Source organism: Enhydra lutris, unplaced genomic scaffold (genome assembly GCF_002288905.1).
Source record: "Enhydra lutris kenyoni isolate GAN:26980312 unplaced genomic scaffold, ASM228890v2 scaffoldscaffold6, whole genome shotgun sequence".
NCBI classification, from domain to species: Eukaryota; Metazoa; Chordata; class Mammalia; order Carnivora; family Mustelidae; genus Enhydra; species Enhydra lutris.
This window is the reverse complement of record NW_019154090.1, coordinates 48,234,209-48,305,544: the sequence shown is the minus strand read 5'-3', so window position 1 is coordinate 48,305,544 and position 71,336 is coordinate 48,234,209. Positions and strand designations below refer to the sequence as shown.

The 71,336-nt window shown below is 42.9% G+C and overlaps 4 protein-coding genes and 1 pseudogene across 4 annotated transcripts; 2 read left to right on the top strand and 3 right to left on the bottom strand.

Annotated features, from left to right (window-relative positions):
- Positions 1 to 14,310: 14,310 nt before the first annotated feature.
- On the bottom strand, positions 14,311 to 19,616 carry LOC111141323 (cystatin 8). Its single transcript, XM_022493782.1, has 3 exons — positions 19,341 to 19,616; positions 15,895 to 16,008; positions 14,311 to 14,394 (listed from the first exon to the last, which is right to left on the bottom strand). The coding sequence occupies exons 1-3, from the start codon at positions 19,614 to 19,616 to the stop codon at positions 14,311 to 14,313; spliced, it is 474 nt and encodes a 157-aa protein (XP_022349490.1).
- A 14,813-nt stretch (positions 19,617 to 34,429) lies between these two features.
- Positions 34,430 to 38,357, bottom strand: LOC111141308 (probable cystatin-15). The gene is made up of 3 exons (XM_022493767.1): positions 38,089 to 38,357; positions 35,394 to 35,504; positions 34,430 to 34,670 (listed from the first exon to the last, which is right to left on the bottom strand). The coding sequence occupies exons 1-3, from the start codon at positions 38,281 to 38,283 to the stop codon at positions 34,590 to 34,592; spliced, it is 387 nt and encodes a 128-aa protein (XP_022349475.1). The 5' UTR covers positions 38,284 to 38,357; the 3' UTR covers positions 34,430 to 34,589.
- Positions 38,358 to 43,269: 4,912 nt separating this feature from the next.
- Positions 43,270 to 46,508, bottom strand: LOC111141905 (probable cystatin-16). Its single transcript, XM_022494735.1, has 4 exons — positions 46,272 to 46,508; positions 44,464 to 44,523; positions 44,185 to 44,236; positions 43,270 to 43,349 (listed from the first exon to the last, which is right to left on the bottom strand). The coding sequence occupies exons 1-4, from the start codon at positions 46,506 to 46,508 to the stop codon at positions 43,270 to 43,272; spliced, it is 429 nt and encodes a 142-aa protein (XP_022350443.1).
- Positions 46,509 to 59,490: 12,982 nt separating this feature from the next.
- Positions 59,491 to 61,313, top strand: LOC111141904 (annotated as a pseudogene).
- A 144-nt stretch (positions 61,314 to 61,457) lies between these two features.
- Positions 61,458 to 63,659, top strand: LOC111141903 (cystatin 11). Its single transcript, XM_022494733.1, is given in 3 exon segments — positions 61,458 to 61,682; positions 62,408 to 62,512; positions 63,576 to 63,659. Coding segments are annotated over 3 exon segments (414 nt in total).
- Positions 63,660 to 71,336: the final 7,677 nt, after the last annotated feature.

Here is a 71,336-nt window from a genome sequence, read left to right as displayed (position 1 = left end):
CACATCTAGCATTTTTGTCTCACAGAAATACGTGCCTACAGGCACAAAATTGGAAATTATTCACTGCATACTGTTCCTAATAGTTAAAAAAAAAAACAAAAAAAGACATGAGAACATCCCAAATATGTATCCATAGTAGATTATTAAATAAAATGTGTAATATTCTGTAGCCACTGTGGAGAACAATATGGAAATTCCTCAAAAAATTAAAAATAGAATGACCCTATGATCCAATAATCACACTACTGGGTATTTGTCCAAAGAATACAAAAATACTAATTCAAAAGGATATATGCACTCCTATGTTTATTGCAGCAATATCTACTATAGCCAATTTATAGAAACAGCCCAAGTGTCCATTGATAGATGAATGGATAAAGAAGATGTGATATCTGTATGTGTGTGTGTGTGTGTGTGTGTGTATATATATGAATATTATTCAACCATAATAAGAATGAGATCTTGCCATTTGCAACAAACAACATGGATAGAGCTACAGGATATTATGTTACGTGAAATAAGTCAGTCAGAAAAAGACAAATACCATGTGATTTCACACTTTTGTGGAATTTAAGAAACAAAAGAAATGAGTAACGGGTAAAAAGGGAGACAAACTGAGAAACAGACTCTTGACTATAGAGAACGGCTCCCAGAGGGGAGGTGGGTGGGGCAGTGGGTGAAATAGGTGATGGGGATTAAGGAGTGCACGCCTCACGATGAGCACCAGGTGATGTATGGAAGTGTCAAATCACTGTATTGTACACCTGAAACTAATATAACGCTGTATGTGAACTACACTGGAATTATTTAATAAAATTTTAAAAATATGTAATATCCATGGAATGAGATCTAAACAAAATTAACCAAAATGTGCCTATACTGACAAGCAATGATATCTGCTCTGGATAAATGAGCAAGTTGTAAAATATTAAGCTGAGAAAGATCTAGATTATTTCCAAGCAGTGATTTGTTAAGCTCAAAGAAAGGAAATCTTGGAATTTTGAACCATTCACAGGCTTGTGCCAGAGGGATGGGGTTACATAGAATGTCACATTCTAAGTTAATTATTTCCATAATATTCTAGCTCTTAATAACAAAATAGAACTAATAATAAAATAAAATAACTTCTATAAAAATTTCAAAGCTCCACAGTGAAAATAAAATGTAGAGAAGACCTTCAGATGATGAAAAGCAAGTGTTCACTCCACTCTTTTCCTCTCAGTTCCTTTTCACAGGACTCATAAAAGACATTGTGAGTCCTTGCTATGAAAGATGATGATTTGGCTCACATGCCAGCTCTTTATCTTCGTCCTTCTTCTCACAGTTTGGATGGATGGAGGGATGGATGGATGGATGGATGGATGGATGGATGGATCGATCGACCGATCAATTGATATTCTGCTAGTTATTTGTATAAGTTTAAAAATACAATTAAACTTCTTAAATTAATCAACTTCCAGGAGCTCCTCTTGAACCTATGTCTGTAGGATAAGGGTGTTCGTAGCCCCATCTATCCCATTACCTCCTTTATCTTCACGTCCCACTCCCTGTTGTCCCACTCCTCATTTGTCCTTCCTCCCACAACTATGCTTTCCCCATTAGATGTCTGAAGTACTTGCAGAACAAAACAACAAATGCTTAAACATGGGGGTCTAGCAGACTGGCATGATAAGATTTCTAATTTTCTAAATATTATTATCTGTATGATGACAGATGATGTATTGAAGTAAGGCAAGAGTAACTAGATTCTTAGTTAAAACACTGTTAGGATATTGCAATTAGAGGAGGTGGCAGCTGCTGAGGTATAAGCAAACGAGGGGGTAAGTAATGCCTGGAGTTATGAGTTTTTTGAGCCAACCAGGCCTAGAGAAAGAAGAGTCAAAAGTCAAAGGTGACCCCAGATAAAAAGTGGCTTAAGCAGCAGGCAGTGTGTCATGTGCTGGGGAGGAGAATGGAGAAGGCTTGGGCAGGAAACGTGAAGAGTTGAACGTGGGGCAAATGGAATATTAGGTACCTGCATCATACATCTGTCTCAGGTAGTTCTCACTCTCCACTCCCACTTGCCAATCAACCTCTAGTGCACTAACCCATTCTATCAGCACTTTCAAATACGGGGAATAATCTTATCAATTTGCTCATTGATTTGTTATCTGCCCCCTCCCTCTTTCCCCATCTTATAAACAAGATATTTCTACCTGTAATGGCTGAATAATGTCCCATGATTGATTTGATATAGCCTCTGTTCTGAACACATGTCATCTGCATCATTGCTAGTATTAGCAACATAAGTATCATTCTGTGCATGTATCTTTGTACATATCCAAATTCTTGCTTAAATGTGATTTTCTTGAAAAATTACATAGTCAACATGCACGCAAATGTAATAAGCTGAATCTCCCCCAAGCTCTGTAAAAGAATCGTGTGTGTGTGCATGCACGCGTGTGTGTTTGTGTGTGTTTGAGAGACACAGAGAAAGAGAACACGATCAGGGTCTATAATTAATTAAATTCCTAAAACCAAGAAGCAAAGATTCTGTACATAGACTTAGTGATTGGCATATACCTTGTTCCAACAACAAGTGGAGAGATGAGAGAGAAGTGGAAAAAGAAATGAGAGAAGAGGAAAAGAGAAACTAGAAGGAAAGTGTGAACCAAATGAGAAGTAAGTAGGAACAAAAGGCTGGTTCTGAGTTGAGGTGAGGGGTCCAGTGAGACCTGGGAGCAACCAAAGGGCAGGACAGAGGCCAAAGGACAGACATGTGTCCTATACCTTCTAAGGCTTTGGATGTTCCTCCTCCCCTTGCTGAGGTCAGGGAGGTTAGGGTCTGCTCTTGTTCCTCCTCCTGCTGACCTTAGCCTATAGTCAATCCCCAACAATGGGCTGGAGCCTCCTGAAAAATGGGTCCTGGTCCCACAAACCCTCTCCAGGAGGCTCCACCTGGGAGCCTCCCTTTTTGGCCTTCCTGGTGTGGGGCCACGTGCTCTCATTCATTAGGATGGGTGACTGCTGAGATGTCCATGATCACTGGGGCTGTGTCTGTGCCACCTGGTGGTTCCACTGACTTCTGCTCTATTTTGAGGCATATATATAATTTGGGGTGCATTTGAGTTCAGAATTATTCCATTTTCAGAGTGAATCATCTTTTATGACATTACGTGGGGGCTTTATTTAAACTCTAAGAGATATTTTCTGAGGTGTGCTCTGTGGCCTCCACTGTTCTGAACATGACAGTCAGAGCTGGGCTTCGGCAGAGCATGGATGGTGGGGTGCACACCTGCTTAGATAACTTATACGAGTCCAGTAACCGAGTATGCTTTTCACCCAACTCTCTTGGGTTCTCCAGAAAAAACAATCATAGAGAAAAAGATTGCTTCTTATCCTCTCTTCTAGAGTTTGCCTCAATTCTTTCCTTATTGCATTTTCTAAAACATTCCAGACCAGCATTCGTTCTAGTTCCTGAGACCTATTTTCATCCATCTATTCACATAGAATCTTATATTTGCCTGTATAAGGCCTTGTGAATGCCCAGCATAGCTAGAGCCAGCTACAAGTTGTGTAGTGAGGCTCTGACAATAACCCAGCAGGTTAGTCCCTGGTTAGCTAGTTTCCCCTGAGGGCAGACCTCATTAACAATAGAGGGCTTTGAGGTATTTCAAAATGGTTCCTTTCCCTCTTCCTGCCCAAAATAGGGACTTCTCTCTGATATTTACTGGGGGAATCTTGTTGAATTGCCAGTGGTAAATCTCACAATACTGTGGGGACATCTCCCTCACACTGCAATGCCTGGGTTTTCCTGGAGTTTTTCTGAGTTGTCCTCACTGAGCCTCCAGCAACTTGTCCATTGAAGTTGAGGCTTGCCTGCTCTGACAGTGGTTCCCGCGGTGGGTTCTGCTAGTCTCTGCTCTGGTAAACCAGGACCCTGTACTCATCTCTGTGTTTCTCCAGCCATCAGGGCAGCAGTTTGCCGTGTGTCCTCCAATCTCTTATCAATCTATTGTCAGTCTATTCAGCTTGTTACTCGTTAGGACAGAGAGGTGACTTACAGGCTCCCAGTTTTTTAAAACTTTTTTTAAAAGTTTTTTTTTTTTTAATCAAACTTGTTTATTTTGAGATAACTCCAAATACCCATGCAGTTGTAAGAACTCATACACAGATTCTGTGTATCCTTTACCCAGTTTTGTCCAAGGGTAACATCTTGCATGATGGTCCAATATCACAACCAGGATATTAACAGTGATGCAGTCAGAATATGGAACATTTCCATCCACAGGGATCGCTTATGTTGCCTTTATAGCTGCACCCTGCTTCCATTCCCACCTCAATCCCTGGAAACCATTAATCTGTTCTTCCTTTCTATAGTTCGTCACTTTAAGAATGTTACATAAATGGAAACATGCGTTATATACCTTTGTGGGGTTTTTTTCACGTATTGTTGTTTATACAATACTGGGTTTACATGCTTTGACAGGAAAAAAATGTATATATATGCGTCAGTCCTTTCTTGTTCCAGGCTTTCTAATAAGAAATCTACTGTCCCTCAAATTGATTTCCTTCTATAGGTAGGATGCCATTTTTCTCTGACTGGTTTAAAGATTTTTTTTATTTGTCTGTAGTTTCCAGAAGTTTAAGGGTAGTTTAAGGAATTACTCTGTTTGTGATTTGCTCAGTTTCTAGAATCTGTGAATTAATATCTCTAGCCAAATTTAGGGAATTTTCAGCCATTTTCTTTTAAAGTTCTTCCTTATTCCTCTCCTCTGTCCCCCTTTCTCCGACTCTGATTAAACAAACTTTAGACCCTTTTATAGTCATACTGGTCCCTAAGGCTCCATTCTTTATTTTTATGCCTATATTCAATCTGAAGAATTGCATAATTTCTATTATTCTATTTCTAGCTTAGTGATAATTTCCTCTGCTCCCTCCATTCTGCTAGTGAGCCCATCCATTCAGTGTTTTTTTTTTCTTTTTAATTTCAGCTATTATATTTTTCATTTATAGAATATCTACTTTGGCTCTCTTTCACATCTATCTTTGCTGAGATTTTCTATTTCTTTTCTGAGGTTTTCTTTTTTTTTTTTAATCTTAGGAGTGTTTCATTTGTGTTCATAATTATTTCTTGAACCACTTCATCACAGCTACTTTAAAATGTTTGTTAGGTATGCCTAACATCTCTATCATCTGAATGTTGCATTTATTGATTCAGTTTGAGATCCTCCTAGTATGAGAACAGATTCTTTTGTTAAAGCTTGGACATTTTCATATCATGTTATGTGACTCTGACTCCTATTCAAACTTCCTGTTTTAGCTTGCCTCTCCAGCACCTCTTCAGTGGGGGGACCAGAGGCACCGCCTAATTACTGCCTTGTGGAGGTAGTTAGGGACCTCTCCACTGCCAGGTGGAAGTCCAGACTCCCCATATCATCTCCACAGACACCAGGGAGTAGAGAGCCATATTAAAGCCCCCATGAGGGTGGAAATCTAGGCTTCCCACTAAGGTTTTACTGACATATGTGAGGATGAGGTCAGTTTTTTCTTGACTGGAGTAGAAGAGTTAGTATCTAAAGTTTTCTGTCTTGTTAGACTGTCCTATCCTGGACCTTTGGCTAAAGAGAGCAGACTTTTGTTAGAATGAGAAATAACAAACCTGGGGTGCCTGGATGACTCAGTCAGTTAAGTGTTCGACTTGATTTCAGTTCAGGTCATGATCTCAGAGTAGTGAGATCAGGTCCTGTGTCAGGCTCTGCACTCAGTGGGGAGTTTGCTTGAGGTTTTCTCTTTCCTTCTGCCCCCCTCCCTACCACATATGGTCTCTCTCTAAAATAAATAAGTCAGTCCTTAGGGGAAAAAAGGAAAGAACTAACAAACCATTTACAAAATGGCAGTCGCCATCTTTACTGTTTTTCAATATATATCACTTTCGACATATTAGGCAGGGTTTAGGTGAAGGAGAGGAAGGAGGGGGCATCCAATGGATAGTGCTAACCTGTATCAAAGGTTGTGCTTTAAGAAGGGTACAGTCAGAAGCATGGTGGGCTGTGGTGGGGTCCAAGGCCCTTGACACCCTCTGTCTCCATGGTTATCAATCTGTAGCTCCTCCACTTGGTATGAACAATTGTATCTTTCTCATTCCTATACAAATTGTGGGAAAGCAGATCTAGACAAGTCCTCCAACTCCTCTTCCCTCCAAATTGCTATGGGTGAACTTTTCTTTGCAGAAATTCTGGAGCCACCCAGACTGTAGGACCAGATAACATTAGTAAATTAAGTTGCTTAGCAATTTATTTCTCCCTCTCTCTCTATACCTCTTGCCCTCCACTCTGACCTCCATGAAGCCTTCTCCACCTACAGGATTGAGGGTGCGCTCAGGAGAACAGACTCCAGCCATTTACCAGAAAGAGACACCCATGAAAGGCTGTGCAACTAAGGTTTCAAAGTCTACCCCAAGGGAGTCTGGTTCCATTTGGATTAATGACCTTGAAAAGCAAATAAGCCTGGGAAGGAAAGCAGTCCCATCATCCATTCCTTCATCTCATCCATTATTTACTGGCCACTTGCCAAAACAGATGCTGAGCTGCAGAAGCATCAACAACCAGGGATGAAACCAAACCAGCAAGACACATGAAACACCAGCCCTGGAGTCAGGACACCTGGGCTCTTGTCTCATTTTGGAAAAGTTGCCTATCCTCCCTGGCATTCACCTGTCTCCATGAAGCAGGTAGGCTTATGTGACCAGTAATTCCAGCAATGATAGTCTACTGTGGTGATTCTTCTTATAGCAGTTGCTCTTAAGTCTTTCTCCCCAGGTGGCTGAATTGGGAAAGAGCCTGCAGAAATCACCCTTATCTCAAATCAAATCTCTTTGTCAGGAGGAGATTCCTAGGACTTTAGAGCAATTCTCTGACCTTTAGCCTTATGGGTGAATTTGCTGTAACACTGAGCAAGTTGAAGCTAGTTCCACCATAGGTCAAGCCCCCCATCTTGGCAATGGGAAGAGTCCCACATTCCTGCTCTTTTTCCAGTGGCAGTTGAGGCTGAGTGATTGAGTACAGAAGGGGTTTCTTTTGCATGTGCACTGAGGGAGCAGATTTAGGCCATGAGGTCCCAGCAGAGCAGGGCAGAGCAAGCTAGGCACTTGCATGTGTGCATACCTTGGGGTAAGCCTATCGTTTGTCATGTCCAAGGTGGAAAGCCGTGTGGGGTAGGGAACAAAGTCATTACCAACACCCTGGCAATTTTTTCCTAAAAGTGGTCCACAGATTCCCATTCTTGTTCACATGGATGAGAGGGTGCATGCTACAGATACACCCTTGTGTCTAAATAAAAGCTGGAGATCTCCCAAACTCAAGCTTAACCTATTGCCAGTCCAAGGACTCTCTGTTCTTTGGCCAAGAACACTGCAGTCTGTTTTGTTCCTGGCCTACTTTGAAGTTCCAACAATCAAACTCTGTGTCAGCTCAAGAATAAAGGAGACCATAGAACTAACATTTTTTGACTCTTTGGTGGGACAAAGCCTATAATGAGCAAGTGGGAGGAGGCAGCAGAGGCAAGGACTCAGATCTTGCCACTTCTACCACCTGTCCCCAAGGCCACTGCCCTGGCTTGAGTCTATTGGTGACTCACAAATATAAGTGTCCTAACACGTCCATAGCCAGACAGGTGTGGAGCAGAGGAGGGCCTCCTGGGGGAGAATAAAACAGCTCTGGACAGAGGCAGAAGTGCAAACGGGGGGAATTGTCCAGTCCCCACCACCAGGCCTGCAAAAGGTCCATCTAGGCACTGAAAGTCCCCTCTCCTTCCTGAAAAACCACACCAGTGGGACCCGCAGTAAAGGTCCAGTTCCTCAGGGAGGACGGCAAGGCCTCTTTCGCTGGCCCTGAATGAGGTCAATGGCAGTGAGTTGACCCAGCCCCAGCACATTCTTTGGAAGGCTAGTGAACAGGGCAAGAGAAAACTTGCATCACATCCCTTTGCTCTACAGACATCAACACCTAATTTTGAAAGTGAGGAAAGTACGTTAAATAACAACATAAATGATACTGGTTATACACGATTGCCCTTGATGGCCCTTTGAATAGTTGAGGAAAGAGGCTGGTGTTATGACAACAATTACAGTGTCAGCACTGGTTGAGCTAGGAGGTGCTAGAGAGGGAGACTGGGAACAATTGGAATACACTACTTTTGGTCTAGTTCCTGCCAGGAAATCAGGGGCACACTCCACAGAAGACTTGGGGACAGTTGGCAGAGTGCAATTTACCAGGAAAAACCAACAGGGACAAAGGACCCACAGTCATCAGAAGGGTCATATTTCCCACCCCTCAACCTAAAGGGGTCCATGTGGGGTCTTCTGGCCATTCTCTCTGGCTGCAGTCCTGGGATTCATTCTCCTACCCTCTTCCCTTGTAATGAAATCATTTTATGTCCCTTAGAAACAAAATGGTCTCATTATTTTACTTACTTCATCTTGTTCCTTGATTTTTCCCCCCTATCAAATGTGCCAACTTCTGAGTTTTCTCAATTTTCCACTCTCTTTGTGATTTCATCACTTCTATAATATTGGGATTAGGTGTCTGTCGGTGCCATTGTATTTGTATTTTCACGACATCTCAGAATAAATTTTCCAGGAAAAGACTTCTTCTTCACTCTGCTTAATGCTCTTAGACTAAATTCTACTACCCCTGATATTAATACTTTCTCTCCTGCTTTTGTTAATTACCAGTTCTTTGGTGTACCTTTGTCTACCAAGAAATTTCCAACATGCCAAGATTGGTATGTGGTAACTCTCTCTTATGACTATCCTACAGATTTAATATTTGTTGGAAAACAAAATTCGACTGAGTAAATTTTAATGATCTTATTGGCTTTATTCAGTGTGTCTTGAATCAGACAGCATGCAATCCAGCAGATATCAAGGAGCTTGGTGGAGCAGAACAAAATGAAAGGCTTTTATGGGCAGGAGGAAGTGGGAACAAGTAGGATACATGGGGCAAAAAAAAAAAGGAAAAGAAGAAAGAAAGAAAGAAAGAAAGAAAGAAAGAAGAAAGAAAGAAAGAAAGAAAGAAAGAGAAAAAGAAACCAACCAGATTGGTTATCACTAGGTTACTTTGCTTTAGGGTATGGCAGGCACATTACCTAGATTACCTCACTAGAGCTGATTAGGTGATTCCCGACTGACTGTTTAAGATTCTGTTTCTAGGAGAGCCCAAACTATAATGAAAACTAAATCTCAGTTTAGTGTCAGGGGCTTAGCATAAGTGACCCATTGGGGGCCTGTTTTCTTATTTTTGACATAATCTTAAAAAATTCAAGAGTCTCCATTTCATGAATTTACAAATTTCAATCACATTTTGATTTTCTTAGTTTGATGCTTCCCTTTATTATGCTTTAATTTCTTTCCTGAGTTTAGCCTGGGTGGATTTTTGGCATTCCTTTGGATTTCCTGCGTATGGGTTTGTAAGTGCTACCTGATTTTTCTATTCTGCTGACACTTACTGTTAGAGCCTATCTATAAACTATGTATTTACTGCTTTTTTCAGTGCATAAATCAGTATCTGCCCAACAAAACAAGGCTTTTTGCCAGTTTGACATTTGCCACAAGAAACTGGGGTTTCTCCTTTTTTCCCCACAAATGCTAACTGATCCTTTTTTTCCTTCTTCTTCTTTTCAAGAAGTTAATGTGTTCTTTTTTTAATAGAAGCAAGACTCTGGGTTGGTAAAATTTCCCTCATGGAAACAACCGCAATGACACTGACTAGTTTACTGGAATGTACCTACACCATCTTTTCCGTTTTCTTTATTTCTGTTTTTAAAATGGTAATGGCACGACCAAAGGAGATGTTCAATGTATGTGTTTGGTCAAATCTCCACTCTGGACCGGTTTCCTGGACAAGTTCTACAGCAAGTGTTGGCTTTCAGGCAGTTTATGGGGACAAACTAGTGTGGTTTTATTTAAAACCAAAGTCAGGGGCTAATTTTACAATCAGACATGCCTCTATGGGGCCCTGAGGTTTTTGTCACCTTACCTCAGACACAGGGCATAGTCCCTGAGTCTCTGACTATCATATCTGGGGTTTTATCAGCTGTACCTGGGTGATCTATCTGCATCCTTGGTACATGTGACAAATCCCTAGGAATCTGGTTAACAAGGCAGAAATCTGACTTTTCAGACTATTGGGACTTGTAGTCAGTGTTCCCTGCTGCTCACTCAGAATGTCTCTGTATTTGGGCATGCAGATATTACAAACAGAAACACTCTGAAGAGTTTAGAATCAGAAAATGGGAAAGTCTATTGCTCCAAGAGCAGACTGTTCACTTTATTGCCTCTTGGCATCATACGTTCAAAACCAAAAAGTCCCCATTTGGCAATGGGTAGCAATGGTCAGTTTGAGCCCCTACCCTCTCTTAGTCAAGGGTGAAATATGGCATTCTTGGTGTTACTTTCTCTGGACTCCCAGCCGACTGATGAGTGTTTCTCATAGCCTCCAAGCCCTTGAACTAGGGGCCAGCATTTATATCCATCGATACAGTTTTTGACTCACTGATATTTTTATTTATCACTTACGGTCTTGACCCCCTCTCCCTTCCCTAACAAGTGACAGGAATGTGAGGAGGCCCATCTCAGAATCAGTAATCATTTGCACCTCTCAGGAAAAATGAACACATGACTTTAGAGTCTGGCTTTTAACCAATAATGAACAGAACATCAAACAGAGGTGCAGTCCCTGGAAAACTCAAGACTCCTCGTTAGACCCAATGAACAATGTCTAAAATGGCATGAAAAGTACATACTGACTTCTCTGAATCTTATTCTAAGTTTCAGGTAAATTTTTTTCTTGACAAAGACCCAGAAGAGAACAGGAAGTGAAGAACATGGTACTGGGGGAAAGGACGTGGAGCAGCCCTTTCTCTGAGTCCGGGGTCCATTTCCAGAGCTCCACCTTGCAGCCCACTCCCAGGGAGCCCCCACTGCAGAGCATGGAGATGGAGGTGGTGTCCCTCCACACTTCCTATACTCTCACTAGCTGCCATCGCTCCCTGGGTCTTGACCGATTGACTGTCCCTGATTCCTTTGGACACACTAGAAATTCATCTACAAAATCCAATCTAAAACTACCAACTGCATAGAAGGGGAAATGCCCTCCATCTCTGAACAGACATGCAAAATCACTCTGCACACCCACCCCTACTATTTCTGTTCTAGCAGGCCCCTGGGAGCCAGGCAGTCTCCCAGGTCATGGAGAACAGATCAGGGGTAGGTTCGGTGGTGAAGGTGCTGCAGTATGAAGCATCAGACCTGGGACAGCACTCACGTCCTCTGAGATGGAGATTAGGACTGGACTGCGCTCTCCACATGGCGCACCTGGACCTTTCCTAGGTCTGAGGCCCTGAGCTCCCTGCCACTGCTGTCCATGTGTCCTCAGAGGGCTCACCTCTGGTCCTGGCAGACCCGTCTGCCTGTGGGGGTCTCAGCCTGTGTGGTTCTCATCCAGCCCAGGGTTTGGCTAAATGCATTCATTTCTTGTTTTCATACACAGCATGGCCATGACCAGTCATCAGGTGAGTGCAGGATGCCCCCACCCCACCCATACCAGTTCTGAGTCTAGGCAGCACCGAAACCATGTGGCTTGCCTGGTCAAGACCCATTTCCTTGATATTCATGGCCTCCTGGGGCTCCAGTGCTCCTGTGGTCCCAGACCCAGACAGAAGTGCTTGGGGTCCAAGGCCCACAGACAGAGTTTCAGTACAGCCTAGTGGAAACTGCAGGTCCTATCTTGGGGGTCTCCTCTTCTCCACAGAGGAAGTGAATGTGTATGTATGTGTGTGTGTGTGTGTGTGTGTGTGTGTGAGAGAGAGAGAGAGAGAGAGAGAGAAAGTGTACTCCAGTAACATCTTAGCAACAAGGACATGAAATCCAGAAAACGAAAGTAAAGCCTGCCTTGCATTTTGTTTCATGAAATGAAAGAGATTTGGAGAGACAGATTGAAAAGAGATGAGGGTAAATTAAATAAAATTTAAATGTTAAAATATACTTAGAAATAGACCCCTGCTTATGAATGCATAGACACACATGGCATATCTCTGGACCCGTGGGGGAAGCCAACCCAAACAGAACAGAGGCAGCAGTCTCCCCCATCCCCAGCATGTCCAGGCTAGTCCCACACTGTCCTGCTGGCCTGCTCCAGACATCCGATTCCCTTTGTTTCCTGCCCACCTGTCCATAAGGAAAGACAATTCCAAGATGTTATTCCAAAAACACAGTCTTTCCTAAAACATTTTCAGATGACTTACACTATTCCACAAACAGTGGAGACTCATGGAGCCTTAAGCTGACCAGTCCTACAAGCCCCTCCAAAGCTGAGTGGTAGGTCGCTGCCCCCACATAAGGAGATCCATCTGTGTGTCAGAGGTGGAGGGATGGAGGGTAATTTTTGATGGAGCCCTCCTGGTCTGAAGGAAAGAACCCTCTTTAATCAGGATAAGCATAGTAGGACCAAGTAATGCAAAAATCTGTTTCAGATCCAAACCTTGGTCCCTTAAGTAGATGAGTATCTTGAGAGGGGGGAAAAGGAAGGGGCTTCATCAGAAGTGGTCATGGAGCTGGAAGTGCCTGAAGAAAATCATGGGGGCTAATGGGGAGAGCAGGGAGAGCCACAGAAAAGCAAGGGCTTTGCAAGGTGAATGTCACATGTCTCCTGCTGCTCCAAGTGGTGCAGTGTCCCTACCCGTGATACATCAGTTGGGGAAAACACAGGAACCAGAGGCAAAAGGAGTGGCCTTTGAGTTTCATGGCCTCATTCAGTCTGGGGCAGAAATGCTGCAATCCCTACCAACTGCCAGGACCTGTGAGGAGAAGCCTGGCCCCTGTGTGTGCACATTTGAAATATAGTTGGCTTTCTGAACTCTACCCAACACTACGGTTAAAACAGACATGTACACTTATTTGTTTTTAATTTTTAATCCTGGTAAACATATATAAAATCTACCATCTTCACCATTTTTAAGTATACAGTTCAATAGTGTTAAGCACAGTCACACCATTGTGCAACTAATTTCCAGAACTCTTTCATCTGCAAAACCCATTAAATAATTCCCCATTGGACTGACTTTTTTTTTTAAGATTTTATTTATTTATTTGTCAGAGAGAGAGAGAGAGAGAGAGCATGCAGAAGCAGAGGGAGGAGTAGGAGAGGGAGAAGCAGGCTCCTCGCTGAGCAAGGAGCCTGATGCAGGACTTAATCCCAGGACCCAGGGATCATGACCTAAGTTGAAAAGAGACACTTAACTGACCGAGCTACCCAGGTGTCCCTAGACTGACTTATTTGTTTTCTTTCTTTCTTTTTAAATAACATATAATATATTATTTGTTTTGGGGTACAGGTCTATGATTCATCAGTCTTACACAATTCACAGCACTCACTATAGCACATACCCTCCCCACTGTCTATCACCCAGCCACCCCATTCCCTCTCACCCCCTTCCCTCCAACAACTCTCAGTTTGTTTTCTGAGATTAAGAATCTCTTATGGTTTTAGATTGACTTGTTTTTAATGACTATTTTCTTCAAGAGAATTTCATCTCCTGCTATCATCCCTGTTTGTCCACTTCCTTTTCCACATTCCCCTACCCTGTCTCTGTCTCTCTTTTTCTCAATCTCTCCCTACGCACCCACACCCACACCCACCCACACACACACACATGCAAGCAAGTACATAGAAACAACGCAGCTTACTCTTGAGGTGTCATTGCCCTTCCCCTCTCTTGGTGTGACCATTGTTGACATTTACAGGAGAAGAAACACAAGTTTCCCAATTCACAGAGACCCCACAGGGGAAGACTGCTTCTTCTGCAGGAGCTCTTCCAGCCCAGGTGACCTGTGGACTCAGAACTCTCAGGAAAAAGAGCCTCAGGCTAAAAAGGAGGCTTCCAGAAGGAACCTGTTGAGTTAGCACCCACTGGCTTCAGACCTCTGGAAGGGGTTATTACCCAATCTAAAATGAATCCCTCCTCAAATTTGCAGTGTGGAATGGAATCAGACCTCACTCCATCCTTTGTACTCAGGGACAAACTTATTCCTGGTGGTGAGTCACCAAGTTGCCCAAAGTCAAGGGGTTTCCCTTGAGGCCAAAATAAAAAAGGAAGGAAGAAAAGAAAAAGCAATTGGACGTACCCATCTTTTGTCACCACCTAATAAGAAACTAGGAAACAAAATAAGGAAAGATGCATGCATGAGGAAACCACATTGGTAACACAGCACATGCCATTTATCTTTTCACAGAGAAAGGTGGTGGTGGTGGTTGGGGGGTGCTTCAGAAACCCCTAAGCGTCTGCACACTGCTTCTTCATCACCATGAATTCACCATTCCAGGGGAGTGCTCCAACCAAAAAACTGCACATTACTTTCTGAAAAAAGACCACAACCACAGCAAAATCAGTAATACCAAAAAAGAGGGGAAAATTTGTCCTGTTGCCAGGTATTAGCTTAGGAATATGCTGGAGGATGGGTCATCAGCCATCAATGAGTGCTCCTAGGAATCTGCTAGACCTTTGCAGCCATCAGCGGATACCTGGAGGGGTCTCTGTTCCCACAAGCACCAGGGATAGAAAGCAAATACTAACAATCATCATGTTTTGCTGGGAGATCAGATGTAAACTTGATTTTATTTTTAATTCTCTCTAATATTTTCTGTAGTGTAAAGAAAGCAATTCTATGTCAGATATGATCTAATGTATGTTATCTTAAATAATTAAATAATGTATTTTGTTCTAATAACAAGTCTAATAATGCCTTTTATTCTAATAACCAGACCAGTCTGGAGGGCTCTAGGGCCTACCATCTTTTATTCCAAAGAGACTTTCTCTCCATTTCAGAACATAAGCAAGAGCATGAAGGACCATAAGAGAAGAGAGGGAAATCCAAAGGGGGAGAAATCAGAGAGGGATTTGAACCGTGAGAGACTATGGGCCCTGAGAAACCACTGGGGTTTTCAGCGGGGAGGAGTGTAGGGGGAGAGGGTAACAGAATGTTGGGTATTGAGGAGGGTATGCTCTGATGAGCACTGGGTGTTACACTTACTAATTAATCATTGAATACTGTGTCAAGGACTAATTATGTATTATACAGTACTATACAGTGGCTAACTGAACATTAAAAAAAATGAAAGAAAGAAAGAAAGAAAGAAAGAAAGAAAGAAAGAAAGAAAGAAAGAAAGAAAGAAACCACAGACCTGCAGAAAGCCTTCACCAAAATCACACTTAGGACTTGGATCAATGTGGGGCTGTCCCCACCTCTGAGATCAGAAATACAGGCTTGAGGCTAAAAATCCCTGGGCCAGATCAGCCCTTTTTTGGGGGGGTCTCTGGGCTCTTCCATGACCTTCCTGGAAATCATGGCTGAGCCTGGCGAGAATCAACTGTAAGTGTGAGGGGATGGGAACACTGTCCAGCCTAGTCACTGCTTAATCTCCAGCACCCAAAGTACCACCTGGGGCAAAGTAAGCTCTGATGCATAGCTGAGTGGATGAATGAGTTTCCTTTTGTGTCTTCACAAGAATGAGCAATCCGGGGCCAGCAATGGCTGAGTTGCTCTAGGTCCTCTGGGTCCAAGAGGACAGACTTTCAATGAACATATGTTGTCAAGTTTTCCTACACCAAGAGGCCAGAGTTGATTAATCCCTTGCAATAAGGGTGACCCTGGCAGCATTCTGCCCCCAGGAGGAAGGGTAGGGAAAGACTCAGAGAGATGGGTTCATCACATTCCCTTGTTGTCTATCCTCTGCTCTAAAGCCCACTTCTGGGGCAGAACTTTGGGAGTGATCCAGGCCTCAGAGGATACAGGCAACCCGAGTTCTTCTGTCTGGGGCTCAGAGCAGCCGAGACCATCACAGAAATTTGGTCACCTACCTTTTCCAGTTTAGAGTTCTCTTGAATGGAACAGTTTTCGGTACTGTTTGAAAACTTTCTACAATTGCTGCGGCCAATTATGACATCAATAAAGTATTCCAAACGATCCGTAATCTGTCAATTAGCAATGGTGTCATTTTATTCAAAAGATTTTTATTTTACTTTAAGTTTTAGCCAAAAAAAAAAAAAAAAAAAAGAAACCCACAAACAACAACAACAAAACCACTCTCCCCCTCATCCTCTCTCCCTATCGCCTAATCCCCATCCCCTCTCTTCAGAGTCCCAGAGTCCAGGGCATGCCCATGGTCCATGAAGAATCAGGGAGAAGAACAAGGTCACCAGAACCATCAGCTGTCCTGGGCCTGAGATACTACAGGTTCCCAGAGGCCAGAAGAAAGGACAGGCCCTGCGGCCGCATTGCATGCTCCTTTCTGATTCCTTTCCCACACCCTCCCTCCGAGTCTGCTATCTGGTGACATCTCTTGCTTTGGAGGGCTTCTCCACCACCTGAGCCAGCAGTCCTTAAAGGGGCCGTGCTGGCTGGAGTTGGTTTTGCTGTTCTCTGTTGAGTATTTTGTAAGCAGAGAAGCAGTAGGTCCGCAGTAAGACATCAGTAGTTTCTCAACTCACTAATGGCTGAGTGTGGTTAAGACCACTCATGATGCTCATTTAAATCACTTTTTATCTGGTTTTAAGAGATTATGGCAGGAGGCAAAGGGGGTGTCTTTCCTCATGGCTGTCTTCAAGTCTTTAATAAAATTGTATTACATTTTAGCTACATTCCAAAGAGTTAACAAGGTGACTCTGGCCTGCCATGGGGGAGAAGCTGGTTAGTTGACATCAACAAGACACTGACAGAGTTGCCCCTAGGGTTTGAGTGTTAAGTTGGGAATCTCGAAAATATCATGGAGGCAAACCCAAACACCAACAGGACTTGTTTCAGTCCTAATACATGCTAACCCTCACTAGGTGCTTGTTCTTTGCCTGACACTGTTCCTCAAGCTTGGCATTACAGTAACTCAGGCTGCACACTAGCCCTCTACTGGGAGGCTGTCACTCCCTCTGTTTTCCGTAGGGAAACTGGGCAGAGGAACTAAGTGACCCTCCATCTAGCGGGTGAGACCCAGGGGTCCAACAGAGGTAGGTGCCCAGAACTAAACTTAAATCCCTAACCCCCGTGATCCACCCTTTCCACACTTCTGCCCTCTCTACTCAACCAGCCAGAGAGCAGCAAAAGGCTGCGATGTGCTCATTGCCAGGGAGATGCAAACCCGACCTGAGGGAAGCTAAAGGCTGTTGGTTACATGATCACTTTCACTGAACACTCACAATCCTTTCTAAAAATAACTAGACCAGAATGACAGTTTTAAAACCCCAGTCTGATCACATGGATCCCAAGACCTCCCTGACTTAATGTCTATGTGGCTTCTCAACACTCCTAACATAAAAGGTTTTTCCCATGACCTTCAAGGCCCTGAGGAGTCTGGCCCCTGCCCACCTCTCTGGCCAGTCACAGTCTCCTTTGAGTTGCTGAGTGAGCCATGTCCCTTCCAAGTGGCAGCCAGCTATACCCAACTGCTCTTCCTAACCCCCGTGCAGTCCCCCAATCCTCCTGGCTCCCCTCCTGTAGCAGATGCTGTGAATGGTGCCCATGTCCTTTGCTGTTCCCAAAAACTGCCACTTCCTGGGGCTCCCTGCCTGGAGGCTTCTTGACCTGTAGGAGCCAAGAGCACCTCTTAGCAAACAGTGGATGGGAGTTGATGGTAAGCAACTGAGCTTCCCTCCTTGCAGGGTGGCCAAACTCTGAGGCAGGCTCTGCATCTTTTCCCAAGGCCACAGGGAGGCCCATAGTGGTCACCTACACAGTAACTTATTCTGTACTGGCCACTTCCCTGCCCTCTCTCCCTCCTCCTCCGGCCTCCTGGTGCTTCCTGGGATGGCCTCCCAAATAAACTACTGGCACTTGAATTCTAGCACTAGGATCTGCTGTGGGAAACCTAAACAAAAAGACTTCCAACCAGCATCCTTCACTTGATTCCCTCCTAGTTTGCCCTCAGGTTTAGCACCAATATCACTCCCTAGAGAGGTGATTCTCAGCTTTGACTGTGTATTGGGATCACCTGGAAGGTTTTAACACATGTGGAACCTGGGTCCCACCTAGAGATCCTCATTTAATTGGTGATGGTGAGGCCAGTGCCGTAAAACATTTGCAAGTTCCTCAGGTCCTTGCCAGGGAAGCCTTCCCCTGACCTCTGGACCCCCGGGTACCATATCATCAGGTCAGATGCCCCAGCTCTCATGCTGGGTTTGGCACTGTTCCTTTCTGATTAGGCTGATGGATCCCTACAAGTCTGATTATTTCTGTCCATCTCACCACCTCACTTACAGCAGCTAGCGTAGAACTGGCGTGGGAGAAACTCACTGAATATGTGTACTACTTGGGTGCCAAAGAAAGACAATTGCAATTGTAACAATTGGTGAAGTTACAAGAGGAAGAATCCATTCCTCTATTTCAAAGGGCTCCAGGGGTTCTCCAGGTGGATTGTGCAGTGTGCCAGTCAATAAATAGAGGGCCATCAGCATGATATACTGGAAATTCCGACTGTCAGCTCACAAGGTCCCGAAAGGATGGGGTCATAAGTGCCAACATGTACACTGGCTCAGCTTCTGCAAATGGACACACCATACGGAGATATAAAAACTGGAGTAAACTCCACCAACAATGACCTCTCTGTTGAGTATCTTTACAACTCACTCCCGCAAGTTTCGTGGTAGAATTACAAGCCACACCATGAACCTGCAGATGGAGGATGGTACATTAAGTTCAGTCCCCACTCTGGGGTCTTCCTCTTGACCATGGCATACAGAGCCATGTGTTGCAAGCTCCGGGGAGCGTCATCCTCAATAGAATCCAACTAAGCAATGTTTCCTAGCACTGGGCCATGCCTGACCCTGTGAGGAGGGATGCAGTTTTAGCAACTCAGAATCAGATTGTCTCCACTTGCACTAAACAAATGTTGGATTCAAAGAATTATAGACTATAGGAGAAGAGAATTTATTACCTATATATTAGATAGACCACATGCCTCTTTTCAACCCCACAATCTACCTTATGTGGATAGATTGAAATGTTGTCCATGGCAGCATTATTCCAGAATATTCCTGGCACTCAATTTGTCTCCCAACCCTAGCAAATACAAATCACGAGCATTTGATTTGCAGTTTGGAGTTTGAGTGAGTTAGTACACATAAAGTACTTAGAACAGTGGAAGCATACATAGAAAGTGCAGGGATGTCACAGTGACATGCAAAAGTATAAGTAACTTGATCACTCACATACTTAGGACTTTTGTATATCATTGTTTTTCTCCCATGAACACTCTTTCAGTCTGGCTTCAATCAGGGCCACCATAGGCACAGTGCTTAGTGGGAGGGAACATCTTTACCTGCAGCTGGACTTGTACTGTCTTGACCACTTGGAAGAGGTACTTATCCTCACTTTCTTTGTTGTATTCTTGCATGGCAAACCAGAGACACTGCTTCACGTTGGCATTTGAGGCATTGATCACTTTTAATTCCTTCAACACCTTGACCTTATTTTTGCCTGGATCTGTGCTGGCCACCAGGGCCACCAAAATGGTGAGCAGGAGCAAGCAGGTCCCCCAGGATCTAGTCATGGGCCCTCCGTCCCGGTACACAAGCAAGCCCCCTCGTTCTCCCATGGCTGGAGCGGCAGGTAGGGTGGGATGGCTACGGTTGCTGTAGGTTCAAAGATCTAAAATAGCATCAGCCCAGTTGGATTCAAGAAAGAGCCATTAGGTTCCCTCTTTAGGGCTACCCCTGTCTCCGAGGAAATCAACCCACAAGAAACCAGTTAAACCCTGCTACTGGCCTTCTGCCATCCATCCCCCAGCTGTGGTCTGTAATTCCAAGGAGAACACTTAGACCCAGGTCTGCTAGGACCTAGACTAGTCACCTTACCACCCACTCCTGCTTCCGCACCTTAGGCCTCTAAGATGTGACTGTGGAAAGTGTTGCTGCCCCAAGTTTTCCTGGCTTTGGCTCTCTGGGGTCTCTCCAACCTGCTATACCCACTGGCTGCTCCCTCTTCCTTGTGCAGTTGGCTGTAACCCACACCTCAGCCAGTGGTTCTCCTGGGTCTCTAGCACTCAATTTGTGCCTAATCTCTGGTCAGCACCCCCCCCTCACTCCTGATATCTTCTCTGTCCATGCCCCTATAGGCAGGGCACACTTTGTGACATAATTCAGCACCTGTGACGCAACCACTGTCCTTTGGTGCAGAGAGCTCACACACAGTAGGCAAGCTGTGGGGACCATCCAGAGGTCTCCTGTTCACCTGCAGAGTAACCCCAGCTTCCTCAATGCCTGGCCTCAGGACCCCCTCTGTTTGGGCCAATAGCACTTTCCTCTGCTGTCCTACCAGGGTGAGGGTCACCCAGCCAACCTGACGGCCAAACATGTGCTTTAGCAAGAGGGGGCGTATACATGCCCTGAGCTCTCAGAGATTTTGCTTCTCTGTGAAAATCCCAAACCAATGCCCAACAAGTTCCTGGAGGAACTGAGAGGTAGATCTTGTCCCAGGGCCAGAAGACTGATGGGCTGTTGACCATGAGAAGTGGCAATGCATAGAAAGCAATATGCAGGCATAAGTCGGCATGTCAGGTTGTAAAACGTTGCAGTGTAAATACACCATATTGTATTTTAACTGCCTGTTAACATATGTTTTGCTTGTTTCCCATTTACAGCTGTTACAAACAGTACTGTAATGGGCAACACTTTTCCAATATGTTTGTGAAATTACACAGGTATTTCCATATAATAAAAGGCTAGATGGAAAACTGAGGCAAAAGCTTTACCTAAATTAAAATTTAGTGTATATTGCCCAACTGTTAAAAATGTATTAATAATGTATTAATGACTTCGAAATATTGCTACATGTTAAAAGCACCTGGGAAGTTTTAAGAAGTACCTAGGCCACCAGTAAAATCAATCTTGGGAGAGGGCCCAGGGACAAGGAAGCCATCCCAGGTTTCAGTGTATAGCCCTGAGAACTAGTGTACTGCATTTGTGCCTCTTGGGTATCATTGTACACATGAATCAGGAAGCAAAGTGATCTTCATAAATAATTTTTTATCAAAAAAATACAAAGCCAATTTGATCACACTTTGATTGTGTGCACCCACATCTTCAACCACATGTCAGCCTCTCCCACCTCACCAAGGACCAGATGGCACCCTGCCTCCCCACCCAGGCCCAGCTTCTTTACCAGAGCTTGATATTCCCTCACCTCCACCCAGAGGCTCAGCCACCTACAAGTCTCAATACAGATGTTACTGCCTCCATCCAAATCTAAAGTGTCTCTCCCACCTACTCCCAGCTACTCCTACCTACTCCCAGCTACTCCTGTTTACACTTGCTTATTCCCAGCTACTCCCCTCTACTCCTAGATACTCCCCCCTACTCTCATCTACTCCCACCTATTCCCAGCTACTCCTGTCTATTCCCAGCTACTCCCACTTACTTCCAGTTATTCCCAGCTACTCCTGCAACAGTCATTCATAGCTTCTCAGGCCAAGCAGATCACTAAAGACTAACCCCAAAGACACAGCCCAGTAGACAGGGAGTCCTCTAAAGTGGAAGGTCTTTGGAGCAAGGAGTCCCACCAACCCAGGGCCCACTGAACCTGTGCTGCTAAAGTTACTCCATAAACTGCCTCTAAGCCCTTTCCTAATTAATTGACAAGTTCAAAACATCTGTTTGATTTTCTCTGACTCCATAGTGCATTTGAGTATTTTGTTTACTTGGTTTTTTTTCTTTTCTTATGAATCCTAGTTGCCCAGAGTTTGTTTAAATATCATCCTTTCCTTTGTTCATGACACACCTGACATTAGTCCACGTGTGGCTCTATAAGACAATGAACAGTCCACAATCTATCACCTAAACCAAGAGTGAGAATGTTATCAATATTTGACAATATGAGCTCCCTTATTGTACATGACACCCTATATACTCCCTGCCTTTACTCAAGAGTTTTATCACCAGTATCTGCACACATGACAGGCTCAGTTTTGCCTGTTTTTGTACTCTATAAAAGTATATCTACCACAGTTTATGTAAGACTCCTGGGACTTAGATTTTTACATTCCACATTATATAACCAAGTGTTACACACTGAGTCATTGCTGCAGTCCTCAAAGCCCTCCTGTTTAAGAATACTTCATCTAAGGGTGCCTGGGTGGCTCAGTGGTTTAAAGTCTCTGCCTTCAGCTCAGGTCATGATCCCAGGGTCCTGGGATCAAACCCCGCATCAGGCTCTCTGCTCAGTGGGGAGCCCGCTTCACCCTCTCTCTGTCTCTGCCTCCCTCTCTGCCCACTTGTGATCTCTGTCTGTCAAATAAATAAATAAAATCTTTAAAAAAAAAAAAAGAATATTTCATCTACACCCTTTGCAGTGACTTCTCAGGGTCTCTCCTAGAGTGGATGGAATGTGTTTCCCCATCCATGTGATGGGTTTCAGCATATGGATGGTTTAGCCCTGTGCAGTAGAGGCAGAAGTGACCATGTGTCAGGATTATGGTGAGATGTGAAGACATACTGCATTTTCCACTTGTTCTCAGGTGATTTTCCAAGTAAGGGGGTGCCCTAGGATGTAGTCTGAGAATGTGCTGGGTAGGAACACCTAGTCTGGACCCCAGAACCATGTTCTGAACTCATCTGAAAGTGAGCCCAACTGCATCAACCTGAAGTAAAGCCATACTAGCATGCCTCCTAGACCAAGTATAGTGTAAGTGCCTGATGCAAACCTTATTGATTGCAATGTAAGTGCCTATATTGAGCTATTGACTTCCAAGGGATCCATTTCAAAGACATCTAACTCAAACAAACACTGCCAGCTGTAGGACACAGGTACAAGCAAATAACTAGATAAGGAAGCAGACCACCCCACCCATGAACTTCCCTTTCTCAGAAAGCCCTCGGTGACTTAGATAACCTGACCATGTGGGTAACCCTGCTTCTCCTTTCCCATGCTTCACCTCCTATTCTTTTTTTTAAAGTTTTTTTTTAATTTATTTAAGTAAACTCTATACCTAACATGGGACTCGAACTCACAACCCTGAGATCAAGAGTCACGTGCTCTTCCAACTGAGGCAACCAGGCGCTCCTCCACTTCTGGCTCTTATGCCTTAAATTCATTGATAAAGAATGAACCCATGAAACCCTGTATACCCAACCTTCAGCCTCTAATAAGGGTGGAGCCCCAGGTCTGTGTGCTTTCTCTCTCTCTGAGACCTCACTGAAATATACTACATACCCACCAGGACTTGTGATTAAATAATTCTTGTTTTCCAGAGTTCCCTGATGGTTTTGCAGAGATGTGTCCTGCTATTATAATTGAACCACAGGGGCAAGTCCATCCACCTTTTCCCAGTGGGGCACAAGGGAAATATCTGTGGAGCTTGCTATTAGAAAAGACAGGCCCAGGAGAGTGCCTCAGGCAACAGTGTGAATAGGTTAGCAACAGCCAGCCAAGCTACAGTCAGCTTCTAGACCCATGTACCAGATATTGGATGCTTATTTTGGTTAGCTACCAGGGTAAGTAATGACTTAGTATAAAGCATTTCTTTGCCAAGAGCTGACTAGTACACTCAAATTCACCCAATTTAAGCATATTGCTAGTGTGTTCCCACTTCTGCAGACATTAGCACTTCTACTTTTCTCCTTTACATCAGTTCATCTTTCTTTCTTATCTTGTTGTCCTCTCCTGTTGCCTTCTGAGAACTTTTCCCAGCCAGTTTGTCCACCCCTTGATTCACTCCTCTCATGTCTTAATACCCCATCCATTTCTCTACTATACCCATTCACCCCTTTGGTTCTTTACATCTACTATGTCCTGTGGTTCTTTTTTTTTTTTCTTTTTTTTTTAAATAAATGTTTGTCTATTTTTTTTTTCAGATTATGAAAACCTTTCTTTACCTTCTTAAACATTTTCTCTTGCTAGTCTTAATTTTTTAGCCATCTTTTCTGACAGTTTTGCTTCAGAAGGTATATTATAGAGCAGGGATCAGCAAATTTTTTCTGTAAAGAGGCAGTTAGAAAATATTTCATGCTTGGCAAGTCATGTGATCTCTAAGACTTTCTCAGCTGAACCACTATAGCATGAAAGCCACCGGAGGCAATATGCCTCTGTTCCAATAAATGAGTAAGTATTTCTGCTCCAATAAAATTATTTATAAAAACATGCTGTGGGGGGTGCCTGGGTGGCTCAGTGGGTTAAAGCCTCTGCCTTCGGCTCAGGTCATGATCTCAAGGTCCTGGGATTGAGCCCCACATCAGGCTCTCTGCTCAGCGGGGAGCCTGCTTCCCTCTCTCTCTCTCTGCCTGCCTCTCTGCCTACTTGTGATCTCTCTCTCTCTGTCAAATAAATAAAATCTTTGGGGAAAAAAAAAAAACATGCTGTGGGCCAGATTTGGTCCACAGGCCATAGTTTGATCACTCCTATTTAGAGTACTAAGTTGAACCACAAGGAATGACTAATATTTGACTGGTAAGGATCTATAAAAATAGTGGGTTTGTATGGTTTATCTTCATAATTATACTCCTCAGGTATTTAGTTATCTTGGCCAGCAAGTCCACATTCCCCAGAGATATTCATTCTGGAGACTCTACAGGGAAATGCATTTCTTTTTTCTTTTCCAGCTTCCAGAGGCTGCCTGAATCCCTTGGTTCAGTGCCCCTTCCTCCATGAAGCCTCTTCAAATCTCTCTCTGTATATCAACTGTTTTTTTTTAATTTTTTAATTTTTTTATTAACATATAATGTATTATTAGCCCCAGGGGTACAGGTCTGTGAATCGCCAGGTTTACACACTTCACAGTACTCACCATGACACATACCTTCCCCAGCGTCCATAACCCCACTGTATATCAACTTCTTTCTCTCTCTATGTCAAGCTCTCTTTCCTCTGCTGCTTCCATTTTCACATCTGTCTCTGACTCTGATTCTGAGCCTCCTGCCTCCCCCATTATAGGAACCTTTGTGGTTAACAGTGGGTCTATCCATAAAATCCAGAATATTCTCCCCATTTCGAGATTCTCCATAGCATTTGCAAAGTCCTACCTGCAAAATGTATTCATCCCAAACCAGCACTCCCACCAGGAATCCATTATACCACTACACCAGGAGATTTGGATTTGGAAGCTACATAGCTTCTTGGAAGTAGACCCTTGACCCCACTGGTCTGCACCAACTCCCCTTTCTGGAAGGAATCTTGCCCTGGTCCTAACTCAGGTCCCTGATACCTGTCACTGTGGAGGTCGCTGCCAATTTCTGTGGTGGAAAGGTAAATAATGATTACCACAAAACATGAGTAAACCCAGAGCCTCCAGTCACTCCTGGTGTCTCACATGGTTTTTATTTTCTTATCCTTTGCTAGTTTACTAGAATCCAAGTTTTTCTCATTTCTGTAATCTTTCTGCATGGATCCAAGGAGGGAGCAGCAACCTTTGGTAGTTCACCAGCTTAAACTGGCTGGAACTGGGAGACAAAGGAGTAAATAAACATGAAAATGGCCTTGAAGTTAAATGACCAATAACCATAAGAATAAAAACGGAATGGAACCATCAGGAGAAACTTCAATTGACCCATTGAAATGCAGATTAGGAGGGCAAAAACATAAAATGAGAAAATACAGTAAATGGCAAGCATTGAAAATAGCAGAGAAGATACGTAGTATAATAGTAATAAAAGTAGCTCACTAAATAAAATATCAAAATTTACAGACTGGATTTTTAAAAGGACCCATATCATGTTGTCTCTACAAAAGATACACTTAAGACAAAAAGACACAAAAAAGATAATAGAAGGATGGAAAAATATTTAGGCAAATATGAAACAGAAAGAAAATTAGAGCATCAATCATAATAAATGACAAAATAAGGATTAAGACCAAAAAAAAAAAGTCATAAGAAACTGTGATAGACAGAACTCTAAGATGACTCCCAATGTATACTCCCTGGTACATACTACCTGTATAATCACCGCATTGATTGTGGGTAGGACATGTAAATATAGTGGGATGCCAGTCCTGTGATGAGGTTGGGGTATAGGAAGACACTTTGCAGAAGTAATTAAGATTCCTTATCTGAGATCTTTAATACAATAGAAAGCCACATCATTCTGGGTGGAGTTGACCTAATCAAACTAGTCCTTTAAAAGAGGGTCTAGAGAGGAGTTTCACTTTCAGGAAGTAGAATAAAGAGCTCCATGGACCCATTACTCATAAAATGTGAGGGACCCATTACTCATAAAATGTGAGAAATCCAAACTAGCCCAAAATATCTTGAAAAAAAAAAAAAAAGACAAAGTTGGAGAATGGATACTTTCCAATCTCAAATTTTACTCCAAAGCTACAATAATCCTAACAATGTGGTCCTGGCATAAAGATAGACATACAGTTCAATAGAATGGAACTGAGAGTCCTTAGAGCAAATTCTCATATTTTATAGTTATTGAATTGTGACACAGGACCCAAGACAATTCAATAGGAAAAGAAGAGTTTTTCAACAACTAGTTCTGGGACAACTTGATACCCACATGAAGAATGAAATTGGACTTCTACCACACACCATACACAAAAAATTAACTCAAAATGGATTAAAGACCCAAGTGTGTAAAAACTAAAACAATAAAACCCTTAAAAGAAAACAGAGGTATAAATATTTGTGAGCTTCGATTAAGCAACACTTTCTAAGCATGATGCCAAAAGCGAAAACACCTAAAGTAAAAATAGGTAAAAGGGATTAATCAAAATGTAAAACTTTTGTGTTCCGAGAGACACTATCAGGAAAGTGAAAAGACAAACCACATAATGGCAGAAAAATCTTGAAAATCATCCATGACTTAAGAGATCTGAATTAGGAATATATAAAAAAACTACTACAACTCAATAATAAAAAGACAAATAACCCATTAAAAGATGGGCAAAATATCTGAATAGACATTTCTGCAGATATATGCAAATGTCCAATAAACACATGAGATGTTCAACTTTATTAGCCATTGGGAAAATGCACCTCAAAGCTGTAATGAGCTACCACTTCATACCACTGACATGACTAGAATAAAAAAGATGGATTATTTCAAGTCTTAGCAAGCATATAAAAAAATTGGAATCCTTATACAATGTGGGATAGTATAGTGGGAATGTAAAGTGATACAACCACTTTGGAAAATATGCTGGCAGTTCTTCAAATAATTAAAGAATAGAATTACCATACATTCCAGCCATATTACTGAGTAAAATTATGTCCACACAAAAATGTATATACAGCATGATTGATGAAAAGTGGAAACAACCCATATACCATCAAGTAAAGAATGGATAAAATATAATGTGGTTTATCCACAATAGAATATTATTAAGCAATAAAAAAGAATGAAATGAAGTACTGATTACATGCTACAGCATGAATGAATTTTGGAAGTATTAGGTTAAATGAAGGACGCTAAGTCATCAATATTGTATGATTCCATTTATGTGAAACATCCATAGTAGACAAATCTATACAGACAGAAATTTAGTTGCTGATAGGGTTGAGGCAGAGGGATACTGGGAACTGGAGGGTGATACCTAAGGAGTGTGACATTTGTTTTTGTGATAATGAAAATGTTCTAAGACTGGTTCTGGTGATGGATGCACAACTTTGTGAATATAGTAAAAGCCACTGAATTGCACATGTTAAATGAGTGCATTTTATGGCATATGGATCATCTCTCACAAAAGCTGTTTGTTTTTGTTTTTGTTTCTGGTAAAAAAAAAAAAAAAAAAAAAAAAAAGATGACCTAGAGCTAAAAGACAAGAGACAGCAGAAACACTTGTCTAGGGCGCCTGGGTGGCTCAGTGGGTTAAGCCGCTGCCTTCAGCTCAGGTCATGATCTCAGGGTCCTGGGATTGAGTCCCACATCGGGCTTTCTGCTCAGCAGGGAGCCTGCCTCCCTCTATCTCTCTCTGCCTGGCTCTCTGCCTACTTGTGATCTCTCTCTGTCAAATAAATAAATAAAATCTTTAAAAAAAAAAAGAAACACTTGTCTATTGGCCTTGAAATAGCAAATGCTCATGTTGAGTGGAAGGCCATGTTGGCAGAGAATAGCAGCCTCTAACAGCTGAGAGCATCAGTCCTACAACCTCAGGAACTGAATTCTGCCAACTACCACATGAGCTTGGAGGAGGACCCCACCTTTGGTGAGTCCCCAGTCTTGACCCACACTTGGAAGCAGCCTGGAAAAACCCTGCACAGAGGACCCAGGTAAATTTGACCCACGGATACTATGAGATAATAAATGGGTATTGTTTTAAGTTGCTAAATGTGTGGTTATTTGTAGCATACATAAAAAACCTAAAAAAGGAACAAAAACGGACAAAAGAAAAAAATAGAACAAGAAGATACAGTCATCCAAGTATTTATAGGCCTAGTAATGGCCTAACACACACCTAGCAAGAAATGAGACAGCTGCAGGAGAAAACAGGTAAAAGTGGTCAGCTTTTTATCTGATCAATCTGAATCCAAAAATTGATCATCAAGAAGCCCCAAAACAAGCAAGATCAAAAGCCTAAAGAATACATTAATAAGTTCTAGTATGAAATGCCACACTCTACATTAAAACTCACAAAATTTAGGATGTCTGTTCAACAAAAGATATCATTCACAAAAGTCAGTAAAGACATTTGCCAAATCTGATACTAAGGAATGAGCTAATGTTGTGAGCCAGGCATTGTCAGAGGGAAACCTAGCAGTCTGAGCATATCAACAGATATTCAAAGCCACTGGTAACCAAATAAGTGGAAGTAGGTGTCACCAATAAGATGGATTATTCCTTTTCACCTACTACGCTATCAAAAATGAGAAAGCTAGATGAGACTGATCATGGGGGCACAGGAGGGCTCCTGCATGTCTAGGGAGTATGAGGACTGGTGCCTCCATTCTGGAAAATAAATTGAGGATTTGCAAAGCCCAGTACACAACAAGTCTGTTCCTGAGTACCAGTCCAAAGAATTTCTCAGGACATCCATAAAGGACCTAAAAGAAGACATTCACTGCAGCAGATTTGATGGGGGAGTCAAAAACCACCTTGGGGTAGAGGAAAGGTGGATAAAGTGGTGGACACCTCCCCACAAAGTACAATGCAGAGGTTGGAAGCTAGACTGGATATATGCAGAGAAGATCCATTCTTGCCTCCAAGATTCTGAGATTCCAAGAAAGAATCTTTTAAAAGACAATATTAACAGGAAAAAGTCAAATTCGGAAAACGATATATAGCACAACCCAATTAAATAACTATTATGGACACAAAACGATACTACGCACTCTTTAAGAAAACCAAAGCAAAGGCACACATAAAAGACATAAGAATGGTTGCCTAAGAAGAGGGACAGTGGACTAGAGTAGGTGTGGAAAAAAAAAGACAGTGAATGAATGAATGAATGAATGGGAAGCTAACAAACCACAGAGGACTCCAGGGTTCTGGAGAGGTTGAGGGGGCAGGGCTAGGAGTGGGAAAGTACTGAGAACTGAGTCAGAGTGGAGGCAGGTGTCAAGTGTCCCTCCTCCATGAAGAGGTTCTCTTATGCAGGGTCTCTTGAGCATCTTCCCCATGGAGGGAGGGGCATATGAGCCCCTACCTGAAATTCTCTCCAGGGAATGCAAATGTGTGCATGGGGCTGGTAAAGGCCAGCCTCCCCCTTAAACCCACCAAGTGAGCCTTTATAATTATGTGCAGCCTGAAAAGTTACTCATACCAGTTTGGCCTGGAACTGTCTCCTCAGAGAGGAGCCCCTCAAAAGTTTCTCTCTCTCTGTAACAGATCCTCTAACTCCAACCACCTTAATCTCCAGGTCATTTCAAGGAAACAGCCAACACAGAGGACAGGGAGGGTCCACAGAACAAAGGAAAGCTCCTGATCTCTGGAAGTCACTAACATTTTCTTATTGATTGATTTCCCACTTAATTTTATCATGATCATGGAATGGTCTGCAAGGTGTTGGGCCCATAAATTTTGTTAAGAATTACTTTGTGGTACACAATTGATCAATTCTGGAAATACTTCATGTGCACTTGAAAAGAACATATATTGGGGCACCTGGGTGGCTCAGATGGTTAATCTTGTGATTTTTTTATTTTGCTCAGGTCATGATCTCACAATTGTGATATTGAGCTGCACATCTTCAGGCTCTGCAGTGGGTGTGGAACCTGCTTAAGATTCTCTCTCTCCCTCTGCCCCACCCCATCCTCGCTCTCTCTCTCTAGCCCCCCACCCCGAAAAAGAAAGAAAGAAAGAATGAAAAAAACGAGCATATATTCATGGTCAGTGTTTGAGTGATGTTCAGTGTAAGTCAAGGACAAGTTGATATGCCTCTATGGGAACTTCAGAACGTGGCTGATGTCCTGCTTCAGCTGAGTTTTGTCAGGTCCTGTGGTTTGTGTTTGTGCTCTCTCGCTGTGATTATGGATTTGATTATCTTTCCTTTCTATTCATTCTGTGTCTGCTTTGAATATTCTGAGATAGGTACCTACACACTTAAGAGTTGTTATATCTTCCTAGTAAACAATATTTCCATCAGTGAAATGCCCACCTCTATTTCAAGCACTGCCTCTTGTCTTAGAGTTTTCCATTTTACGGAATCTTAGCACTGTTACACTGACATTTTTTGGTGGGCATTGACATAGTATACTGTAATCCATTCTTATTTTTCCCATATCTCAGTGTTCTTATATTTGAGATATGTTTCCTTTTTGTTTTGCCTTCTTCTATTTTTTTCAGAGGTCAACTAACCATGTCTTTTAATTACAGTACACAATTCATTTATATTATCCTAACTAAATTGACTACTGTTCAGCTTTGTGCTACTATTTTCATGTGTACTAATTCTATATGTATTTAACAATCTTTAATACAATATCATGATTGTACGTGTCAAAATATCATCTAGATGTATCCACAAATTTATCCTTTTGATGTGTTTGTTCTTCTTTCCTTCCTACCATACTATTTTTTCCATCTGGGCTTTTTTCTCCTTCTGCCCAGAGAACTCCCTTTAGTCTTTATTTTAGAACAGTTCTCCTGACAGCAAATACACTCCATTTTGCTTATTTAAAATAATTTGGTTTTGTATGTGTTTTTAAGAGAGATTTTTGGTGCCCAAGGAATTGTAGGTCAGTGGTTAATTTCCTTCAGTGGTTAGCAAGTTCATGACAGTATCTTCTTACTTGTTTCTCATCTGAGGTCAGCTAAAAGCCTGATGGTGGTTTATTTGAAAGTAAGAGATCTTTTTACCTCTGGCTGATTTTAAGATTTTTCTCCCTAAATTTGATTTAGAACTGTTTTATGCTCCACTGTGGGTTTCTTTCATTATATCCTGCTTAGGGTTTGTAACCTTGCTTAAATCAATGGTTTGATGTCTTTGATCAATTATAGAAAACTCAAGCTTTACATTTTCAAATACTGCTTCTGCCCCATTGTATGTTGCTCCTCTATGGGGAAACTCTCACCTCACCCTTCTTTGTTTCCCATCCTGCATCTGCTCTGGCCTGCCTCCCCCCGTCTAACTTCCATGCAGTTTAACCTGACAATCACATCATTCATTTCTGTTACTAATTTTTCAGTTCTAGAATGTTCCTTTTATTCTTTTTGGTAGCTCCTACTTTTCGCCCATATTATCCATCTTTTTCCCCTAACTTACTCATCTTGAGGTTAAAGCCCCTTATCTGATAACTGCCCTGTTGAGACATTCTCAGGTTTGTTTCTATTATTAAATTTTGTTCTTGATTTACACATCAAGTCTTGTCTTTTTTTCTTATTGTTTTTGACTGAGTGCTGGACATTCTGTGTTTTTAACATCTATAACTAATTGAGACTTTCCCTGATTTAGAAAATATTTTACCTTGATCTGATAGCAATGCACAAGATGTGAGCCATGGGAGAGGCTTTTGTAAAATATAGACCATTTCAGAGAAAATGTCATCATCTAAAGAGTTGATTCCAAAAGTGGGTGCATCCGGGAGACTGGAGAAGAAAGAGAGGTTGTACAGGGTCTATGGGGCACACTAGAAGACTTTGGGGCCGATGCTGGAGGATGGAACCTGAGTGTGGGGCAATTGAAGATGGAGGTGAGGGGCCAGTCTAATGAATGCAATGCTCCAGGACATTGATTTGTTAGTTTTGATTCACTGACAGTTTTGCTGGACTGACAATGTTGCCTCATAAGAGAAGACAAGGAAGCAGATAAACAATAGCAGTTTCTGTGGTAAGTGATTTTGCTCAGAAAATAATATTTGGAAACTATCACAAGAAGGAGATAACAAATGGCTAGTTACATGTATTTCCAAGCTTTCGTTTCTTTGCTAATGCCTGTGGATATTTGTGTTTGGAAACCAAAAAGTTAACATAAGAGCTGGACTCAGTCTATGAGCTCAACTTAAGAAAAGCACAGTAAAGAATCATGACACTAGCTATCAGGGCCCTGACAGGGAAATGGGGAAAGGAGCTGGTGGTTAATAGAGACCATCTCATAACTTCAATTTTATGACATTGCAGGGAAAGTGACATTTTGCCTTCACCTCCTCCCTTTCCCTTTTGAAGTTTCCCTGAAGACCCCAGTGCTGAGATTTTGGATAAGCCCCTATTTCAGGAGAGGTTTCACAAATATATTCCAGGAACTTCTATTCCTTCAGGCCAGGAAGTCCCATAAAATATTCTGAGTTTTGTGGAAATCGAGAATTTCTGAGAAGTGTGTCAATGTTTCTATGTGTGAGCTTGTATTGTAACTTCCAAGTATATTTTTGCTCCCTACTGATTTGGGACAATGAGTCACTGGGCTGGATCTGGAGAAGTCTCTCCAGGACATGATGACACAGAACAGGCTGCCTCTGGTGCTGACTCACCTTGGACAGTATTGTTTCATTCAAAACCTACTAATGTGGGCTCACCACGGGCAGTGGTGGCAGACACATTTACCTGCCCTACCAAACACTCTTGCACAAACCATGACCTGTGAACATCAGTTCCATGAATGGGGCCATGTTTTTAATCCCTTATTCTGTCAGAGCAGGAACAAGAGGAAATACATTGGTCACAAACAAAATACCCTAACTACAATTCACACATTTTTAAATATCACAGTTCCTTAGAAAACTATTTCCCAACTGTGGCCACAGTGCCATGCACCTGGGGACTTCATGTATTTCTGGTGGCTGGTCACAAAGATTCTTCTATGTAGTGGTGGGAGGTGGGTATGGCCTGGGCTCTACATTTTTAAAATGAAACCAAGGATGTTTTCATGTGGATCAAGAGACAACATGACAGACATAGTGAGAAAAAAAACAAGACACCAGGCCATCCTCAGGTGAAGCCCCATGGCCCAAGAACAATGGTTCAACCCCTCAGAACCTGAGGGCTCTAAAGCAAGGGTGGAAAATAGGTCAGCTCTGCTGACCACACAGACTTACCTTGTAAGATTGTGTATGTCCCTATCTAAGTTACAAACTCTACTCTCAGATTGGTCAAAAAACCAAAGCTGAATGAGGCCACTACTTCTGTGCTATACCCAATGGAACTATCACCAATTTTCTTGGGAAATCCTGTCACATCATTGCTTATGACCACTTCATGAAAAATGGATTGTCTGGGAAACAGGCAGACTTTCAACTAGGAACCACTCACATCAGTCTTTAGAAAGCCAGGAAGAAGGAAGAAAGATACTTCAGCCCTTACATTCTGAAAGATTCCTTCAAGTAGCATTGTCGGTGCTTCTCTATCCCAGTCATGCCCCCAGGTGCTCCCATACCCTTCCTTACTCTGCCCCTTCAGGGCTACTCCCAACAAGGATCCCTGAAGACAGAGTTGCTCATCAGACTGGGTGTCTATCACCACAGTGCCTATCCCAGGGGTAATGACTGGTGTTGACAGCCATGGAGGCCAAGCTGTGTTGGGAAGGAAGCATCATCAGGGAGCAGGTAGGACATGGTGACTGGAGCTACCATTCTCTGAGCTATCCTCAGAGGCCCTGGGATGACTTTCTATGTGTCAAGAGGCTCATGTGCAGATGGGTATCCATGGAAGGCAGAGCATCTTATCAGCTTCACTCACCCATCTCCAATCTCTGTAACTAGATATGGCCCCTCCTCAGAAGGACCACCCCATTGTGAGCCTGGCCCCAGAACTCAGAGAAACAGGTGTCTGCTCCTTGGAAAATTTGTCTGCATTCCTTTTGAGTGGTATGGATGAGGGGCATGGAGAGATTGGAGGATGAATGAATAGGTGAGTGGTTACAAAACAGTGCAAAACAGACAGGGACCCAGAAAGTGCTCTGAGAGACATTTAATTTTCCTGGTACCAAAGAGTCCTGGGACTACAGACTGACTGTTGTTCTCTGGAGGGAAAGGAACATCTTAAAAAAAAAAAGATTTTATTTATTTATTTGTCAGAGAGAGAGAGAGAGCACAATCAGAAGGGGGGAAGACAGAGGAGAAGCAGCCTCCCCACTGAGCACAGAGCCCAATGCGGGACTCAATCACAGGACCCTGAGATCATGACCTGAGCTGAAGACTGATGCTTAACTGACTGAACCACCCATGTGCTCCAGGAACTTCTGCTTGAGGAGCCAGGGGCCCCTTCTCTGCCTATTTCTGCACGCAGGTACTGTTCAGGAGGAAGAACTGGGAAAGCCATGGTCTGGCATCCACAATAAAGGTGCAGTCCAACTGAAAAAAAAAGTAATTATGAGATTAGAACAGTTTAACACATGGAGAGCACTTCACAGGAAGGACTGAGTAGGAGTTCAATGTACATGAAAACTACAAATGATGAAAAGCAAAAAGAAACAGTGGCCTAGCGTAAGATCTGAGGAGCTCAAGTCTCCACCAAAATGATGGGCAGGGGTTGCTGAATCTGCACATGTGGGTCGGGGGCTCCTGAGAGGGTCCCACCAGAACCCCACTAAGACCCATGGGTCTTGCCAGTACCCATGACACTTCCTGGATGCCCTCTTTCCCCATGAGCTCTGAGGGAGCCAGCAGGCTGCTGAGGAGATGGTCCAGCTGGACACTGGACACTCAGCAAGAGCTGCAAACCTACCCAGAAGGGAGGCTGCCCCTCAGTCTGGGATGAGGGGTGGGGCTCAGACAAGCCCCACTGAGGGTGTCATCCTGACTCTGGCTCATGCCCAGAGTCCAAGTTCCCTGGACGATATTAGCTCATAGATGATGACCCAAGAAGACTATTACACAGGCCAGCTGTGAGCACAGGACTCAGTGGGCCGGAGCAGCTCTGTTGCATTAGAATAATCGTATTCCCCTCAGAGGGAGCCCTGGGACCTAAATGGAGAATGGCCAGGACTCTTTCTGGCCCAGGATCATCCCTGATAACTTCCCTAAGCCTCCTTCCATTCATACTCCTTTATATGAAGGTTCATCTTATTCTCAAACCTTTTTCTCTTCTGGACCTTCTTGCAAGGGGCAGTTTTCCAGGTCTTCATCCTCTTTTGTACAAATGGTTTGGCCCAATTCCAACTCCATTAAATATATTAAGGCAAACTGCTGTTAAAAACAAATTGGAGAAACTGCAATGAAATACTTTGTTTTAATAAAAAAAAAAAAAGCAGAGAACCAAAAGGAAAACAGGCAAAAGCTATGAATGTGCATATATAAATGAATAAGGACATACATATGTACAATGTCTTTTATTTTTCTTATTTTTAAATTGATTTATTATTTCACCTTTCCCTTTTAATTCTCCATTTTTCTTACAAACAGTTGTCCATATGTACACCTGAAGCATGTACAGGAAACTTCTCTGATGGCCTGCACCTGCTAGTGGCATCTACAGCGCCATGAATGCACAAGAGGGAATAGGCTCACAGGATCAGAGGCCGCACAGCATGGAGTCTGCACGGGCCAGCAACCCTAACAGCACCACTGATCTCTCAATCGTATGCCTGCGTGGTGTCATCCAGACACAGGGGAGCACACCAGAGAATCCTACTCTGGAGAGGAGGGTAGCAGGTCTGTTAGTCCACTGATGAGTCATCGCAGCTGGTGGTCCCTTTCAGAGCAGCGTCTAGACAGGGGTGTAGGGGGTCCTGTGGGCTGAGGATGTTTGTCTCTTTATGTGGGAGTTGGCTGCACAGAAAGGCTCTTCTTGCTAAGGTTCATTGAGGTGAATATTTATGAAGAAGATGCTGTTCCATGTGTTTGTTAAGCTTCTATCAGAAGTTATTAAGTTACTATTTCATCTTGTTAAATAGAAAGAAGTGCATGAATACTTAAGAAGAGCTCAAGTTTAGAAATGTAGCCAGAAATCATGGTGGGGAGGAAACTATCTCTCACTGGACTGATCTGGAATTATCTAGAAGACCTTTGTTTGGGGTTCAGTTCTTACAGGTGACACATGATGCCCACTCATGACCCAATAAGTACCACTACCAACACACACACACACACAAACACACACACACACACACACACACACACACACACACACACACACACACATTCATGTACCCCTAGCTTCACTTGCATGGCCCCCAGACCCTGAGCTAAGACAGGCACAGGGGCTGGAGCAGCAGCTATAGTCTCTATGCCCCAGGGGCTCCCACATCCTCCAGGTGTCCAGGGTTGGCTGCTGTCTAAGAAGAGGCAGAGGGTCAGGAAATGGGAAAGACTGAGGGAAGCCAGTGGGTACTGTGCAGGGAGGGGGCCACACCCAGTGTGATACAGAGATGAGACTTTACCCATCAGGGCCTTGCAGACATGATGCCTGGCTCAGGACTGTTCATGCAGGGACCAGAATCTGGGCATGGACAGAATGAGTTCTGGAGAGCAGTCTGTATTCCATTCAAAGAAAGCACAAACCGATAAAAATAAACAGTAGTGAGAAAGGTTTGCCCAACAGAGGCTAAGGACACATTTCTGTCAGGCCCAATATTTTCTCTACTCTTAAGGCTCTGTAACCCATGGCCTCCTTCTGCATGGGCTATTTCAGGAATCCTAAGTGTGATGTGCTGCCCAGCTCTGTTTGTGTCTCCTCCAACCTTGCTCTGTTGTCTTTTCAGTTGATGGAGTCACTGCACACCCATGTGTTCTGGGAAAACACCAGGGGTCCATATTTGACCCCCTCTATCTCTACACCCTCACACCAGCACACGCCACATTGACCTCCAACACATGCAGAAACCAGCACTTCTACTTCCCAGTGACCAGAGGACCATCCCCTGCATCTTGGTCTCAGGCTGCATGGCTTGTGGAATCCTGAGTGAATTCCTTCAGTGGATCCCCAGATCTTCAAGAATAACATCTCAAATCTTTGGCGGGGGCCCTGAAATGCCCCCAGCCCTACCTCCCCTTGCACTCCTGCCTCTCTGCATCTCCTTCCCTACAACCACAGTCCACAGAATTTCAGGCTGTCCGCAAGTATATTTGTTGCTTGCCCCCAACCAGGGTCCTCTCCAGGGCTGCCTGCCCTTCTCATCCTCAACCTCCATGTGACCAAACCTTTCCAGGAGTATGCATCATTGAAAAGCCTTCCCTGACTTCTCCCCTTGTCCCCAGCTTCCCCTCTGCCCTGGGCCCCCACACTGCTCTTCTCCAGCCTTTCCCTATTCCACTCATGAACTTGGAACCATTGGCCTGTCCTCACTAGCACCACAGTCCTATGAGAACATGTCCCAATCTGTCTGCTCTGCTGTCTCCCATCCAGCCCTGGACCCACAGTATTTCATGCAGAAGACTCACAGCTCAGCCTCTGAGATGCCTTTCGTTCTTGGGCTCTTGCTTCCCAGTGACTGCTTTTCTTAGTCTTTCTGGTTTCTTGTCTCCCTGCTGCTCTGACTTCTCCCAACCACCTCACTGGCAGCTTTTCTTCCCTCTCTCACTCTGCAACTGGATCTCTGCTTTCAATGCTTGCTTTCTGCTCACCTTCTTTCCATCCCTCTGTTATTCAGGGGCTTTGCTCATGAAAGAAATCAGAGACTCAGAACACTTCTAATGAAATCTTGCAACTTTTTAAACAATATTTACCAAATTAAAACATCATTGCTCTTTCCCGCAGATCAAGGACTCACCCCTCCCAAGTGTGGTCTCAGGGCAAATATGGAGCCACCCGGAGGGAGGACACTCAACTCACCTTGCGCTGGCTTCGCCGCACCCACAGCAGCTTATACGCATACTCATCTGGGTAGACTTGGTTGAAATGAAACACTGCAAACTCAACACACAAGATGAAGTAATTTGTTCTACTACCAATGTCCATAAAGTCGGAACTGCAGACATGAGGCGCCAGCACAATGAGCCCCAGAATTAGAGGTGCCTTCAGGAGCATTCTGTCTGGTGTCAGTCCTGGAGACCAGCAGCAAACAGGTGGCAGGGTGGCAGCTAGTTCGGTACCACCCTCTGAAGCTCTGCATCCCACACAGCCCGATACCAGGGAGTCCCTGGGCTGCTGGCCAGTGCTCTGTCCAGCTCCTCCCCTTCACTGCCTGCCTGTCCCTCCCATCATCACTAACAGAAGGCAGAGCAGGGGCTCACAGTTTTCACTGCTTTGTTCCATAAGCCTTGGACCCAGGAACATGCATGTAATATGCTCTGTTTCCAGTGCTGCTTCCACCTGCCCCAGCCCAGCCCTAACAGACTCTGAATGCAGGTCTTAAACCCAACTCCCTTGCTCTCATGGCAGTGTATCCTACAACTGCCAGGTCACAAGAGCTCTTAGGAACACTGGTGGACTCTGGGAAGTTGAGGTAAAAACCAGGTCTCCCTCTGACCATGGCTGCAGCCATCAGGAGGGTACAGGGAAGGGTTACCATTGGGGCTGGGTTACCATCCCTTCCAACACCTCTAGTACCAGCTGACCTTCTTTCCATGAGGTCTAATTGTGTTTGGCAGTGGGGAGAGAGGTTCCTAATGTCCTGGATGGGTGGAGAGAAATCCAGGACAAGGCGGGGTGCCAGCCCAGGGCAGAGCTCAGCTGGAATGGATGTGGATGGCAGCCATGGGCATGAGAGGGATAGGGACTGGGAAAGACAGGTCTTGCCCAGCCCTAGCTAACATGTTTTTCCACACAGCGTTGCCACTTTGAAGTCCCATGGCCTTTGTCGAGTCATTTTTGTTAGGCTTTTCTCAGAGGAACCACAGTACCTGTGAGTGTCCTACCTGACCTCATACAAGGCATTGAAGTGAGTGGACCAGGACATGTTGCCCATGCATGTGAAGACACTGCAAGGGAAGGATTTTCCCACTTTGGGCTTGGAGTAAACAGACACCTGAACATTGATGATGATCCCAGAAAGGATACAGGGCCAGGGCCACAGCCGGATAGGCCATAAAGACAGATTGGGACTACCCCAGAAAGAGATAGGAATGTGGCCAGAATGGCAGACACCTTTGTGACCACCTTCACTGTTGCACATCAGTAGACAGCTAGCAACCTGGGTGTCTAAGGATAATCATGACGAGGACTCCACACCCTGCCTAGAAGTGTGTCTGATCCTGAGTGCTGCCTCCCCTAAGAAGCTCAGGTCCCCACGTGGCTGGTTCTTTCTCCCCACTCCCAGCAGCGGGATGACCAGAGTGGCCATTGTCATTTTTTGAGACCTGCAGGATACTACCGACATGGGTTGTGACTACCTTCCTTCTAGATATCTCGTACCAGGGGTCAGCAATTTCGTGAGGCCTGCCAATGGACCAACTGTTGCATTTCATGACCCTTTCTATCAAGCTGTTTCTTCTTTCCTTTGTTTATGTTTTTTATCATAATTTCTTCCATTTTTGCGGGAGACTGTGATCACCCATAATTTTTGTGCCCATCCTCTGCATGTGCCTGTCCAGACTGTCACTTACCTTGAAGCTGAACCTCAGGAACACCACATATGCTTTTCACATCATAAGTTTAATCATTTCCTTTGATTACATATCCTAATCAGAATTGTGATTACTCATGTTCTTTTAAGGTGTGTTGCTACCTCGACAACCATTTTTCTCCTTAATTTAATCAAAATGTCCCTGCAGCCAGAGACACTTATCCCTAAAGAAATTAGTTCTTTCAAATTCTTTGAGATTTATTTTATGGATCAGAATATGTTCAGTTTGGATCCATAGTCTATCAGCTCAAGAAGGATACGCGTTCCATAATTGGTGGTAAATATTCTATATAATTGTTACTAATTTGCCAATTAACACTTAAGTGGAGCACAGGGTGATGCATGGAGAATCTCAGTTCAACAAACAACCACAGGAGAAATTGAAACAGAAGAGCTATGGGGAACGTACTCAGCAGCTGAAGGGGCCACAATGTGGAGGTGACGGCACAACACAGGTGGAGCCACAGGATCTGCTTACTGGGTGGAGTACCTCGGGGTTCTTGGGATAGAGCCAGACTGACCAACTCAACCACAAAGGGCAGAGTTCTGGTAAACCCCAGGAGGGTCTTATCTAAGGGCGCACAAGGGGGAGGTCCTGGCAGGCAGAGGAGACTATTGCTCACAAGGGCTGCAGGGGAAGACACATCACACACTTCCATTTACCTGTGACTCTGTAGGATGCTCTCTAGGGAATATGCTTGTGCTTATATGAGACGCCAGTGTCAATTTTAAGACCCTGCAGGCCTCCTGGCCACACAAAGTAGATGCCAAGACAGCAGTACCATGGAATAGCTTAGCTAAACTCCCAACAAAAATAAAAAATCAGATTTGTTCAGTGGATTCTTGAAATCCAGGACAATGATTTGTGTACAAATACATTTTTGTGTATATGTACTGATATTTACCTGGTGGCTTCTGGATTAGATTCGATCATTCTCCCACTAGCCCTGTCTGGTCTGGCTTTGCCAATGTGGAGACCATAAGAAGAGGTAGCGTGAGGATAGAACTATTGTAACTTCCATATTCAAGCAAAGCTGTGACCTTCAGTTCCTGAAAGGTTGTGTTTCTAATCCCATATTTGTTGAAAGCTTCAAGAGGCCACAGTTACAAACCTGTATTTACACCTTGGTGCCCCAAGGGAAGCTCATTAGAATCATCAGTATAGGGCTTAAAATAACACAGTGGCTGGGTCCACTGAAGGACATGACCTTAACACAGGGACATTTAAAATGCCCCCAGATGCATGTAAGGTGTATCTGAGCTCAAAGCACAACGTAACTGAAAAGAACAAGATGCCAGATCTTCCCAATGTGAAATGGGAGAGAAGATGAAGGTGTTCACCTATGAGGGGCACCCGTGAGCAGCAACAACTGGACTTCAGGGAGGGTCTGGCTGTCCTCAGCCACCACAGGTTGTGGAGGCCAAGAAAAACAAGGCTGTACCCACCTCGAGTCTAGTCCAATTTCCAGAGACAAATAACTCAGTTCCTTAAGCCCTAATGTCACCCTCCCCTCCATAAACAAAACTGAAGGAGGCTGAGGTAGAAGGAAAAGTAAATAAAGTTAAATTTCTTCTAAACCCAAATCTCACTAACAAGGACGCTTGATAGCAAGAATGTGACATTCCACCAGGAAACTCCCAATTGTCTTCATGCTAGTGCCTCATTAAAAGGAAAAACGGCCTTGGCTTGATAGTAGCCAGGCTTTCAATATCCTGACAGTCTTCTTTACCCTGATAGCCCTTCTGAACACCCCCTTTGTCCTCACCCACTGCCGAGTCCACCCCTACTCTGCTTTTAAAAACTCTGACTGTAATCTGGCTCGGGGTCCAAGTCCCTACTCCGCTGTGTCAGGTATACTTGGGCCCAAGCTTAAGCTTGTCAAATAAACCCTCATGCAATTGCATCGGTGCTTGGCTCCTTGGTGGTCTCTCGGACGCGAAAACTTGGGCACAACAGGGTGTCTGAACAATGAAAGCTAGACCATTCTGAACTGACTGATCTCAAGCCAAGGGCAGGTAATAGGCTGCCTTTACTGATCACACATATACCTTGTTAGCTTATATTTGCTCCTATCTAACTGTGGGGAGATGTCAGAAATTCTATGCACAGGCTGGTCAAAGGACCAAACCTGGATCGGGCCACCATCTTTATTCTGTCCCCAATGAATATGCCCAGAATATGTGGGAGATCTATCTTTTCAGTGCTTATAGCCAAATCATGGAAATACATAAGCAAGAAAAGGATAGACTTTGAACCACATTCAAAATAGACCCCCTAGAAACCCAAAAGGAAGGAAGGTAACTCCTAAACCCTCCCTGCTGAAGGATTCTTCTAAGAATCATTGCCATAGCCTCTCTGTCCCAGTCATGCCCCCAGGTGCTCCCACAACATCCCTTACTCTGCCCCTTCAGGGCTACTCCCCACAAGGATCCCTGAAGACAGAGTTGCTCATCAGACTGGGTGTCTATCACCACAATGCCTATCGCAGGGGTAATGATTGGAGGCCAAGCTGGGTTGGGAAGGAGGCATCATCAGGGAGCAGGTGGGACATGATGACTGGAGCTACCATTCTCTGAGCTATCCTCAGAGGCCCTGGGACGACTTTCTATGTGTTAAGAGGCTCATGTGCAGATGCCCTGATGGTGTCCATGGAAGGCAGAGCATTTTATCAGCTTCACTCACCCACCTCCAATCTCTGTGACTAGATATGGCCCCTCCTCAGAAGGACCACCCTATTGTGAGTCTGGCCCCAGAGCTGGAAGAGAGAAACAGGTGTCTGTTCCTTGGCAAATTTGTCTACATTCCTTTTGAGTGGGATGGATGAGGGGCATGGAGAGATTGGAGGATGAATGAATAGGTGAGCAGGTGCATGGAAGGATGGATGGATGGATGGATGAATAGATGAGTAAGTGAATGAATAAATACACCAACCAACCAGTGGGGACCCTGCAAGGACCACTAGGATGGCCTCCCATGAGCTGGGGAGTCTGATTGACTCAACATTCTGCACCTACAGTCAAGGTAAGAGCAGTAATGATGATGAATTCTCCATCCCTTGTCACAGGCAGCAACATTTACAAAATATAAAAGATGTGGGAGAGTGCAAAAACAGATGGGAACCCAGAAAGTGCTCTGAGATATGTTTAATACTCCTAGTACTAAACAGACCTGAGACTACAGACTGACTGTTGTTCTCTGGAGGGAAAGGAACATCTTTTTTTTTTTTTTTTTTTAAGATTTTATTTATTTACTTGTCAGAGAGAGAGCACAATGAGAAGGCAGGAAGACAGAGGGAGAAGCAGGCTCCCCACTGAGCACAGAGCCCAATGCGGGACTCAATCACAGGGCCCTGAGATCATGACCTGAGCTGAAGACTGATGCTTAACTGACTGAACCACCCAAATGCCCTAGGAATTTTTGCTTGAGGAGCCAGGGGCCCCTTCTCTGCCTATTTCTGCACGCAGGTACTGTTCAGGAGGAAGAACTGGGAAAGCCATGGTCTGGCATCCACAATAAAGGTGCAGTCCAACTGAAAAAAAAAAGTAATTATGAGATTGGAACAGTTTAACACATGGAGAGCACTTCACATGAAGGACTGAGTAGGAGTTCACTATACATGAAAACTACCAATGACAAAAAGCAAAAAGAAACAGTAGCCTAGGGTAAGATCTGAGGAGCTCAAGTCTCCACCAAAATGATGGGCAGGGGTTGCTGAATCTGCACATGTGGGTCGGGGGCTCCTGAGAGGGTCCCACTAGGACCCCACTGAGACCCATGGGTCTTGCCAGTACCCATGACATTTCCTGGATTCCCCCTGCCCCCATGAGTTCTGAGGGAGCCAGCAGACTGCTCAGGAGATGGTCCAGCTGGACACTGGACACTCAGCAAGAGCTGCAAACCTACCCAGAGGGGGGGCTTTCCCTAAGGCTGGGGTGGAGGGAAGATTGGGACATGTCCTTGAAGCCCAGGATATTAGAGGGGGATGTGGGATGACTAGATAAATTAAAGAGTCCTCCAAAACCAAAATAAAGGAAGAGTTAGGATCACAGAGACAGAACCCAAGGTTTCAGGAAATATTCAGGCTATGTTCTAGAGAAAGGGCTTCATCCTGGGAGAAAGGTCATATGGGTATTTTCAGGGTATTTCTGGTGGGCCAGCCAGGGGAATGCAGAGCTCAGCTTCACTACTCTGCTGGAAGCCACTCTGTCTTCTTAGTGTGACCACCTTCCCTCTCTGGGTGGAGTCCCGAGACCTGGAGGGAGTGGGCCAAGACCTTCATTGTGGCCCAGGATCATTCCTGACATCTTCTCTAAGCTTCCTTTCATAGACCTTCCTTAATATTATTGTTAATTTTATTATCAACCCTTTTTCTTTCCTGGGCCTTCTTGTAAGGAGCAGCTGTTTAGGTCTTCACTCTGTTCTTTTTTTTTTTTTTTTTTTTTTTTTGCAATTTAACTTTTTAAAAAATTTTTTTTAATTTATTTTCAACGTAACAGCATTCATTGTTTTTGCACCACACCCAGTGCTCCATGCAATCCGTGCCCTCTCTAATACCCACCACCTGGTTCCCCCACCCTCCCACCCCCCGCCCCTTCAAAACCCTCAGATTGTTTTTCAGAGTCTATAGTCTCTCATGGTTCACCTCCCCTTTACAAATTGTGCAGTGCAACATCAACTCCATTAAAAATATCATTGTCCACCTCTGTCGAGAAGAAATTATAAAACAGCTGCTACATATTTGCTTCCCATGAATGAATAAAATAGAAAAGTGGGCAAAAGCATAGAGTGTCTATAATATGGACTCTCTCTGGTTCTTGCGGGGGGCGGGGAGGGGAAATCCCTATTAAGCTAGTTCTGTTTTTTTCCTGGAGAATGGAGAAGGAGGTGGTAGGGTACAGGGAGGGAGTAGGTGAGGAGAAAATGGCATGGCACACCCAGTCATCTCAGTTAGAATCCCAGAGTCTATAGGTAGTAGTGTGTTGAGGCTTTGGCACTGAAAGAAGGCAGACAGTGATTACCTCCTTTGTAATAATAGACAGGAAACTGAGTTTGCTATTGTGCTGCTGCAGCTGCCTGCTCTGAAACTTTGTGAAACCATTGATCTGACTTCAATGAACCATAATACTATTGATTTGGTGTCAGATCACTGGTAGGCACTTGAGTGACAGCTTGAGTGGATGTGATGTTACATTTAAATTGTCCTTTTGTTTGCTTTCTAGTTGTCAAAATCTCTTGATAGAATGTGTGCTGCCAAATGCCTGTACAGTCCTTATTAAAGTTCAAGTACCAAGAGCAAAAAAAAAAAAAAAAATGGGCAAAAGACTATAATATGAACATAAATAGAATATTCAAATCATGTGCAATTTCTCTGTAAGCATATGATCAACAGAAAGGTTTCCCTAAATGCACCTGAAGCATGTACTGAAATCTTTCCTGAGGCACTCCTCCTGATGGCCTGCACCTGCTAGTCGCATCTACAGTGCCATGAATGCACAGGAGGGAATAGGCTCACAGGATCAGAGGCTGCACAGCAACGAGCCTGCATGGGCCACAGCAACCCTAACAGCACCACTGATCTCTCAATTGTATGCCTGTGCGATGTCATCCAGACACAAGGGGAGCACACCAGAGACTCCTCCTCTAGAGAGTAGGGTAGTGGGTCTGTTAGTCCACTGATGAGCCATCGAAGCTGGTGGTCCCTTTCAGGGCAGCATCTAGACAGGGATGTAGGGGGTCCTGGATGTAGGGGCTGAGGATGTTTGTCTCTTTATGTGGGATTTGGCTGCACAGAAAGGCTCTTCTTGCTAACACTGAACTGGATATTTATGAAGTAGCTGCTGTTCCATGTGTTTGTTTCGTTAGGCTTCTATCAGAAGTTATTAAAAGTTACCATTTCATCTTGTTAAATAGAAGTCCATGAAAATTCAAGAACTCAAACTTAGAAATGTAGCCAGAAATCACTGTGAGGAGTAACCTGCCTCTCATTGGACTGACCTGGAATTATCTAGAAGGCTGACTTGTTTGGGGCTTAGTTTTTGTAACTGACACATGATATCCACTCATGCCCCAACACACACCAAAAACTCTCTCTCCCTTCTCCCTCTCTCTCTCTCTCTCTCTCTCTCACACACACACACACACACACACACATATTCCCAACCTCACTTACACAGTCCCCAGACCCTGAGCTAGGACAGGGCACAAGGGCTGGGAGAACAGGTATAGTACCTGTGCCCAAGGAGCTCCCACATCCTCCAGGTGTCCAGGATTGGCTGCTGTCCAAGGAAGAGGCAGAGGGTCAGGAAATGGGAAAGATTGAGGGAAGCTGGTGGGCTCTATGCAGGGAGGGGGCCACACCCAGTTTCTTCAGGAATGTGGTACAGAGGTAAGACCTTCCCTATCAGAGCCCTGCTGGCATGGCATCCAGCTCAGGGCTGTTCATGCAGGGACCATAATCTGGGCATGGACAGAATGATTCCAACTCTCCTTTTTCTGGGCCTGCCCAACCTCCAACAACTTGTATGAGTGTTCTTCCATGTTGTCTTCACTGAACTGAGCCAGAGCAAACTCCACAGATGTCACTAAATAATCATGGTTCTTACTAATGTCTACAAATTCTTTTTGGTTGGTCCAGACATGAGTTCCCAGCGCAATGAGTACCAGAAGCAGAGGCGTCTTCAGGAACATGCTGTCTTTTGTCAGCATCAAGGTCGGGGGACACATGGGAGGAGGGGGTTGCAGCAGCTTCTGGGCTGCCCTCCACATCTCCGGATCCCACACAGCCCTGTTCTCAGAGCTGCTGACCTCCCCCCTTTGACTGGAGCCTCTGTCCATCTACCTGCCTTGTCCCTTCCATATTACCAAACAGAAAGAATGGAGGAAGAGGGGTCACAACTTCACCCCTTGTCACAAAAACCCTGGACACAAAGCATGCATGCAACATGGTCTGTTCCCTGCACATTGCCAGGGCTGCCTGCCTGAGTTGCTATTTCAGTCCCCATCCTACAGAGCATTGTATCCACCTTGTCTGCTCCCATGGCAGTGCATCAACTGAACAAGTCACATAGATTCCTGGGAATGCTGATGAGCCCATTTATGGGATTGGAGGCAGTTGCCAAGGCTGCCTTCAACCTTGGCTGGAGCCCCCCACCACCCGGACCCAGGAGAGTACAGGGTGGCCAGCCAGCAATGAGGAAGGTTGGGGAACTGTCTAATCTACTGTCCTGACTTGGCCTCTGCCAGAAGGTTCATCTGGCTTCATCCTCCCAGTTTGGTATGATTGGTTTTCCCTCCCTTCAAAATATGTTCTCAGTTTCACTGTGACTTCTTTCTTGATCTGTGGGCTATTGTGACTGTGTTGTTTAATTCCTACCATAGCCAATTTCTAATCATCCTCTCTCCTGTTGACTTCCAGCTGAAATCCACCATAGTCAGAAAATACCCTATTATTTAACTTCTTTGAAATTTGTTGAGATTTGTTTTATTGCTCAGAATATGACCAACATTCTATATGTTCTTGAAGGTATATTCTGTATTTTTTAGGAGTTAGATACCACTCAGTACACCGTTTCCTTCAAACCTTCCATATACTTACCCTTTTTTGCTTTGTTTTGTTATATTGAGTTTGGTTTGCTTTGGTTTGGGTTCAGGTTTAAGTCTCTTTTTCTGTCTATTGCTCAGAAATGTGTTAAAATCTCTCATTGTGATTGATAATGAATTTGTTCTTTTCTCACAGTGATTGCTTTATGTATTATGAGACTCTGTCATTAAGTGCTTATACAAATAGAACTGTTATACCTTCTTGGTGGTCAAACATTTTACCATTATGTGTTAGTTGTACCTTTTATCCCAAGGGATTTCTCTTGCTCTGCAGTCTGCATTGGGTGATATCAGAGCTCCTACATCACCATTGTTGTCATTATTTTTCTCATGATACATCTTTATCTATCCTTTTACTCACGGTTGGTGTCCTAATCATTAAGATGTGGCTTTGTGAGCAGCAAACAGTTTTTAAAATCTGTCTAGAAGTCTTTTATTTTGAGGGTTTATTCCATCTACAATGACTCATATTACTGATCACTGACAACTAGTATTACCACCACTATTGATGGGTTTGGGTTCCAATTGACCATACAAATATTTGTTTTCTATTCATCTCATTGTCTGTTCCTTCTTTCCTTCTTCTTTCTTGAATTCTTTTTCAAGTTCAAAGTTTCCATTTATTCCTCTCCATGGCTTTATTTACTCCTTATTTTACTCTTCTTTTGTGGTACTATTAACAATTATGACAAGCATCATTGAGTTACTTGTATCTAATGTAAATTAGTACTTTTACCATTTCAGAGCTGGTGAAAAGACCTTAGAAGACTATTACTCCTAACTCCCTGTTATTGTTATCAAGTGGTTAAGTTTTGTATATTTGAAAGACCACAACAGTATGATTGTCTTAAGTTAATTGAATTTAATAACATATTTACCTTTCTGCTCTGCATCCTTCAACATTATTTTCACTGGGGTTATTTCTTATTCCCAAAGAACTCTCTTAAGGATTAATTTTTGGCTGGATCTAGATAATGTATCTTTTAATTAGTTAATTTGTTGTTGTTGTTGTTGTTGTTGTTGTTTTCAAAAATTGTCTTCTCACTAAACAACTGTACTTCCATGGGAGCCCTGTCCTAAGGGTTCAGCAAACTTCCCGCCTACCCCTGACATGTCCTTCAAGCATGGTTAATATATGGACTTTAAGATGATAAAGCTTTGGCTACCTCTCAGAAGAGTTGCTATGCCATATGTTCATTATCTTTTGATTGAAAGTATTATCTTATTTTCTATGTGATTTCTTCTTTGACCCTTGGCTTATTGAGAAATATACTACTAACTTTACAGGATCTAGAGTTTTCCAGATTGTTTTTATTGCAGTTGTCTACTGTGTGAAGCATAAACAATGAATCTCGGAACAGTGAAAAAATAAAATGAAGTTTAAATTTAAAAAAATACTCTGAACCCTTTTGATCTTTTAAAATTTTTGAGATTCTTCTCCTTTTTGATGGTCTGAAATGTTTTTATTTTACCTTCATTTTTCAAGAAAAATTTTGCTGGCTATAGAATTCTACGTAATTAGAGTTTTCATTTCAGTTCCTTGAAGACTCGAAGTGGCACTTCTTAAACTGGTCTATTTCCAATTAACATGCAGGTTGTGGCCCTTCATGCTCTCAACTGAAGTCCTGGGATATTTTCTACAGCTCTTCTTCTTGGCAGGTGCTGAACTCCAGGTTTTGTCCCCTATTTGAGGCAAAGAAACACCTCTTCCCCAGGGCACTGAAAGTCACTGCCTCCCACTCCTCCATTCACACCCTGGTGCCCTGTCACTCCTCTCTCCTCTCCAGGTCTTGCTTTGAGTCAAGAAAGACAGAGATGATACAGTTCCACACCACAGGAGTGTCCATCACCACCTGTCTTTCCCAGCAGCAGTAAGTAGTGCCTATAACCTAAGTTCTCACCATGAAGACAAGGCTGAGTCCCCAGGTAGGGGAGTTTAAGCATCAAGGAGCAGGTAGGGATGTGCTGAGTTGAACTGCTGCCTTCTAAGTTCATTTGCAGTCCTGGTGAAGGCTTTCCTTCAATCTGGTGGTCCCTGTGCCCTGGTGGGTATCTATAGGTAGATGGAACCTCCCTTGGCCACCCTCTCATGCCTCTCAGATTTAGGTATGACCCATCTACAGAATGCCTGTGCCCTGTGAGCCTGGTGGCCAGAGTCTGAAGCAGAAGTGATGTGGTCCTTGCTTCCTGGGAAATTCTCCTATAAACGTTGACTTTCAGGAGGTTTGTGTGAAAAGAAAGTCAGCAGGACCATTTCCCTCCTTCCCTATAGAGATCAAGCCTCCAGGTGACTGGACTCACTGGAGACTCATAGACAAAGCAGAGAGCTGCCCAGGTCAGGACCCCTGGGAATTCTACTGGGGTTTGACAGTTACTGCTCCAGAATGGGGCTTAGGACTGAACAGATATGTATTCATCCATGTCCACAGAGGCATTAGGCACAATAGCCAAAAGTCTGAAGTAACCTATATCCACCAACAGATGAATGGATAAACAAAATATCGTATATCTACACAACAGAATACTATTCAGCCTTAAAAAGAAAAGAAATTCTGTCACAAAGTATATGAGGGCATTATGTTAAGTGAAATAAGCCAGTCACCAAAGAACAAATATTGTATGACTTCACTTATATGAAGTACCCTGGAATATTCAAATCCATACAAACATGAAGTGGAAAGGTAGTTGCCAGGGACAAGAGGGTGGGAAGAGATGAGATATTTCTATCTGATGAGTGCAGAGTTTAAGTTTAGGAAAATGGGAAAGTTCTAGGGATGGATGGTGGTGATGTTTGCACAACAATGTGAATGTACTTAATACCAATAGAATGTAAAATTAAAAATGATTAAAATAATAAACTTCATGTTATGTATCTTTTGTTACAATAAAAACATTACATATACCTATTAGGGGCTCAGGGAAATTCTCAGTTACAAAAGAGAGAAGCATATGGTTCTGCAGGGAAGGCCATGTTGCTCCCATCACACATGCTGGCACCACCCTCCAGAGCCCATGTGTCAGCAGGGAGAACAGGAGGGAAGAGAACCCCGTCCCTGAACATAAACCAACTCTAACCTTCTGGCTCTCCTCTGCCAGTCTCCCAGCTGGCCTGAGCTGGGTGCTGCCTCTTTCTACAGCAGTGTTGTCCACCAGGGGCTAATGTTGGCCCCTCTCAAAGCTGCGCCATGTATCTCAAAACACCTGATGCTTGCCTGGGTGTCCAATTCTTATATCACATTTAAGATCAGTCATTCCCAAGGAAACATTAAAACTCAACAGAACACAACAGAGTAACTATTATAAGAATATTTTATCCTCTGTGGAGAAAGGAAAACCCTCTTACACTGTTGGTGGGAGTGAAAGCCGGTAGAGCCACTCTGGAAAACAGTAAATGGAGGTTCCTCAAGACGTTAAAAATAGAGCTACCCAATGGCCCAGCAATTGCACTTGGTATTTACCCCAAAGATACAGACGTAGTGAAAAGGAGAGGCACATGTGCCCCAATGTTCATAGCAACAATATCCACTATAGCTAAACTGTGGAAGGAGCCAAGATGTCCTTTAACAAATGAATGGATAAAGAAGACATGGTTCAGATACACAACAGAATATTACTCAGCCATCAGAAAAGATGAATACCTACAATTTGCATCAACATGGTTGAAACTGGAGGGGATTATGCTAAGTGAAATAAGTCAAGCAGAGAGAGACAATTATCATACAGTTTCACTCATATGTGGAACATAAGGAATAACATGGAGGACCATAGGGGAAGGAAAATAAAACTGAAGAGGGTGGAAATCAGAGAGGGAGACAAACCGTGAAAGACTCTAGACTCCAGGAAACAAACTGAGGGTTACAGAAGGGAAGAGGGTAAGGGGATGGGGTAAAAAAGGGTGATGGGTATTAAGGGAGCACCTGTGGTAATGAGCACTGGGTGTTACATACAACTAATGAATTGTTGAACACTATATCAAAAACTAATGATGCATTATATGTTGGTTAATTAAATGTAATAATAAATAAATAAAATAATATTTTATCCTTTTGAGATCTGAAAGTTTAGAAAGCAATGTTTTTTTAATGGTGCAAAGAAAGTTCTATTCCTCAGTCATTCAGCTGTAAGTCAGAACCAGGACCAAGCACCAACATAGTTCAATGCTCGAGGAACCCAGACCAAGGCCAATAGGCCCCTGCTCTGCTGCCTCATCCCACACTTCTGGCCTTGTCCTTGGGATGATAATCCTGTGAATAAACATGCTTTCTATAGGGACATTCCTATTCCTTAGCTCTGAATGAGTCTGATTGTTACTATTTCAAAAGTGGGGAGGGGGTGGGGAATGGATGAGCCTGGTGATGGTTATTAAGGAGGGCACATATAGCATGGAGCACTGAGTACGGTACATAAACAACGAATCTTGGAACACTGAAAAAATTAAATTAAATTTTAAAAAAAATGTTGGGAGAGACCAAGACAGCTGGTAAGACAGCCACAAAAAGAACAGAGCTTTCCTTTTTCAAGGAGGTAGGGTCAGAACTGGGGCCTTGAGAGGAGGTGAGAGATGTGTGTCCCCTGAGGCCAATGGGCACAGACCAGGAGAGATCCACAGACAGGTTTCTGTACTGTCAGAGCACTTACCAGGATGCCATGCTATTGCACAAATTAGACAAATACATATTTAGGAAAATTCCACAGTATAATGCCTCTTCAAAAATGTCAAGGTCAGGGTGCCTGGGTGGCTCAGTCAGTTATACTTATGGAAGTATAAGTCATGGGGATAAAAGTCACAGCATAGGGACTATAATCAATGGTATTGTAATAGCATTGTATGGTGACTGATGGTAGCTACACCAGCTACACCTGTGGTGAGCACAGCATAACATATAGACTTGCTAAATCACTCTTTGTCCACCTGAAACTAATGTAACATTGTGCGTCAACTATACTTCAATTTTTAAAAAGACACCAATGCTGAAATAATTCAGTCTGACAAGGAGTTTAAAGCAACTGTTATAGAACATTCAAAGAAGTAAAGGCAAGCACTTTTGAAATGAATGGAAAGGTAGGAAATATTAGCAAAATCAGAAAACTTAAAAAGAGGTAGCAAACAAAAACGAATACTAAAATAGTAGGCTCAATCCAAACACAATTAATAATTACATTAAATATAAGTGATCTAAACTAAGAGATTGTCAAAATGAATAAAAATATGACTCAACTATATGCTCTCCTTATTCACATACAACATGATTATATGTATGCCCAGAAACATCATATGAGTACATGCATCATGTTGTGAAAATCCCAAGGAAACCACCCCCAAATCCTATAGAGCTAGAGTATGGTTCTTGCAAAGTGGTAGATAGATACATGGAACAGAATAGTCAAGAAATATAACCACTGGTAGCCTACTCGTTTTTTACATTGATGTAAAAGGCAATTCAAGGTAGAAAAACACTCTTTCAACAAATGGTGTTGGAATAACTGAGCTCCCTTGGGCAATAAATGAATCTCAAACTCAAGGAGTAAATATGGAGGAAAGAAAAAATAAAATCATCCTACTATGCTCATCCTGGGGTGGGGTGGGGGACAGAAGAGCAGGAAAAAATAATAATAAGTTCAAAGAGTTCATCTTTTAGGGGAGAAGGCGTGAACAGATAATAGTCTTGAACAGCAGGTGTGATAATCATTTTAAGAATAGGAAAATACAGTTTTACTTGGGATTAATACTGTGTGCTAGATTGATAAAATGGTTACAGTTCTTTAAGCCTCCCTATATCCACGCCATTTGCAAAGGCGACTTTACAGTTCCTCTCACTGAGAGGTGGAGTCTCTTACCCTTTTTCATGGAATGTCACAGAAGTGTCTGTAGTCCAATTCCAAGCCTAAGCCCCAAGGACCTAGAGCACATCCTTTCATTCTCTTGGAAGCCTGTCACCATCGTGGGACATGCCTAAGTTACCCTGCTGAAGCATGAAAGGCCATGTGTAATAGAATCAAGTGGACCCAGGTGAGCCCCCTGACACATGAAAGACTGCCGCCAAGATCAGCAGAGCAAAGATTAAGTTTAAAAAGTTGGAAAGGAGGCGCCTGGGTGGCTCAGTCAGTTGGATGTCTGCCTTCAGCTCAGGTCCTGATCTCAGGGTCCTGGGATTGAGCCTCATGTCAGTCTCCCTGCTCTGCATCAAGTCTGCTTTTCCCCCTCCTTCTGTGATGTCTCGCATTCACACTCTCGCAAATAAATAAAGAACTTAAAAAAAAGGAAAAAAAAAGGTTGGAATTGCTGAGAACACAAAATAAATCAAGAGAAAATGCTAGAACACTTAACGTAATATGCAGAAATTAACTCTGCACAAACTGCATTAAACCTGAAAGAATCTGGGCAAAGCAGCAGACACTCCTTTGGAAAGTGAGAAGCCATGAAACTTTCACGAAAGCCTTATACCAACTGTAGAAGGATTTACTGTGACTTCTTGTTTTTCAGACTGTTCCTGAGTTATTATTAACATTTATTTAAGTAGAAAATATGCATATTATTTGTATCTACATTGATATATGGATAATATATCTTCAGTTTTATCTATAATTTACAGATGATGTATTATAGACTTATTTATTATCTATAGATATGTTTAAAAATAATTTCATACAGTACAAAATGGAGTGCATGCATGGCATATACTGAAAACAGGAAATATATGTCAGTTCATTAAACTTTTATATCAGTTTTATATATGTAGGTATGTGCTAGACCATAATAAACACTCTATTTCTTCCCGTGGAATGATCTAACATGTTTATAACCTAGTACGTTGAGTAACAAAAGAGTCTGTGCAGCCAGCAGAAAAGGCCAGTACAAGAATAACTATTCTTTTTCCATTCTGTACACACACACCATCTTAACCCCTCAAGGCCAGGCTGCAATCACTCTTTGATAGGCTCATACTTTTTGGCCTTGTCTTTTCAGATTTGCAGTCAGACAGTGATCCTCATTTAAAAGAACTTCCTCCATTTGCTAGGATTACTTATAAGGCTAGGCATCCCAGATATTTATAGCCCTGCCAAAGGTTTAGAAGTTGTTTACACCTCTTTGTGAGGTTTTTAGAAAAGACTGCTTTAGAAAGGATGGCTTCTCACAGAAACTATCCCAAACTCCCCCATCCCATGACTTGAACAGGCCAATCAAGAAATTCCAGTTAATGAATCTATCAATAACCAAACTTTCACTGGAGTCTTTTGTGCCTCAATTGGTTTCATTTTTGTTTGCAGTAGACAGCATTTCCCATGGGCATATGAACATTTAGATAGCTGGTGAACAAGGGGTCAATGCTTATAGGCACATTTAACTGTCCGTGTCAGCATCCATACACATCAGAAGTTTCCCACTTGCCCTGCCATTGAGCCTCCATAGCCACCTTCAACAAAAACTTACAGGAGGCATACATGACTCCAGAACTGCCTCCACAAGGAGAACCTTTCTCATATGCCAATCAACACATGACCAGAAATCTCTCCCTAATAGTAGGAAAGCTAGCCAGTCCCACTGCCAAAGCAGTAGCAGCCCAGTGGTAATCACTTGACTCGCCAGATAAAGTAGTTATAGACAATCACATGGCCCTTGATTATCTACTTACTGAACAAAGAGGCATTTATACAGTTGTGAATTCCATCCTTTGTACATGGATCAATGCCTCTAGAGAAGCAGAAATTCAATTATAGAGGATCAGAGAGCAAGCACACAGGTTACGGCAAATTTCTCCTCACATTCCATCGTCTTGATCTATTTAGCTGGCTACCTTCAGGTTTCAGCTCCTGGCTTAGAATGATCATACAAACTGGATTTACCACATTACTCTAATTCTACTTTACATAATTATTCTTCAACTTCATACCTGCTGCCTGTCAAATGTCTGCAGAAGGGATGCATCTAAGAGGATGATGTTGTTTCAATGTGTGGAGATGATCTCCAATGCTTACCACGTTGATAAGATAAAGAGTGTAGGTGGAAAAGGCCGGAGACTTATCCCTCCTAACCTTCCTTGTTGCTCACATGTGGCCTCAGTAGTTTCAGTGAGTGCACTTTACCTCCAACATGGGACGTGACAGCCAGGACAGGGCTTTCCTGGCAACAAAGGACAAAGACACAAAATGGGGGAAATCCTTGTGATCAGTGATGCTCTCTAGGGAAGATCTTAATCAAAAGGGGGAAATGTGGAAATGCATAAAGGGCACCTCATTTAAAATGGAGTCGGGAAGCCCTAAAGGGAACACTCTCTTGCACGTACTGTTCCTGGCAGTGGGCAGCACCAGCAGGAAGAGAAAAGATAAAAATTATCTTGACAAGGAGGACATTTTTCACATAGGAATTTTGTCTCCTGCCTTTAAGAAAAAGGAGGAAACCCCTCCCTGTCCCAGCAATGGTGCACTAACCACTGCTTGCCCTCAATGAGAAACCACCACAGTCTGAAACACTTGTTCTTCTCCAGTGAACTTTTGTTCAAAATAATCCACCCTGATGTCCTCCTAAAACCCAATGAAAGCTGACCTTCCTTTTGTCTCTTCAGACTATCCTATGGTTCACCATACTGTGTATGTCCTGAAGTGCGATTCCTCTGCTATCTCCAAATAAACTCGCTTTGCCAGTAAAAAAACTGGCAGTTTTATTTTTAAGGTTGACGTCATTGGAGAACTTACAAAATCACTAGAGAATGTGTGACTTTTAGAAACAAAGCAGGCAGACTTCCTCAGCGTGTCCTTCAAACTGAGGTGAGAGTTTGGTGGTCAGATAACTTCTTCCAATGGAGCGCATCCAAGCCTGTGGCAGGAAACACATTAAGCAAATCCACGTAAACCTGAAACTAAGTGTCCTGTTCAAGGTTGAGCAGGAAGACTTTCTGACAGCGGGCAGTTACCCTCCCTCCACTTTTAATTTCAGCCTCCAAACCAACTGTCAGTAGGATGTGGAAAGCCTCCTGCCAGGAAGAATGTTTTTTTGTTCTTTTTTTTTTTTGGATTTTTTTAAATCTTTTTTTTTTTTTAATTAACATGTAATGTATTATTAATCCCAGGGGTACAGGTCTGTGAAATCACCAGGTTTACACACATCATAGCACATATCTTTCCCAATGTCCATAATTCTATCACCATCTCCCTACCCCCCTCCCCCCGGCAACCCTCAGTTTGTTTTGTGAGATTAAGAGTCTCTTATGGTTTTCTGCCTCCTGATCCCACTTTTTTTCATTTATCCTTTTCTACCCTCCAAGCCCCCCACATTGCCTCTCAACTTCCTCATATCAGGGAGATCATATGATAATTGTCTTTCTCTGATTGACTTATTTCGCTAAGCATAATAGCCTCTAGTTCCATCCACATCATTGCAAATGGCAAGATTTCATTTCTTTTGATGGCTGCATTGTATTCCATTGTATATATATACCACATCTTCTTTATCTATTCATCTGCTGATGGATATCTAGGTTCTTTCCATAGTTTGGCTATTGTGGACATTGCTGCTATAAACATTCAGGTGCACGTGTCCCTTTGGATCACTACATTTGTATCTTTAGGGTAAATACCCAGTAGTGTGATTGCTGGGTCGTAGGGTAGCTCTATTTTCAAAGTTTGAGGAACATCCATGCTGTCTTCCAGAGGGGCTGCACCAGCTTGCATTCCCACCAACAGTGTAGGAGGGTTTCTTTTCTTTTCTTTTCTTTTCTTTTTAATAAGATAAATGTACTAGAAAGTATACCCATAGATGCATTGTCTTGTGGCAATAAAGCCATTGGTCCATGTTACCCATAAATGATCCATGGTGGGAGGTGGGCTGGAAATGGTGAATGAGGACTAGGTGGGCCTTGGTGGCTACTTTTGGGACTTCCAAGGGACAGTTATGTGGTACACCCAAATGGGCAGTGTGAGGGGAGTAAGGACGATCTGGTCCTGAGTTTGAGGAGCTTCAGTACACAGTGGGATTTTCAAAGAAATTTGCAGCAACCAGATAGAAATATAGGATCGGATCTCAAAATAAGGACCTGGCATGAAGGCAGTTATATAGGGGTCTACTCTATGGAAGCACTGAATGTGGCCAAATTCTTAGTAGCTTTGAATATGGAAATGACGTTCTTCATTCAGAGTCCATGACAGTGGGTATAATTTGGGGATCTATAACCCCTCTAAAGTTACATACAACATTTTATGTGGATGTTTCTGAATGCTCAAATGGACTTTTTTCTTTTTGACACAGAGAGAGAGAACACAAGCAGGGGGCGTTAGCAGGAAGAGGGAGAGGGAGAAGCAGGCTCCCCACGGAGCAAGGAGAACTTTGTGGGACTCAGTCCCAGGACCCTGGGATCTTGACCTGAGCTGAAGGCAGACGCTTAACCGACTGAACCACCCAGTTGCCCCTCAAATGGTATTTTTAACTGAGAGAGATTTCAAAGTGAGGTTTTAGAGAAGAATGTGAAATTTCTCACAGTAGGCAAAGATCCATAGATATTGAGGAAATAAAGCAGTCAGGAGTTGGAGAGCAGAGAGAAAGTTTTAAGCAACGTGGGCTCCTGTCTGAACCTCACCAAGGCTACAAGCTGAGACTGACTCAATGCTTTCCAGCTGGGCACCCAAGAAACGGCTGGGCCAGAACTGGTCTGAGCAGAGAGAGCTGGAGTGGGAAGGTCCATACACCTTAGCTAAAAGAAATCAAGGGATTCCCAGGGGGCAAACAACCAGATGGAAGACATCTGGGGCAAACAACCAGATGGAATGCTGCTGGGATAGACAGAATAACTTCCCTCAGAATGTTCCAGTCCAATTCCTGGAATCTGTGAACAGGCTGCCTCCAAAAGCAAAGGGGATTTGCAAGTATGATTAAGTTAAGGCTCTTAAGATGGAGAGATGAACCTCAATTATCTGGGTGGGTTGAAATAATTACAAGGATGCTTGTGAGAGGGAGGTAGAGAGTCAGAGAAGAACAGGTGGCAGAAGAATCAGAGGTCAGATGAAATATTTGAAGATGCTACACTGTTGGCTTTGAAGATGGGAAAGGGTATATAGGCTAAGGCATGCAGGTGTCCTCTACAAGCAAGAAAATGAGCTCCAGAGCTTCCAGAAGGAATGCAACCCTGCTAACACCTTAATTTTAGGATTTGTAATCTCCAGAACTGTGAGATAATAACTGTGTGTTGATTTTAAGCCAGTGTTGATGGTAACTCATTGCAGCAGCCCTAGGAAACTAACACAGCTTCCAAGAGAGCTGTGGAGGAGAGGTTACTAGCAGTGGAGGCTGGGGGAGAGCCAGGAAGGGACTCACAGAACTGTGTACTGCATAATTCCCAACAAGTCCAGGAGCACTGCAGCTGGTGTCATGTAGGAACTTCTCAGTATCTCCACCCCTTCTTTTTCTCCTGGTCCCCACATTAGAAGGGTCCTGAAGTAAGATGGTAAGATGAGGCAGATGGAACAGATGGGGAAAATGAAAAAGGAGCTATCACTCTTCCCTGTAGGCAGGCCTCCAGGAGGAAGAAGTATAGCATCACAACACATTCCAAGTTCTAACCCCTGGAGAGACTGGTTCTTGATTACTAGACTGAGGTTGTATGTATTGTCTGAGAGTGCCCTGAAAGGTTACAGGGGACAAATTGCATAGCCGAAGCCATTCAATGGGACAGTGGAAAGTGAATATAAAGCTGTCTCATGACTTCATGCATACATGGAGTCTGCTTCCCATATAGGGCACATCCTTTGCTATCTGGAAACCATTGGCTTCTCCAAGGGGGGCCGTGCACCTCCCAAATTTAAGAGTTCTTAACATAGGGAGTCATCTGGGTGGCTCAGAAGATTAAGCCTCTGACTTCGGCTCAGGTCATGATCTCAGCATCCTGGGATTGAGCCGGGCTCCTCATTCAGCAGGAGCCTGCTTGTTCTTCTGTCCCTCCCCTTGCTTGTGTTCTCACTCTATCTCAAAAATAAATACATTTTTTAAAAAAAAGGAAAGAGTTATTAACACAGGCTGTCGTACCACTGCCATCATCGTGCCAGTCCCTTGGGTCTCAACAAGGCTGGGTGATGTTTCAGAATGGCCGACAAGCCTATTTGAGAGCAGATTGGATCCAGATTCATTCAATATGACAGGAACCAACTGGGCACAATTTATATTGACCCATCATGCCTTACGTGGGAGGGACAGCAATTCCTGAGGAAAGCTGCCATTGTGGAGAGTTTGTCTAGTCTTCCGTTTCAGAAAACCCAGCACAGCATCACAGTGCAGAACCAGCAGCCCATGACAGATAGCTGCATCAACAGCATGGTTGTGGGCCAGCTCAAGGCTGATGAAAACCCCACCATGGGGTTCCACCAGATGTTCCCATTAAAGAACATTGCCAATGCTTGGCTTTGCACCAATCACATATTCAAGGCTTTCCCTGCACAACTTCAATTGGTTTCCTCCCAGCCAAGCACTTGTGCTGTTCCTCTTTTCTCCTCTTCTTTATACTATTCACATTCCTCCAGATATTCAAAATATTATACACAAACGATCAGGGCCGTGGTGCGAGTGGGCTCAGTGCGCTGCTGTTATGGAGGTATTGTGCATGACGTTTGGTCACAAGCTGCATCTGACAAAGTTTGTGTTGAACCAGCACATACCTTGGAAAGACTTAAGTAATGCAAAAGCTTGTCTTTTTATTTCCTTATTTTTTTTAATTTTTTAAATTTATTTCCAGCGTAACAGTATTCATTGTTTTTGCACCACACTCAGTGCTCCATGCAATCCGTGCCCTCTCCAATACCCACCACCTGGTTCCCCCAACCTCCCACGCCCCGCCCCTTCAAAACCCTCAGATTGTTTTTCAGAGTCCATAGTCTCTCATGGTTCACCTCCCCTTCCAATTTCCCTGAACTCCCTTCTCCTCTCTAACTCCCCTGTCCTCCATGCTATTTGTTATGCTCCACAAATAAGTGAAACCATATGATAATTGACTCTCTCTGCTTGACTTATTTCACTCAGCATAATCTCTTCCAGTCCCAACCATGTTGCTACAAAAGTTGGGTATTCATCCTTTCTGATGGAGGCATAATTCTCCATAATGTATATGGACCACATCTTCCTTATCCATTCATCCGTTGAAGGGCATCTTGGTTCTTTCCACAGTTTGGTGACCGTGGCCATTGCTGCTATAAACATTGGGGTACAGATGGCCCTTCTTTTCACTCCATCTGTATCTTTGGGGTAAATACCCAGTAGTGAAATTGCAGGGTCATAGGGAAGCTCTATTTTTAATTTCTTGAGATATTTCCTTATTTTTAACCTACTGACAAGTTGCTCTAATAACTCAGAAGTGAAGGGAAAAATGGCTGCCTCACTGCCTGGATATTCATCTGTTCAGATGTTTCAATGTCTCATGATACAATAACACCACAAATATTTTCTTTAAAAAAAGAATTATTAACACAGAGGAAGAGACCAAGGTTTAGGCCTGAAGGAAAGGTGATATCTTGGCCAGGCAGAGTATAGGGAAAGGGTGATAAGAAGAGTCCAAAAGAAAGGCAAAGGACAGGGAGGATGTGGTGTTCACTTGGCTGACCTGTTTGTGCCTCACTGCCCTGTGATCCAGCATCCCCCATGTCTCCATTGCTTCCTGTCACTCCAGAACACCCACGCTGCTGGCTGAGATGGGTTCAATAGATAGACGCACCTGGCCTGGCTTCCACCCAAATCATGCTGGGGCAGCAAGAGGGTGTGTGTTGCTAAGACAGAAGCACCCAAAAGAGAAGAAATGAGTATTTGTATAAGTGTATGTGTGTGATAAGTGAACATATGCAAAAAGAAGAAGAGAAAGTGGGACTGAACTTGCCAACCATGACAGAGTGTTCCTGCTCATCCACCAGGTCCAGCTATAGTAGAGAGGGTGGAGGAGGAGGGCTGTGGGTTTCCATTACTGACCATTTAAATATGGCCAGGCAAGGAAGGTCAGTGGGATCCTGCTTGACCCTGGAGGGTAAGGGGGAGTTGGTTTCTTCCTATCATTCCCCAGGTGAGGGACAATGGCCAGACTCTGGCAGGTCCCACAAATCCTGCTGGCCATCCTGGTATCTCTGATGGCCCTCACCTACCAAGAAAAAAGGAAAACCTTTCTGAGTGTCAAAGAAGTTCCTGCATCAGAGTCCTATGTGGCAGCCACTATGCAGTATGTGATCAATGACTTCAACGAGAAGAATGACGACAAGTATAGTTTCTGGATTGTGCATGTCCTGAAGGTCCAGAAGCAGGTCAGTGCAGCCCCCTCTCCTAGCCATGCCTTTCCGAAGGGGACAGTCCAAAAGGGATGCCCATACAAGTGAATTTCAGCCTCATTTATCTGTTTTTATGCCAGTACCATGCTGTCTTGGTGATCACAGCTTTGTAGTAAAGCTTGAAATCAGGTAATGTGATGCCCCCAGTTTTATTTTTGTTTTTCATTTAGTTTCAATTGGGAATTTTAGGAGAAACATAAATTCACTGACATGGATGAAATTACTTAAATGACACCTAAGAGCAGGGGTTAACAGATCATACCCCAGGAGCCAAATATTGCCTGACTAAAATTTTTGTAAATAGTTTTATTGCCACCCAGCCATGTCATGCATGCACACATCTTCTAGGGCTACTTTTGAGCCACAACAGCTAAGTTGAGTACTTGCAATTGAGATTGCATGGATTGCAAAGCCTAAAAGATTGACTATCAGGCCCTTTACAGACAGTTTATAGACCCTTGGCCAAAACAATTAGTATCATTTGAGTTGCCCAAGGGGTGTCTTTGCCCAGAGATTGGTTTCTGGAGAATTCTCCTTGAATGGCAAAAGGACGGGAGTCAGATAAGAGGGGGAGAGAGAAGCCCACCAATTTGTCCAAGAAGGAGTCCTTGACCTTGGGCACCATGCAAAGGAGTTTTTGCCACAAGAAGCTACAAAGAAAGGAGAAGTCCTTTAATCTCCTTGCCACTTGCTCCCCACAGATTACTGACCATATGTAGTATCATGTGAACATGGAGATGCAGCGGATCACCTGTCAAAAGTTTGACACTACTAACTGCTCCTTTCAGGAAGGAGAGCTTTATACGGTACTGTATGAATGCACATTAATTCAGGAAGAACTCACTGGGGTTTTCTGTGGTATTAGGATGAGGGAGGGTAGAATTACTGGGGGTATATTCAAGCCTGCTTGAAAAGAATGCATAGATAACACTGACTTACACAAAGAGGAGAAGTGAAGGTAAGAGTGACCAAGATCCTACTTGGCAGGCATTGCTCCTTTGTTGTGGAAGAATTATGGGAGATAAAAGTCGTCAAGACAAGGAGAGTCAGGTGTCTGAATAATTGACTATAACAACAGGGTAAAATCAGAGGATCTTCTTGATGTGACTAAGCTGATGGAATTGGTATTCCGATTCCAATTTTAGAAGAAATGTAAGCGTGTAAGCCTCCCACCCCCAACCCTGGGTTTTCAAATGAAAATCAAGAAAACAAAATCAAACTAAGAAATTATGTTTATTAATTTTTCATTATGGGATAAAAGAGAAGTGAAAAAGAAAAACAAAATCTTGAGAGAGAATGGGGACAAGGGAAGGAGGGAGAGGGTGTGATGAATCAGTGGATGAACAAAGATAAGTGCAGGGAAGGAAGGATAGATGGTGATGGGTGAGTTCAAGTAGATGGATCCAAGTGGATGGATGGATGGATGGAGAATGGATGGATGGATGGATGGATGGATAGATAGATGGATAATGGGTAGATGAACAATGGGTGGGTGATGAATGGATGGATGATGGATGGATGGATGGATGAAGCCAGCAGAGGCCATGTAAGGGAAAGTATGAAGTAAGTGACACATGAGTAAAAATAAGGAGGAAAAAAAAATCACTGGTTTCTATTATGAGTATGGCAGGATGGAGCCTATTTCTAGTCTCCAATTATCACCATAAACAGAAGGATGTTTTAGGGGATGATCTCACTAATTTTACTATCAAGTGATTGAAATCAAAATAAAAGTCAAATCATGTTTGGATTGGAGGCATGGTGAAGTGGTGCCATTTTCCCAAGTACATGTGTTATATCCTCTTCCTGCTCCTTTAAAATTTTCACTTTGCATGTTGAACTTTTTTGAATACTGTTTTTGTTTTTTAGCAAATTGAATGCTTCTACTCAGTGTTTGTTGTTCCTTGGTTTGAAAAGTACAGAATCCTGAACAAAAACTGCACCAAAGGCTAGATGTCCCGGAGCTCGCACCTGCAATCACTATACATGAAAGTACCCTGCAATAAACAGTAATTCTCAATATAGAAAATAAATATTTGTCAAACGATTATCTTAACACTCTTGGTGTTTGTGATTCCACTATTTCTTGCCAGATTCTTCAGTTCATAATGATATAAGCTGAAGGTACTCTGGGCGAGGGCAGTTTGGGGATTCCAATGAGGCAATGTGGATAATTCCTGACCTTATAGACTATACTTGCATGACAGCAGAATTTCAACCCCAGCCTCATTTCAAGTAGTCTTCAGACTGTAGAATAAGTAGAAGATGAGAAGGAGGAAGGGAAAAGCTGAGGTCACTTGCCTGATCAGACAAAATCTGTTTGCAAGTGTGACCTACAATGCATTCTCTGAAGGGCCCAATGAGGAGGATCCCTTTTCTTGCTTCAAGTGTTGAATAAGGACAAATAATACAAGTAATTTTAAAAGTTGAGAGTCTTTGTTACCAATAAGGACTAAGTTGGGAGACGTGTGTTATTTTTTCAGGACAATGAACTGTCTAATACCAAACTCTAGATTTATACCCCTAGCCTCAGCAAAATTGGACCAGGGCAGGTCTCTTCACAGAGGACTTCTTCACCTGGAGTTACCAGGGGAAATATGTGCCCATGTGGGAAGGAGGAGGACCGGGGGGTACCATGACTATTTTATTCATTCCAGATAGACCCATCAGAATATTTCCTCCAAGAGACAAATGATTGAAGGCGGAGAGAAACTAGGAAGACTATAAAGGGATTCCCTTTCCATTGGTCCCATATTAGCAGTGGGGACTGAACATATACACACACCAAGCCAACAGTTTGATTCAGGATTTCAAATAGTGTCACCAACTTCATCTCTCCACTCCATTTCTTCCATGCGGTCTCAGAGGGCTGCCAGCTGGGTCACATCTGTCCTCATTCACATCCAGTAGGGGAGAAAAAGATCTCATCCCCTGGAACTGAGGAAAAAGCCTTATGGTTTAATGCTACTGGGGAACTCTAGGGACATTATAAAATGCACACACACGTGAACACACACTCACAACTTTCTCTTACACACACACACACACACACACACACACACACATATCTACCTGAAGGAAGAGGGAGTAAGGTATTTATGCTATAGCCCAGTTAGTCATTGGCTGCATAAAAGCTCCTAGGAGAAATTAATTCCCCGAAACCACTGGTATGGGGTGGCTTGAGGGCAGAGCAGGCAGCCAGAGATGAAGGGGCATAGGTGCTGCATTTGGAGGTGACATGCACAGTAAGATAAGACTTGGGAGGATAAAGGCAAAGTGTCAACGGGGTACTCTTTCTACATGTGGACTGTGTACAGGGATTCAAAATAGACACATCAAGTCTCTACCAGATAGAGCTGGGAGCTTTGAAAGAAAAATATTTTTGCCTCCTACACTTCCTACCAAAGTTCTGGAATGCTCAAGACCCCATTCCAGGTGGTGCTCAGATAAAACTCCCCTCCATGAACTATTCAGGAAAATGTTAACAGTTTCCTCATCTTTTTTTTTTTTTTTAGATTTTATTTATTTATTTGACAGAGAGAGATCACAAGTAGATGGAGAGGCAGGCAGAGAGAGAGAGAGAGAGGGAAGCAGGCTCCCTGCTGAGCAGAGAGCCCAATGCGGGACTCGATCCCAGGACCCTGAGATCATGACCTGAGCCGAAGGCAGCGGCTTAACGCCCTGAGCCACCCGGGTGCCCCCAGTTTCCTCATCTTTAATCGAAAATAATGGTACCTATTTCTTGGGGTAGTTATAAATATCAATGATGATAGTGCATGTAAACTACTTAACAAAACAAATATTCAAATGGATGGTAATGATTAGTAAGAATGCTGGCAGTAGCATTAATACTTTAATATTAATCAGTCATACAACTCTTTGCTGGTGTTTTGGCTGCTTTGTCTGAAGGCAAAGTTTATTAACCTGGGGTAGAATAAAAGAAAGGTAGAACATTTATGTCCATTGATCTTTTGGATTTCTCAGGCCAAGTTTTTTTAATTTATTTTGAAACAACAAAAAGAAGACACTTATAAGATAGTACAGAGAGGTCTCTTGTATGCTTCATTTATTTTCCTTGCATGGTCACATCTTTTGTAGTCACAGATAAATATCACAAGCAGGAAATTGACACTGTTATAGTTTGCACGTGTGTCATTTTGTCATATGTGTAGAGTTGTGTGACTGTAATCACAATCAAGATATAGAACTATACTGTCACCACGAAGTTGCTCTGAACTAACCCCTATAGAGTCACAACTCCCTTTCCTCACCATCTGAAACTCCTTGAAGCCACTAATTTATTCTCTCTTTGGTTGCACCATTTTGAGAACGATATATAAATGGAATCAAGTATGTGACCTTTTGATATTTGTGACGATGCCCTTGGATCGTGGTGCGCAGGGGCGAGTGGGATGCCCCCTCGGGGAAGACGGTGAGTGTGGCTGTGAAGTGCCTGAAGCCTGACGTGCTGAGCCAGCCTGAAGCCATGGAATCCATCCAATGTGTTTCATGCTATCAGTAACTTGTTTCTTTTAATTGTTGACTAGTATTCCATGGCATACGATACCATCACAGTTTGTTTAATTATTTACCTATTTTAGGATGTGTTTGTTGTTTTCAGCTTTTACAAATAAAGTTTCTGTGAACAATCATGTATGAGGTTTTGTGTGGATGTAAGTTTTCATTTCTCCGGGTTAAATTCTGAGGAGTACAATTGCCGCACCATATAGTAAAGTATATTTTTGGACTTTCTCTTTTTGAAAAAGAAACTGCCAAACTATTTTCCAAAGGATGTATCATTATGTAATGTCCCTCCCTGGTAATTTTCTTTCTCTGAGGTCTACTTTATCTGATATTAATATAGCTTCTCTTACTTTCTTCTTCTTTTTTTTTTTTTTTTTAGTTCTCCAGGTGGGAATTTATTTTTTACTTTTTATTTATTTATTTTTTTTAAAAGATTTTATTTATTTATTTGACAGACAGAGATGACAAGTAGACAGAAAGGCAGGCAGAAAGGAGGAGGCAGGCTCCCTGCCGAGCAGAGAGCCCAATGCGGGGCTCGATCCCAGGACCCTGGGATCATGACCTGAGCCAAAGGCAGAGGCTTTAACCCACTGAGCCACCCAGGTGCCCCATCTCTCGCTTTCTTCTAATGTTCACATAATATAACTTTAGCATCTTTTCACTTTCAACTCACACATATCATTATATTTGAAGTAAGTTTCTTGTAGATAACATTTAGTTGGGTCATGTTTTATTTAATCCACTTCACCAATCTCTGTCTTTTAATTGTCTTATTTAGACCATTTACTGTAGCTTGCACATTCAATGTAATTGCTGAAAGGAATTAGGTCTCTTATTTTATTTTTTCCTCTCTCTGTGTTTTGTTTATGTTTTATTTTTCTTCCTTCCTGTGAGTTACTTAAACATTTGTTTAAAAATTCCATTTTTATGTATCTATACTCTTTGTGAGTATATCTCTTTGCACAGCCTTCTAGGTGGTTGCTCGAGATATGACATTATAAATGCATAACTTGTCAGTCTACTGGTGCTGATATCTTACCAGTTTGAATGAAATGTAGAAAGTTTACCTCCCTTTATACCCCTTTATTATTCCTCATTTACAAATGTCCTAAATATTTCTTCTGTATACATTGGGAACCACATCAGAAAATGATATATTTTTGCTTTAACCATCAGACATAATTTAGAAAACTCAAGAGAAAGAAATCTTATTGTATGTACCTATATTTTTACTTTTTAAGTTTTTCTTTTCTGATGCTTTAAGATCCTTTTTTAAAAAAAAATTCCTTTATATTTAGAGAACTTCTTTTAGCTGTTATTTTAATGTGGGTCTTCTGGTGCAAATTCTCTAGTTTTCTTCCATGTGAGAATGGCTTATTTCCCCTTTATTCCTGAGGGATGTTTTTGGTGGATATAGGATTCTGGATTGACAGTTTCCTTTTCTTTTGGCTCCTAAAAAACATTGTAACACTTCTAGTCTCCATGGTTTATTATGAGAAATCTGTTGTCATTCAAATTGGGGTTTTCCCCCTATAGGTAAGGTGCCATTTCTCTTTCACTGCTTTCAAGATTATTTTCTTTATCTTTAAATTTCAGAAGTTTAACTCTGATGCATTTTGCTGTAGATCTCATTGGGTTTATCCTGTTTAGTATTTACTCACTTTAGTAATATACATTTAAGTAATATACATTCACTTTGATACTATACGTTTATGTCTTTTGCCAAATTTGAAAAGTGATCAATCTTGATTTCTTCAAATAGTTTTTTTTAAGTTTCTTTTCAGCGTAACAGTATTCATTGTTTTTGCACCACACCCAGTGATCCATGCAATCCGTGCCCTCTCTAATACTCACCACCTGCTTCCCCCAACCTCCCACCCGCCGCCCCTTCAAATAGTTTTTTAGTCCCCCTTTCTCCTCTCTTTCTGCAATTCCAGTGTGTTGGATATTTTGTAATAGTTTCAGCAATTTCTGAGGCTCTGTTCTTTTCTACTCAGTCGGCTTTCTCAGTATTATTCAGATTGGATAGTTTCCATTATTCTCACTTCTGCTTCATTTATTTTTTTCCTTTATCCCTTCCATTCCACTAGTGAGCCCACACATTTAATTTTGTATTTCAGTTATTTCACTTTTCAATTCTAATATTTCCACCTGTTTTTTTCTTTACATCATCTATTTCTTTGCTGAGATTGTCTGTATTTTAGCTGAGACTTCCCATTTGCTCATTTGTTTGAGGCATGTTGATAATTGATCATTGCAGCCTTTTTATGATGACTGCTTTAAAATCCTTATCAAATGGTGGGTATCCATCCTTTCTGATGGCTGAGTAATATTCCTTTGTATGTATGAACCGCATCTTCTTTATCCATTCATCTGTTGAAGAATATCTTCGCTTCTTCCACAATCCTTATCAGATGATTTTAAGATCTGTCTCATCTCTATGTTAGCATCTGTTCCTTTTCTTCTCATTTAAGTTGACATTTTACTCATTCTTAGTAAGACAAGTGATTTTCTATTAAAACCTGGATGTTTTCATATTGTACTTCTGGATCCCACTTATATGTCTCTTAGTAGGCCTCCTCTGACAGTGCTATATAGGGAAGAGGAACACCACCTCATCACTGCCAAGTGGGGACTGAAGGCTAGGTTCCTCATTCAGCCTCTGTTGACACAGGTCAGGGAGATTCCTCATCACAGCTAGATGGGATGGGAACTCAGCCTTCTGCCCCACCCCCGACCCAGGCTCAGTGGGGAAAAACAGAACTCCAGGATCTCTATGTAGCCTCCACTATCACCACAGGGAATGTGTGTGTGGGGAGGGGGGATGTTGACACTCAATGAGGTGAAAGCTCTGCACCCTACTTGGCTTTCTCTGACACCATTTCAACATGAGTATTGGGCTCCTCATTACAGTCTCAAGAGGTTGAAAATCTACTTTCCCTACTCAGCCTTTGCCGGGGGTCAAGGGATTGTAGAGCCTCATTTTTTCCTTTAGTATTTGTGGGGAGTAAAGCACTTATCTAAATGTTCTCTGTTCCAATGGGGTACCCCATCCTGACCTTTTGGCCAGAGAGAGCAGGTTTTTCCTGAGACTTTTTTTATCTGCCCCTATCGTCATTTCTAGGTTTTCCCCTTCTTCATCGCCAAGTCTGAGATACAAAGCAAAAAGGAAACACAGAGTATAAGCTTCCTATAGCTGCTGTCAAATGTCCACAAACTTGCTGACCTCAAACTGTAGAGACGTGTTCTCATTCAGTTCTGGAACCACAAAGTCTGAAATCAAAGGTGTTGGCAGGACTGTGATCCCCACAGAGGCTCTAGGTGAGAATCTGTTCTTTTCTTTTTCCAGCCTCTGGTGGCTGCTGGCTTTGCTGGGCTGTGGCCATATCACTACCCTCTCTGCCTCTGTTATCGCACACCTTCTCTTCCATGATTCTCTGCTAAATCCTTCTCTGCCTCTCTCTTATAAGGATATCTGTCTTGGGTCTCTTAGACATCAGGGACTGGACTCCCCTCTCCCATCACAGAGGCCTACCTTGTGCCTATCCTTCCTAGCTTTCATTCATAAAAGCAAAGCAAATGGGTAGGGCAGGAAGAGTTCACTTTAAAAATTCAAAGCAACTTATAAAGTTTAGTAAAATATTATCAAAAGAATAAAGTATTATTTGAAATTACATAAAATAAAGCTACAAATAAAACAATTAGGTCATATAACCAAAAGATATTTTAAAAAGTAAGAACTTAGAAGCCAAACAAGTTTTAAATCAATAATTAAATAGCATTAGAGAGGTAAATTAAGTAAAAAATTTGAAAATATTAAAAAAATCTTGAGTAAATTAGCTAAAGCTGAATGTACACATATCCTATTATCCATGATTCCACTCTTAGCTGTATGCTCCACAAAAAATTAATGCATGTGTCTCCCTAGTCACACACATGCATATTTATTCTTAATATCTATTATTCTTTAGAAACTAAAAACTACCATAAATTTCATTATCAGTAGAATGAATAAATATAGTGTGGTATAATCACAAAATAGAATTCTACACAATCCTAAAGTGAGCTACAATTATACACAACATGAAAAAATTCAGAAATATGTTGAATGAAAGAAGCCAAAAACAAAAGAATATATACTGTATGATTCCATTTGTAAAAGCTCAACCAACAGGTCAAACTCAGCTAGGATGGTAGGATCTGGAGAGACACTCTATCTCTAACATGAAGGTGAGAGTTGCTATTTCATAGGTTATCATTTGTTATGATAACCAAATGAGAAAGTGAGGACAGCAAGCCCATGCAAGTCACCCACTCAGCCCTCAGTGACATTAGAGTTGCTAAACTGGATGCTTCTGCCTTCTCTCTTGCATGAAAATTTCACAACCTCTAACATGGCAGCTCTGCTCTCCCTTCTCTCTCAAGTCACTCAGGTGAATCTGAGGTTCTTATTTGTGTGTTTACTCTTTCTCTTTGCAAATCCTCTCTCTCGAGCCGCCATTATAAGTGTGCTGGTGGGTCTGGTCACTAAGGACGTTCTCACTGTTCATCTGCTCCCCATTTCTGGTCTAGTGTACACCTAATCTGCTCAACTATGAGTTACATAAGGGAAAACGCCATAGGTCTTATTCCTCTAGCAGTGAGCACTTAGGAGGCTCAGGAACTCTCTGTGAAGAAAAGAGATCACACAGCCAGCCCAGAATGCTGTCTTTGGAAAGCCCCACTTGTAAAGTTGGCCTTGTTTGAAGTGTGGGAACATGGATGGCAAACAGTTCCCTACTCTGATATAAAACTATCTCTAAGTGATGAGAGGACCTCATTGTGTCTATACTATTTATATAATGTGATTTATACTGAATACATGTTTTTCTTTCTGGGAGTCTGAAGCTTGGACACATCCTAGGCAGAGGCTGCCTATGTGTGCAGCTCCAGGGAAAACCCATGACACTGAGTCTTTAATGAGCTTCCCTGGGAAAAAACATTTCACACATGTTATCACAGCTCACTACTGGGGAATTAAGTGCATACCATCTGACTGCACCAGGAAAGGACTCTGGAAACCTGCACCTCATTCCCTGGAACTTCTCCACATTAGCCTTTTCCCTT

Excerpts from the sequence above, each read along its gene's own strand:
- LOC111141323 (XM_022493782.1), bottom strand. The coding sequence starts at position 19,616 with ATGGGAGAACGAGGGGGCTTGCTTGTGTACCGGGACGGAGGGCCCATG. Across the intron at positions 16,009-19,340 it reads CAGTACAAGTCCAGCTGCAG|ATTACGGATCGTTTGGAATA; the intron begins GTAAAGATGTTC and ends GCTAATTGACAG. Across the intron at positions 14,395-15,894 it reads AGAACTCTAAACTGGAAAAG|AAAGTAATGTGCAGTTTTTT; the intron begins GTAGGTGACCAA and ends GTCTTTTTTCAG.
- LOC111141308 (XM_022493767.1), bottom strand. The coding sequence starts at position 38,283 with ATGCTCCTGAAGGCACCTCTAATTCTGGGGCTCATTGTGCTGGCGCCT. Across the intron at positions 35,505-38,088 it reads TGCGGCGAAGCCAGCGCAAG|CAGTTTGCCTTAATATATTT; the intron begins GTGAGTTGAGTG and ends TGTTTTTAACAG. Across the intron at positions 34,671-35,393 it reads AAGGTCCAGAAGAGAAAAAG|TTGGACTGCACCTTTATTGT; the intron begins GTTTGAGAATAA and ends TTTTTTTTTCAG.
- LOC111141905 (XM_022494735.1), bottom strand. The coding sequence starts at position 46,508 with ATGTTCCTGAAGACGCCTCTGCTTCTGGTACTCATTGCGCTGGGAACT. Across the intron at positions 44,237-44,463 it reads GCACAATTTGTAAAGGGGAG|AGTGAAGACCTAAACAGCTG; the intron begins GTGAACCATGAG and ends AAAAAAGAACAG. Across the intron at positions 43,350-44,184 it reads AGGCCCAGGAAAGAAAAAGG|TGGACTGCACCTTTATTGTG; the intron begins GTTGATAATAAA and ends TTTTTTTTCAGT.